At 35.6% G+C, this 71,898-nt stretch overlaps 6 protein-coding genes and 1 pseudogene across 8 annotated transcripts; 6 read left to right on the forward strand and 1 right to left on the reverse strand.

The window, feature by feature from the left end:
* Positions 1–8,450: 8,450 nt before the first annotated feature.
* On the forward strand, positions 8,451–19,853 carry LOC106409613. 2 transcript variants are annotated; one of them, XM_013850211.3, is made up of 4 exons: positions 8,451–9,532; positions 9,722–9,772; positions 9,930–10,002; positions 19,322–19,853. In XM_013850211.3, the coding sequence occupies exons 1-4, from the start codon at positions 8,700–8,702 to the stop codon at positions 19,508–19,510; spliced, it is 1,146 nt and encodes a 381-aa protein (XP_013705665.1). In that variant the 5' UTR covers positions 8,451–8,699; the 3' UTR covers positions 19,511–19,853. The 2 variants fall into 2 exon arrangements, with proteins under 2 accessions (XP_013705665.1, XP_022563118.1); XM_022707397.2 differs by having other exon boundaries at positions 19,325–19,853.
* A 1,016-nt stretch (positions 19,854–20,869) lies between these two features.
* LOC106411376 (aspartokinase 1, chloroplastic-like) lies at positions 20,870–24,352 on the forward strand. Its single transcript, XM_013852124.3, has 12 exons — positions 20,870–21,396; positions 21,492–21,574; positions 22,008–22,048; positions 22,183–22,337; positions 22,564–22,713; positions 22,804–22,899; positions 22,990–23,106; positions 23,171–23,290; positions 23,370–23,462; positions 23,556–23,672; positions 23,741–23,857; positions 23,937–24,352. The coding sequence occupies exons 1-12, from the start codon at positions 20,977–20,979 to the stop codon at positions 24,153–24,155; spliced, it is 1,728 nt and encodes a 575-aa protein (XP_013707578.1). The 5' UTR covers positions 20,870–20,976; the 3' UTR covers positions 24,156–24,352.
* LOC106411377 (inactive leucine-rich repeat receptor-like protein kinase CORYNE) lies at positions 24,313–26,992 on the reverse strand. Its single transcript, XM_013852125.3, has 2 exons — positions 25,328–26,992; positions 24,313–24,704 (listed from the first exon to the last, which is right to left on the reverse strand). Exons 1-2 carry the CDS (start codon positions 26,323–26,325, stop codon positions 24,395–24,397), a joined length of 1,308 nt encoding a protein of 435 aa, XP_013707579.1. The 5' UTR covers positions 26,326–26,992; the 3' UTR covers positions 24,313–24,394.
* A 2,409-nt stretch (positions 26,993–29,401) lies between these two features.
* On the forward strand, positions 29,402–36,853 carry LOC106407722 (4-substituted benzoates-glutamate ligase GH3.12-like). Its single transcript, XM_048748615.1, has 5 exons — positions 29,402–30,847; positions 34,563–34,858; positions 34,938–35,039; positions 35,338–36,116; positions 36,209–36,853. The coding sequence occupies exons 1-5, from the start codon at positions 30,842–30,844 to the stop codon at positions 36,754–36,756; spliced, it is 1,731 nt and encodes a 576-aa protein (XP_048604572.1). The 5' UTR covers positions 29,402–30,841; the 3' UTR covers positions 36,757–36,853.
* Positions 36,854–39,473: 2,620 nt separating this feature from the next.
* Positions 39,474–42,365, forward strand: LOC106409736 (ethylene-responsive transcription factor ERF113-like). Its single transcript, XM_013850304.3, has 2 exons — positions 39,474–40,407; positions 41,596–42,365. Exons 1-2 carry the CDS (start codon positions 40,206–40,208, stop codon positions 42,153–42,155), a joined length of 762 nt encoding a protein of 253 aa, XP_013705758.1. The 5' UTR covers positions 39,474–40,205; the 3' UTR covers positions 42,156–42,365.
* Positions 42,366–61,824: 19,459 nt separating this feature from the next.
* Positions 61,825–63,987, forward strand: LOC106408508 (annotated as a pseudogene).
* A 1,068-nt stretch (positions 63,988–65,055) lies between these two features.
* Positions 65,056–68,618, forward strand: LOC106409869 (indole-3-acetic acid-amido synthetase GH3.15-like). Of its 2 annotated transcripts, none has more exons than XM_013850420.2 (6): positions 65,056–65,172; positions 65,276–65,587; positions 66,076–66,177; positions 66,267–66,407; positions 66,701–67,365; positions 67,784–68,618. In XM_013850420.2, exons 2-6 carry the CDS (start codon positions 65,298–65,300, stop codon positions 68,371–68,373), a joined length of 1,788 nt encoding a protein of 595 aa, XP_013705874.1. In that variant the 5' UTR covers positions 65,056–65,172; positions 65,276–65,297; the 3' UTR covers positions 68,374–68,618. The 2 variants fall into 2 exon arrangements, with proteins under 2 accessions (XP_013705874.1, XP_022561146.1); XM_022705425.2 differs by lacking the exon at positions 65,056–65,172 and adding an exon at positions 65,181–65,204.
* The last annotated feature ends 3,280 nt before the right edge of the window (positions 68,619–71,898 follow it).

Here is a 71,898-nt window from a genome sequence, read left to right on the forward strand (position 1 = left end):
TTGAAGATAAAGGGGACATGCAATGCAGACAGAGAGAGAGAGTTATGTTTCTTTTTTACATCGGAATGATAGCTTCTCCACTTACTTCACTATATGCCTCGGAATTTACTTTGTCCAAGCCTGCCTAAAGGCACCTTTCTTCCAATGTGCATGTCCATGTTTATGCATTAAACTACAAAATATTCGCATGAAAAAATGACCTAGTGATATTGTTCATATATGGACTATACATTCATAAAAAAGGTTTTAACATTTTGTGCTTTTGCCAATACCATCCTCAAGTTTCTACTTTTTTCCATTTCTCATCTGGATCTTGAGTCGATTCTAAGAAACATGTGTACTGACGAATTTTTACAATTATTTAAAACGTTAACTCCACTCTAATAATAAAAGGCAGTTTTAATATGGTATAGTTACGTTGACAAAAACAAATTGAACCAACCCTGCAAAAGGTAAATAAAAGCAAATAGTTAATGTTTGTGTACTCATCGAACCCCAAACAATTTTTACACAGTTCTATTTTTGGTATACCGTTCCTATATAGTAAAAAAATTTGATATTACAATTTTGTTTTCAAAGACAAACGGGATACAACTTTTTGTGGTTTAATTCAAAGGCTAAGTCATTTCATGCCCTATGCAATGTCACTAGAGGCCACGCCTCTGCACCTTTTCAGTTCCTCTTTTCCACCAAAAGCTGACTATTTCCCTCTGTTCATGTATGTGTCCTCTTGATGTAGTACCCTTCTTATTGACCATGCACTGATATAATGTTTTAATCTAAGTGATTCTTTGAACAAAACAAAAATCTTCGTAAGGGTTATGGTTGAGCATAGCATGATGAAATGTATATTTGGCAAGAACGGAAACATTCAAAGTTAAATGAGGTGGAAAAGACTTTATGATCCTAATACCTAGCACTACAAGAAAACAGCGGCATACTGAGGGAAAAAATCGTCGGTATGTCGTCGGAATAACGCTATTCCGACGACATACCGACGAAAAAAGTCCTCGGAAATAACTCCTCGGAAATTCATCTTTCCTCGGAAATCCCTCGGAAATTTCCGACGGAATTCCGAGGAAATGAATTTCCTCGGAATATTCCGAGGACTTTTTTCGTCGGAAATTCCTTGGAATATTCCGAGGAAGATGTCGTCGGAATATTCCGAGGGATACACTTCCTCGGAATATTTCCAAAATTAAAAAAAAAAATTATAAATTTATTTTTTTAAATTGAAATTCGAAAATATAAAATTAAAATTGAAATAGAAAACATATTTAAAATACAAAAAATAATAAAATAGTTTTTATAAATAAAAAAAATGTTTTATAAATACAAAATTAGTTTTAATAAATATAAATATTTTTATAAATATGAAATCATCTTTTTATAAATACAAAATAGTTTTTATAAATACAAAAAATAATAAAATAGTGTTTATAAATCAAAAAAATGTTTTATAAATACAAAATTAGTTTTAATAAATATAAATATTTTTATAAATATGAAATCATCTTTTTATAAATACAAAAAATAATAAAATAGTGTTTATAAATCAAAAAAATGTTTTATAAATACAAAATTAGTTTTAATAAATATAAATATTTTTATAGATATGAAATCATCTTTTTATAAATACAAAATAGTTTTTATAAATACAAAAAATAATAAAATAGTGTTTATAAATCAAAAAATGTTTTATAAATACAAAATTAATTTTAAAATATGAAATCATCTTTTATAAATCCAAAAATCTAATTTATATACAAAGAACGTTTTGTATATTTAAAAATAGTTTTTATAAATACAAAAATAAAAAAAAATAATGTTTATAAATAAAAAAAAATGTTTTATAAATACAAAATTAGTTTTAATAAAGATAAATATTTTTATAAATATGAAATCATCTTTTATAAATCCAAAAATCGAATTTATATACAAAAACGTTTTGTAAAATCGAATTTATATAGAAAAAACTTTTTGTAAATACAAAAATAATAAACAATTTATAAAACAAGTTCTAAATCAATTCAACACAACCAAATCACAATTCTAAACCTATTACACAACAAATCACAATCCTACCCAATCACCCTAACAAAAATCTATCAAAAAACTTCTAAAATCATCAAATCTACTTAAAAACCTAACAAATAGGACCTAAGAGAGTGAGATAGGGTCCTTACATGATTTGTAAGGGAATGGAAAGGATTCGCCGGAGAGATCGTCGCGAGAGAAGGTGGAGAACGCCGGAAGGAGAGAGAGATCGCCGGAGAGGAAGAAGAGAGAAATGGGGAAGAAGATGCGGTTCGAGTTTATAAAACCTTCGGTCTGACGGATATTTTCCGTCGGAATTCCCTCAGTATTTTCAATTTCAATTTTCGCGAAATATTTGGCGGCTTGTTTGCCCGGTTAAATGAAAATATTCCGAGGAAATTCCGACGGCCACTTAAATATCCGTCGGAATTTCCTCGGAATATTTTCATTAATTCGAGGAAAAAGAATATCCTGTGCATATATTTTTATTAATTTATATTGTTCCTCGGAATTTCCTCGGAATATTCCGAGGAAATACCGAGGAACTAGTGTTTGGGGTTTCAAAACATCAATTTTTTTTGCCGTATTTCATTTCTTATACAATTGTAATGCATACCATTGAGGATTCTTTGTATAGATGAGCATAAACCATGAAATAACAAATTTCAAAACGAATTGTAAGTATTCCATTTACCGTTCATTAAAGTGTATAAGTGTTTTTCTTATGTTGTGGGGATTTCGTTCATACAATCGGAAAAGTGTTTATTATAGGGTAAGGAACAAATTTTTGACTTCATAATGAACGTAAGACACTTAATAAGGGTTATATAGGTGTTATTCAAACCGCAAAACGTTGTTTTCGGTTTAAAAACCCTATTTTCTCGGAATTTCCTCGGAATATTCCGAGGGAATTCCGAGGAAACCCTTTTCTTTCTCGGAATTCCGTCGGAATATTCCGAGGAAATTCCGAGGAACTAGTGTTTGGGGTTTCAAAATCTCGAATGTTTTTTTATAAACGCATCGATCGATGGATTTATGTCCAAAAACGCATCGATCAATCACTAAGATTGGAACAAAGCGTAACAATGTGATCGATCGATGAGATTATCCCATCGATCGATCTAGGATATCAAGTGTTCCTCGGAATTTCCTCGGAATATTCCGAGGAAATTCCAAGGAACTACTGTTTTGGGTTTCAAAATCTCGAATGTTTTTTTATAAACGCATCGATCGATGGATTTATGTCCAAAAACGCATCGATCAATCACTAAGATGAAACAAAGCGTAACAATGTGATCGATCGATGAGATTATCCCATCGATCGATCTAGGATATCAAGTGTTCCTCGTAATTTCCTCGGAATATTCCGAGGAAATTCCGAGGAACTACTGTTTTGGGTTTCAAAATCTCGAATATTTTTTTATAAACGCATCGATCGATGGATTTATGTCCAAAAACGCATCGATCGATCACTAAGATGGACCAAAGCGTAACAATGTGATCGATCGATGGGTATATGTCCAAAAACGCATCGATCGATCACTTGTTCGTCGGAATTTCCTCGGAATTTTGTGAGGAACACATTTCTCCTCGGAATTTCCTCGGAATATACCGACGGATTAATGTTTCCTCGGAATTCCGTCGGTATATTCCGAGGAAATTCCGAGGAAACCCAAAATTTGGGCTTCCTCGGGAAATTCTGAGGATTTCATTTTCCGTCGGAATGTCCGTCAGAATACCGATGTTTTCTTGTAGTGTAGCTAGATGAATGTAATTTGGGGCTTTAGTTGTGTATGATTGTAATTAAATTTGCATGTACTGTATATTTTCTTAATAAATCCACAGTTTACACCGTTTTAAACAATTTTTTTTTAACATCGACTCTCTCCCACATCAGGAGAATCTATCGGCAAATCCAAGTCAACGAAACATTTTCGATCTATTTTGTATCCTCTTTCATATCTTGATTCTTGATGATGCTTTCTTTTTCTTGAAAAATATTTGTTGTTTTAACTATGAGTTGTGAGTTATCGTATTTATATGGGTAGGGTTGAATTTAGTTATATATGACATATGATCCCTGTTGGTTTTGATGGATTTATATATCGTAAAAAATATACTATAGTTAATGATTGTTTTATTAACAATTAAAAACATTGAGATTGATTGGTTAGTGCTTTAGTTGCTGTGGAGAGCCAAAAATATTTCTACGGCCACAATATTTAACAATCAAGTTTTGCTTTGATTTTTAAAACCCATAGCATGCTTTCCATTATTTTATTTTTTTGCGGTAGACACTGATTTTTACACAGTAAAAAAACAGTGCATTAGAAATTTATTAATAAATCTATGAGTTTTATAACACATAAAGTCAAAGCAAAAATTTTACAGCTACAGCTAAAAAATATACAGCATAAATTCTACAACAAAAAACTAAAATCACAGGTTCAACCAATCAGAATGTTGTCGATGATTGTTACTACGACGCTGCTCCTTGCTTCTCAAGCCCTCTTGACATCTCCTTATTGCAGTATCAACATGAAGAATTTTTGAGTAGATTGGGATCAACTATAAATTTCCTTTTCCTATTTATTAGGAAAAATATTCCTAGTAACATAAAATTGTTGGGGAGCACATCATGGTTCTTAAGACCATGATTAACCCGGAGTTTTTAGACTGAAGTTTTTAGCGGAAGTTAAGAAACCCCGTCCTAAGAATTTCGGGTTAATCATGCTCTAAGCTTTTTTTATATTATGCTCTAAGTTTTAAAAACCGGTTCTCGGCTTTTTTTAGTTAAAAATCAAGAGACGGGTTATTATATTCCGCAAAAAACTCTCCATTAAACATTGTCTTGGAAGTACATTTCGATGAGAAACAATATTGTTGTTCAAAGCATCACAAGGTCTGTATGTTTTTTGCTCTATGATCTGGGGAAGTGAGCTTTTAACGGAAAACATCATCATTTTCGGTGCATGCCGATTTCCCCTCAGCAATTATTTATTTATTTTTAATCACTGACTTAAATATTCGTAGTTTATCGCTTATGATCATTAACTACTATTCTTGGGATTATTAAAACACTTCATATCTAAATAATTGAAATTTGTCAGGTCTAATGTCATCATGCCTCGCACTCCACTCGTCTCGTTTTATGGCTTTACTGAAAATTCCAGCTTTTATTTAGCCCTAGAAAGATCAGAAATATTTAAAATATATTTTTTCTATTCTGTAGTGTACCATGTTTTAGAAAGTTTTCACTATGTAAATATTTTTATTTTTCTAAGTAATCTTAACTTTTTTAAAAACTATATAGGCAATAGTATTTTGTATTCTATTTTTTAATTGTTGAATATTCAATTTCTATTTTAATAATATTTTTAGACGAAATTTTTTTTTTTTAATAATTGTGCGTAAGTTTAAAACATCATATATCTTTGAACAAATATAGTTATTAAAAGTGCAACTTCTTTTATCTCTTTAACTTGTAAAGACCACACACACACTAGCAAAACAAAACAAAAATTACGTGATATGCTATATAATTTGACTCGGTCAAGTCGTTGTATATTTTCCTAGTTATAATATATGTCCATGCCACCTTTTATATATTTTTAAGGTACAATAGTGATTAATATTTCTTTAGTTATATATTTTTTTTTTCCATCTAGAATTTTATTAACGGATCGTGGCCCAAACTGAACCAAGCCCAACAGAAACACACAAACAAAGGCCCAACGAACGGACCCAAAACATAGCAACATTTTGGGCCGCAAGCCCAAAGGAAGGGAAACCCGAAGAGGAAGGCATCCACGCGTCCCACCACGTGGACGAACGCCCGGCGTTCTGAAACACACGTCAAGGAGAGAGCAGACCACCTTCCAGCGACGATTTGGGAGGAGACTCGACGGAACTCCGCCGTCAAGCAGAGCCATGCCGATGAAGAACAGTTCACGAAAGAACCATATTCACGGTTGTTCAAGTCGCACACCGGATCTACGATTTCAAAAGAAGAACGCCTACAATCAAACCCAATACCATCGATCTTCCTGACGAGAAAACCGTCATCTTTAAAGATTAGAAGAAGCCCGAAGATGAAACGACTCGCGACAACGACGAGGAGAGGAAGCGATGAAATCAAGGCTAAGGAAAGAGAGGCGATTGGACCGAGAAGAACAGAAAGCGTAGACCAACACAACCGGAGAAAAACTCCAGAGAGAAACCGCTGCCGCCTTCGAGAAGAAACGCGACGCGGAGACAAAAGCCGGATAGCTCCGTCGAAGAGAGCGCGAGCCACCGGAGGCAAAAGCCGGCTATACTCGTCGAAGAGACCGTATTATACCGGAGACAGAGTCACCGAAAAGAAATCGGCGACGGGAATCGGAGCTTCATCTCATCATCTTCCTCGTGAAAGATACGAGAGAGAGAACGAGGAAGAAAGATAGCTTTTTTAGATCATTTCTTTAGTTATATAAGATGAATTACTTCATAATATTTTGATTGTGAAATTCCAAGCTGTTTCTATAACTAGTGGAGCGGTTGTGCCTAAAAAGTAATTGTTTTACCATAGATTTACAGTTAAACTTTAAAATACAAATTATTTATTGTTTTGGTAAACATGTAATTTAATATTTTATTTATAGTTATCATAATTTTTTTTTGCTTAATTTATTTTTTGTAACAAAATTTATGAATTAGTTTATGATAATTTATGATTTGTTTTATCTGCATATATAAAAGAAGATAATGTAGTGAATTAGCGCGAGTAGGGATTTATAGAATTCTGCCAAATATGGTTTTGCATCTGCTGAACCATGTACGACGTATAAGACAAACTTTAATTTGGGGGTAATAATACATATAATTTATTTTGAGATAGCTCATAATATTTAAGAAAATCAAAGTTATGAAATGGTGTCGAGCATGTATATGCATGAGTAAACGTATGTAATCTGTTGTTGTATATACGTGATATAAGCTGTATTTTGTGTCTCGCATGATACGTGTTAGATAAAACGATATATATTCGTTGTAATGATAAGATACATTGAGGAATATACCACTATAGTTCTTCTCCTGAAGTATTAATATCTTATGTGCGTTGAATATAGAATAGAAGACTTTTGTTGGCTTGATGACGCAGGTAATATGCTGATTTTATTTGATTTAATTTTGTTATTGTGGATTGAGTTCTCCATGCAGTTAGATTGGTTCAATTTTACAGTTTCCTATATATATTTATTTTTGAAAAATATGAATGTAGGCGTACAATGCTTTTTCGCGGCCTTCCGACAAAAAAATGAAACGATAAAGTCATGGCTTGTTTGACACATACATAAATAGTAACTGAAGATTCATCTTGTGAATCGAAGGATTGTTCTTTTTTTTTTTTGTCACGAAACTGATTATATTAATCTAAATGTTAAACGAGCTAAGACGATTACATCCGGAGGAAAACTCAACGGAAAGACGAAAACAGAAGGAAACTACAACAAAGAAAACGATAGATGTGTTCAAGGAGTAAAATGACCCGTAGAGACACTTCACTTGAATCCATGAAACTGTTCTTGGAGAGAACAAATTATAGTCGGAATGATCGACGTTGAAATACCCACAAAGGTTTTGGGAGCAGTTGCATACCGCCACTGAAAATAACCAGCTCTTGCTTGAAAGCAAATTCAAGATCAAAAGAGCATAAGGTAGGAGACCTCGAGACCAAGATGCATACTTGAGACAGTTATGAGATGTTGGGCTCGCTTGCAGGCTTGATCGGAGAGAAGGTAATAATACTCCATTAAGGTGGCTTGGTCAAGGAGAGTTGAGCCATAAACTCCGGTTCTAGAGTACTCTTTTAGGAGACTTATCGTGACAGTTTTGGGCTCAGTGGAAATGATGACTGGCATTGCTTTCCTTAAACAATCAATGACCATACATTGTAGGCGCAAGAATGGAGCATCCGGTGATCGTCCGACAATGTTCTCCAAAAAGACTAGGTGAATCTCATAAGTTTGGAAGAGCATGTTGTTCAGTGAGAAGAGCGCTGAGACGATTGGGACAAATATCTTCTCTGACTCCATATATGGAGTTGACACTAACGAGCACGGTATGGATGTCAAAGCCATCTCTCCACGAAGGATTGTTCAAATCATTGTATTACGATGTTTATTCATGCTTTGTCCACACTTTATGGTTTTAAATGATAGAAATCTTTGGATTCTGATAATTATCTTCCATTTTTTGTTTAAAGGGTGGTGAAGAAAAAGAAAAAGGACAAGAAAATACGTGTGTATAATAATGACACCAACATATATGTACTTAGATTGACCGCATAAGAAGCTTTTTCGTATACCTAGTGGCCACAATCTATGTATAATTGCAATATTGATCCCTCGTTCTCTCTCCCTGAAACGATTTAATCTCCACAAGATATATTCTCTTCCTTCTCAAGTCCTCTCTTATCATTAAGACACCTACTCTCTCTCTCTCTCTAGCTCCATGTCTTTTACGGTCTCTGACCATTCCTCGAGTTCTCGATCTCTAGTCTCCATCTAAGAACCCTAATTTATTATTCTCTCCTCCGTTTCCCTTCATGTCGAGATCATCAGAAACTCTTTGTCCCGCTCCTCTCCTGCTTTCTTTGGCTATTCCGGTCACCGGATTTTGCCATGGTTCCTGATACTGAATCCTCCTCCTCCACAACGCTTCTTCTTTCATGTGGGTTTTCCAATAATTTCGCTTTTATGAGGTTATTACAAAAAGCTCATTATTTCTCTGCCGTCTCTGAAGACGACAACAACAAAGATCACCAAGTAAAAGATAACCATCACCAATTTTGTAGGAGAGACTGTAGTTTCATGGCCGATCAAGAAGAGCCTAGGAGTACTACTTCTAGGCTAATCTACAAGGATGATGACGACAACAACATTAATAGCAATAACAATAATAATGCCAACGATGACGCCGAAAATCATGAGATGAGGCAAGAAGGGTGGCTCCGGTTAAGCATAGGCCACGAGAATGATGCTACACCGGATATTGACCATCGGCAACATCATCAAACCGATACAGCGGCTAGAAGGAACTCTTTTCTAGAGCTTAACCTTTCCTCTGGCGGTTCAAATAGAGAAGGAGTTGGTCTTCCATTGTCATCTCTCTTTCATCATCAGCATCAACAAGGAGGGATGATGATCAATCCATTGATGTTCCCTACCAGGCCTGATCAGGAGATGATTGGTTCTTGGGCGGCTGCTGCCTTTCGAATGCCACAAAACCTAATGGAACCAACACCATCATCTGCTTCTTTGATAATGCCACTGATAGGACCGTACTTTGGTCGCACCAATTTCCAGCAGCAGTTACTAGGGGACAATAATAATAATAATAATAATAATAATAATCAGGATGTGGTGGCTGGTCCAAGCTCGAGTTTTCGAGTCATTGATCCACCTAGACGACCCCATTCCGGCATTTGGTTCCTCCTTCAAGCTTCTCAAAAACAGTAAGTGCTAAATGTTAACTTCTTTTAAACTATGTTATGTAAGGTCCATAATCTCATAATTACAAAAATTAAGTACAGAATCATTAACCAATCGGACTTTCAAGTCTTATTATGGTTTTAATTATTAAGTGTCATATTATTTTTTTCAATTTTAAGTTATATTGGCTTTGTCTTTGGTGAACGTTATAGGACAAGAGAACCATTCTTGCCTCAGATACACAAGAGCTACTTGAGAATCAAGTAAGTACTCGTCGATGATCAAGATTTTACAGTTCTCATTATTTTCTTCAACCAGCTAGTAATTTATAATACATACTAATTAAGAATGATAGATAAAACGTTAATCTTATCAAAATTGTTTATGGCTAATTAATTTTGGTGTTATTTGATTACGTAGGGACGGGAAGATGACTGTTCGACTATTGATGAAATATTTGGTGAATAAGTTGCGATTGGAGCACGAATCCCAGGTACTTTCTACTCAATCTCATCATCTTTTTAATTTTCCTTTCTTTAACTTTATTGTTCTAGATTCCATGTACACGTTTGCTTGCCGTAACTACAATCTTTTTAGTTGTTTTCAGAAACAAAACAAAAAATCTAAAACATTGCATAAATACTATTTTGAGCATAAAAGATTATAAGAATAGTAGTATGATAAACAGAAACATATTAGTAAAAAAGGAGAGAGAGTACATTCATGGGGGTTGGTGGACTGAGGAACATGACAACAACTTCGGAACTAAATTGCCACAAAAGTGTCTCCATGTTAATTAGGTCACAAGTAGATGTCGCTGCTAGGTAGAAACCGTTTTGTTATTTCTTTGTTTTTATATGCTTATTATCCATTAATCGTCTTTCAACCTTTTTCGAGTTTGTCTTATTTGCTCCTTTTTATAGCTTAGGGGTAATTGATTAACGGTCGAGGCGTCTAGCCATTAGTTTGTGCCTCGTGTGATCAACTTAATTCTCATTAGAGATGAGTGCACCCTTTTTAATTTGTTTCTTTTTACATTATATAAGTGGCAATCCACCTACCAATCTACTTATATACGAAGATTGAAATTTAGAAACCGATTCCTTTATGAAAATATGTTGTGCTTACGTTTAAAATGTTCACAGCATCTTTCCTGAGTATTTAAGTTTTTTTTCTAAAAAAAGAAAGTGTATATGTAAGTTACTTCGAGCTAGGGCCAATTGTGAAAAGCTTGAGAATAATGTTAGGATACTTTCTTTTTTAATGTTCGGATACTTATGATAAATCACATATAAAAACTCTTTATTTAAGTAATAAGTTTACTGTTTTCGGATATATCTTAATAATTTTATATTCATTGTCGATATATTATAAAAAAAATTGAACTTATATACTAGTTTGAGAGACAGTGCCAAAATTCTTACAGCTATTATGAATTATTTGATTATTTTAACTGGTTTGGATAGATTCTGATTATAACATCACACCGCAGTTAGAAAACTCAATTCATGGAAACCAATTGTATATTTGCAAGTAACATACGTACACGAACATTATATTATATATTTATATACACGTACAAGTACAACTGACTATATCTATATCGCACGCTTTTTTTAGAGCTAGTTAATTATCTCAAATGATGAATACAATAAAGTAGCTTCCTATCATATGCATGCTGACTTATTTGAAATCTTACAAGTCGAATTCATGAAACAAAAAGTGTATTTTCCCTTAATATTTCTGGTGGAAGAAATATAATTCAATCCCTAAAGTTACGTACGATGCTTTGCAAATTTTAATAATTGATATATGTGCATTAATACGGCCGCTTACGCATAACACGCCGGCTGCAACCGAAATGCATTTTTTTGGAATTAAAACTTTCCGAATGCTTAATTCATATGCATTTTAAAAAAAATTCACCCGTTAGAATTAAAAAATGGAATGTTTATTCCATTTCATTTCATTTTATACCATTCCAGAAAAAAAAATTAACTATCATTTGAAAAATCATTCGAGATCAAAAACGTTTTGAAATAAGTGAAATGCAGATTCCATTCCATTAAATTCTAGAAATAATAATTCCTATCATTCCACATATTTCTTTTAGTTGTCACCAGTTACACCCGCTATTACTTTAATGATTTTTTTAACCAAGATAACTTTTATGATTTCTAAATTAATTATTACAATTTTATTGTCAACGGATAAATAAAAAAGTTCGAGCTTTTTCTTACAAAAGTTCGTTTAGAAATAAAAGTGTGCATGGAACGTCATTAGTGCTGTGCTTGTGATAAATAGCAAACAATTAAATATAATTGTTTTTTCTTATTTCAAATACGTAGCCTTTTCCTCTCGATCTCTTTTTTTTTCTAATGTTTTCAAACAAAATTGAAAGCCACACACAGATAAATCTTTTGGACGCCGTACGAAATTGCATGCGACTTTTAAATAAACATAAATAAAATCCAACCTTATAGCTAGGTATGTTATCTTTTTGAAGAATGAGCTAGCCTGCATTGATCCCTGCATATATATATATGTTATATACCAATGCATAGAAAAATACTTAGAAATGTGGGAATATAGTTGATATACTCCTTTACATAAAAATGAAAACGAAATCCTTAAAAGGAGAAGAATACAAATTTAATGGATATTTTTGAAATAATATCAATAATCGAGATGATGATCTTAGATTATTTGGAATTATAATAAATACATCAGGTTGTTGCAAGCATGTTTTCCTAAACCATTCTTTAGAAGCTTAGAGGTCTATTAAATTTAATTAACATGGAAGGAAGATAAAGTAAACTATAATTTCTAGGTCAACTCAATGTTTAAAATTCACTCAAATCACTAAGTTTATCTATCTTCTTGCATTAAGCCATGGCATGAAGTATAGTATGTAAATGGAAGGAGGCAACGAGTATATATAAATGCATATCTTTGTACTCTCATACACATTAAATATGTGACAAGTCTGATATATATATTTATCGAATATTTAAGTTTTTATTGACAAGCTGTTTATTTCTTGTCCATTTCTCCTAAACTACACAATATAAAATAATAAAAATGTTAGATATCAGATTTTTTTTAAAACATTTTACATTTGGAATACCGAAAGAATATATGTGTAAGAATATATTTTCATATATATAGATGATATAATTATGTGAATGTGTGTGCGTAAATTATTTTAGGTAGGGCATAGGTATCAAGAGTGATTAATATATATGAGTGTCATGATTAACCAGCCATAATCTGACTTCGTGGAGGCATTGTTCGCCCATTTTGTGTTTTCCCCTTTTTAAGTTTCCTTTGACTTTTTAGACGTAAGAAAACAAAAGCCTTAAAAAGCTCCAAATATTACACAAATTTCAAGTTTCCTTCTGCGCCACATGTTTTTTTTTGTCAACTCGTTCGCCATTCCATGTCATAAACAAATAAATTCTCATATGACAAATGGCAATTACTTATATTTGATTTGTCTTGTCGTAATTAACTAATCAAAAGTTATTTCCACCCTTTGTTGGTAAAGACTAGAGAGCATAAAACACTTGTTTCTCTCAATTTTTAAAATATTAAGTAACCATAATAAATATTCCAACACTTGTTTTTTATAAGAATCCTAGTCTTAAATCACCATGGATAAACAAGAATAATTTTGTCTTCCAAAATTCATATCGTAGATTCGTACTTACTTTCATGATGAGCCTTGATTAACGATTTTGGATAAAAATGCTTGTTACGTTTCTTTTTTTTTTTTGAATGAAAGTAAAATTATAATCAAACAAAAACTGTGTTACATCTTGTGCTTCTGTTTTACTTATGAACTCATAAGGCAATAAAAGTAAAAGATTCTAACCACCTATTACGATGGTGTTAGATCTTCTCTCGTGCCAAACCAAGTACGCAGACTTCTCTCCAAGTAGGCGTGGCCTCTTGCTTTGACTGCAAGCAGATGCAATCTGATCGTTTTATCAACGAGTTTGCTCAGAGTAATGGCATCCTTTGGTTCTTCACCATGTCTCCTCGAGTTTCTTTCCCTCCAGATACTGTGAACTGCTGCCTGCAGGGAGTATCTGATAAGGAACAATTCTGTGGCAGGAAAGGTCGAGCCAGATATTATAGTGATAATGGTATTCCAGTCTGTGGTAAAGCCATCTTTGAGAAGCCCTTGTACCAATGATTTCCAAACCTTAGATGAGTAGGTACATTGGAAAAAGAGATGATGGCAAGTCTCTTGCACTTCATGGCATAGAGTACACTCTGCGTTTATGGTAGCATTCCAAGCTTGCATTTTATCTCCTGTTTGCAACCTGTTCTTTATTGCAATCCAGATCATAAATGAGTATTTCGGGGTGGACTCGGGGAACCATATGCCTCTGCTCCAAGGACAGATAGATTGCCTCGTCCTCAGCTGATGCCATGTCTTTTTAGTGGAGAATCGGTTTCCAAATTTTCCTTCTTCGCTTCTCCATAACGGGACATCATCCATGTCCCTTAACCCTCCAATGCGCAATTTATTTATGTCTTCCTCTATATCATTTAGAATGCGCTCTCTATGTCTTCGCCTCCTGTTATTTGAGAGGACATCTGCCATCGTAGCATTTTCCACAATACCAAGCGCTATTTTACCTCTATCACCTACGGCTTCCTTTAGGCAACCAATCTGCGACCAGACATCATACCAAAAGGATGTGTGGTTCCCATTTCTGACATCTATACGCAGAAATTGCCTTGCTATGTCTCTCATTCGTAGAATCTTCTTCCATATCCAAGACCCCAAATTTGTCTTAACTGAGATCGACCAGAAAGACCCTTTCCTTATCAAATAACAATGTATCCACTTGACCCACAAGGAGGATCTAGCAGATGATATTCTCCAGATTAGCTTCAGGCAGTGAACTTTGTTTATCTCCTTTAAAGACCTGATTCCCAAGCCTCCTTCATTCTTTGGTAAGCAAATGTCTTGCCAGCTCACTTTTGCTTTTGTAGGTTTTAAAACAGGGCCTGACCAGAGAAAGGCTGCGCATAGACTTTCTATTTCCTTCAAACAACTACCTGGGAGTCGAAAAGCCGCTAGCCAGAAGTTTGCTAGACTCATGATTACCGAGTTGATCAGCTGTAGCCGCCCTGCATGGGAAAGGAAACGACCAGTCCACGAGCTCATGCGCTTTCTTATCTTTTCCACCAATGGCATGTAGTCACTTACTGTCATTTTCTTTGTGAGGAGGGGAAGACCTAAGTAGCGGACTGGAAGCTGTCCTGAGGCGAAGGGGAAGCTTGCGAGGGTCTCTGCTTCTTGTTCCACTGTTTGACCTGCCATGTAGAGAACTGTTTTCTCCAAGTTGATTTTCAGACCCGATATCACTTCAAAGTCTGCAAAGATCCTAAGAATACCTGCAATAGACCTTCGTGTGCCATCAGTGAAGACAAGCAGATCATCAGCAAAGCATAAATGTGTCAAGAGGATGTTCCGACATCTCGGATGGTACCCTATTTCTTTTCTTTCTACTGCCTTGTCAAGCATATTTGATAATACATTCATGCATATGACAAAGAGGTATGGCGATAGTGCACAACCCTGCCTCAGCCCCCTCTTGCTTTGAAAGAAACCCGCTAGTTCCCCATTTACTTGTACTGAAAACGAAGGCGTGCACACACATAGCTCAATCCAATGGATAAATTGCTCCGGCATGTTCAAGGCTCGAAGGGTATTCAAGAGAAATGGCCACTGAACAGAATCGAAAGCTTTTGCTATATCAATCTTCATGGCACATCTTAATGAGATGTCCTCCTTGTGGTAGTCTTTTACAATTTCAGTGGCGAGAAGTAGATTTTCCACAAGCAATCTGTCCTTCACAAATGCGGACTGATTGTAAGATACACAGCGAGGGAGGGTGCCTTTCAGCCTGTTTGCGATGATCTTTGAGATGACCTTATACAAGACATTACAGCAGGCTATGGGTCTGTAGTCTTTCATCTCCATCGCCTCATCTTTCTTTGGTATCAACGCAAGGATTGTGGTGTTGAGGCCCTTTGGAAGAAACCCCTTGCTGAAAAAAGAATGCACCGCTGTGGTAAAATCCTTTGAGATGATACTCCATGAAACCTTGAAGAATTCAACAGTAAACCCATCAGGTCCCGGAGATTTTCCACTAGGCATTCGAAATAGGACTTGTTTGATTTCTGCATCCGTTACCGGTTTAATGAGAGTATTATGTTCTTCGTCGGAGCAGCGGAAGTTGATGATTTGCTGCATCTCCTCTACTGTTTTCCGTTGCAACCCATCCGGTATATGAGATAGGGATTCAGAGAAAAACCTCTCAGCCTCATTTTTTATTTCTTCTTGAGATCGTACCACCTGCCCCGATGCACATCTAATTTCTCTGATTGCATTCCTTGTCTCCCGAATCTTAACGGCGTTGTGGAAGGCTTTATTGTTTTTGTCTCCTACTTGCAACCAGTGTAACTTCGATCTTTGCTTTAGAATTTTTTCCTCAATTCCAGAAACCTTCTGCCACCTCTCAGCTGCTAATAGTTCTGCTTGTATATGATCGTGGGAGGGATCACTTAAGGTAGCTTCTTGCTTCTCACATAAATCTTGATATGCTTCCCTGACCTTCTTGGTCAAGTCACCCAGCTTCTCCTTGCTCAAACTTCTTATCAGTGGTTTCAGGCCTTTGAGAGCCTTTGAAAACCGAAACAGAGCTGATGTGGACTGAAACAATGGTATCTTATCTCTCCAATATTCTTCTAGCCTTCTAAGAAACTCTGGCATTTCTGCCACTGCATTCGTAAACTTAAATGGTCTGCGTTTCCCAACAGCTTCAGGCTTCAAGTGGAACCTTCCTCTCAGGTGGTCTGAGCAACCTCCAGATTCAAAGACATTATAGGCTTGAGTTCTCCTGTGAAGCCACACTTCATTAACTAGGATTCGATCCAGTTTCTTACATATGATCCCTTCATCCCTCCTATTGCACCAAGTGAACTTAGGGCCTTGATACCCCATATCAGTGAAATGACAATACTGAACCACACTTTCAAACTCTCTCATTCCTGTGGTTGTGATCCCAGAGTCCTGGTAATTTGAGTGCTCTCCTCCCCCCAGTATTTCATTAAAATCTCCCATGACTATCCACTCCTTATTTCTGAATAAGGGTGAGCTTTGATGTGACTTTATATCGTCCCATAGCTCTCTTCTCTGCTCTACTGTGTTCTCCGCATAGACGAAAGAACAAAAGAACTCTTCCTCCTCACCCTCCAGCAGAACTGAGACCGTGATCATTTGTTCTGACTTGAAAACAGGTGTGAGCCTGACACGAGGGCTCCAAAGAACCCATATCCTTCCCTTCCTACTAAACTCGTAATTGCTTATACAAGACCATCCTCTGCAGACTGAATCAACAATTGCAGCTGATTTCCTTTCCTTCACTCTTGTTTCCAGCAAGCACCCAAACTGAAAATCTTTACTTCTTATCCAATTATGGACCACTGTGTGTTTTGATGGCTTGTTGAAGCCTCTTACATTCCAAAAAAACCCAGTCATTGGGAAGATTTGTTGGAGCTTCTTCTTCCTGAATTACCAGGCATGTTGATCGCAAGGATGACCTTATGATTCGTCTTGGAGTTTCGTGGGATATAGGGTCTTTTGTAAGTACTCTCTCCCTTTTCCGACTTTTCCTCATCCCCTTTTGTCCCTTTCGTTTCAAACTTTTGTTTTCCTCCTTGTACTGTCTGTCCCCCTGCTACTTCAACTTGAGCTGGGTCTGATGTCACATCTTCCTCCAAAAGCTCTCCTCCTTCACGTTCTTCTGCCATGTCCTTCCTTTCATTTTTCTCACTCTCCCCGATTTCCTTCTGCTTTACATTCCCCTCCAATATCACAGTTTCCTCCGGTATTTTTGTAGTTTCAGATTTCTCATCCTGCTTCAAACTCTCAGACTATATTTCATTCTAATATTTCACATCATTATTCTATGTAGACTATATATAGTTCTACTCTACATTTCTACTCTATAACTTTTTACATAGAAAAGCGTATAATGGTAATTATTTATTATAAAATGTCATAGCATGAGATGAATATAAATATATGACTTTAAAATTACCTTCACAAATTAATAGTTTTTCGTTCTTCCACGTAAACTTAAGATAAGAAGTATAGAAGGAGGCTTATAGCCAAATCGTCATGCTTATGTTAGAAGTGGCTCATCAACAACAACAATAAAATTCGTTCGCCTTGGTTTAGTTGATTATTTGTTACTTGTTAGTGTCTTGTGTAGGACCCTTTCTTCACAAGACCCCTAACGAATTTTGTGCTTGAAAAGCCTTTTACCCATCAACCATAGTCATATCCTCTAAGTGCTGCATTTTCTTGAATAGATAAAGAAATTGTAAAGCGTATCTTACAAATACAAAACTAATAAAAATCTATTAGTTTGGGGAATATGCTACTTATTATATAATACTAACCAAAGAAAATGGATATGTACAGCAACTGTACAATTTTACATTTGGTATATTCTAGGTATGTAACTGAACTTTCTAACACCATCAACTGGATTATATAGTATATATATTCCCACTAAGTAAAAGCATAAAACTTGTGACTAAAATGATTTTGGGGTCGCTAATATTAGTCATCGAAACTTAAAACAAAATACGTGCTTGAGATGATGGTGAAGTTTTCATGGGGTAGTGTCTCCGTAACTGAATTTCCTACGTCTAGAAAAACTATTTATTTTTGGCTAGGAAAAAACTTATATTTCTCGGCACAATATCCTTGTAAAACATATCATCAATTTATCTACATCTGCTTTTTATTTTTGGAACGTATATATATATATATATATATATAGATATTTGTGAACACTTATATACCAAAATATTATAAGCCATAAATATAAGAGAATGAAGAAAATGAAAAATGATAGTAGGAGAATGCGTTAGAGTGGCTTTGGCACGTTTGAAAACTTGCTTTTTTCTAAATTTGCTTTGTGTACCCTTGATTATTCAATTGAAAACATGGTTCCAGATTTTATCCTAAAATGAACTTCTGAAATATTCCTGAGTCCTCACCATGAGTTGAATACTCAGACATTACGGCATATATAACATTAGTCTAATGGGAAGAGTCACTAGAAAATGCATTGCGGGTAGAAAAAGGGTGGGCCACAAAATGATTAACATTTTGGACGTCGTGGATACCATTCAAATTAATTAGATCTTGAATAAGCATTGCATAGTTTTCTTTAACGTGTTATATATATATATATGTGAAATAAGTTAGTGGAGTCATTGTTGATGTTGCTCTTCTTTAAAAGCAATTGAAAATCAGGAATCTCTTAGAAGTAAAGAAGATATGACATAGTTACGGCATTGTGTAGCCACCGCGAAACGTGGCTCTCTCCGTCATCCCTACGAAGCAATGATCTCATTAAACCCAATTATTCAGTTTTCTTATCACATCATATCTTTATATATAAAAGTAGTATAATATACACGCGTTACTAGCACATATATACCTAGAGAGTCATATTGAGCCTCGCATTCGTTGCATATACTTCACGTAGGCCGTATAGTTATTTAAGATTCGGTCCGAACATGTTATTTATTAAGACGTCCGTTCATTCCCGAAACTACACGTTTAGGTCAAATTTAGCTTTGGTCTATGTTTTTGTGTGTATTGTTATATACATTAATCACTTAGTTAATTTTGATCGTGGTTAGCATAGAAATTACTGATACTATAATTTATGACTAATACTGTTTTGTTTTGTTATATAAAATGAAAAAAGCAGGTAGAGATAAGATGCAGAGAGCAGGAACTGGAGCCGGTGTTGACACTACAACACGTGAGAGATGCAATATGGAGAGGGAACAGATACAATTCTTCTATTTCACAAAACCTTACTTTGCTTCCAAACTCATCTTTCTCTGATCATCTAATGGTCCTCCATTATGGTAGGAGGAGTACTCTTTCTTAATTACATACATATATATTTCTTTTTTATTTTATTTATTTATTTAACACCATATTATCATTCAAAAAAAAAAACTGCACAACCTTACTTCTTAACTCAAAAGTCCACCTTCTTCAGTTGATTTCCCCTCTTTTTTACTTCTTCAGTTTTGTGATTTTTACTTTCCCTAAAGGTTTTTTAGGTCCAATTTGTTTAATATCAATCAAGAATAAAAAGAGTATCTAACTCGTTAGGAGTATGCATGCCCCCATTGATGATTTTATTGTTGTGTCTTCTGGGGTTGTGAGTGAAAATGTATTCAGTATTTATGTTCATTATTTTTCATACTATTACTGTTTACGTACTATTGCTAGTGGCTTCCTTTTGACATACATGTTGCTGCCCATGTTCTGAAAAATTGACCGTTTGGAAAAAGAAATGGGCCTGATTCGGCCTATCCTAGTGCGAACTTAATATCAAACTAGCCATTTCTAAACTCCAAGCCTCCTGAGAAAGGTATGCTAACTCTTAGCATCCACTAACCAAACCTCTAAATGAACCAATATCCATTTTTTTCAAGCAGCAAGAATAATAAAAATCAAGAGAGACCAACCTGGCATAGTTTGATGTATGTACATCTTACTCAAAAAGCGATGGTCTATAACTATGCCTTGACGACTAGTGTTGTGTATCATCAAGATTACGAACAATCTGCAATACACCAATTAAATCTTCAAGCTTTTAGCAACACGTAGTTGTAATTTCATTTTTTTGTTGTCATCGGTTGGATTGATAATATCTAATATATAAGACAGAAAAAACGCGATTTGACTTAACGCACTTCCTCACATACATTTCATTTACATATGATGGGGAAAGAGGTGTACACGAGGATCTTCATGGTTGATGAAAAAGTGAGAGTTTTTTAAGACAAGTGTAAGCAGGGCTGGAAATTTGAGTCATTATCCGCGGGTTTCGTCCCGTTTTACTCGGGTTTCGTCATGTTTGACTTGCCTCGAATGTGGGTCGGCCGCCAACCAGTCAAATTCAAAAATTTAAAAACAAAAAAGTTATAAAAAATAAAAATCTGTAAGAAATATTTTAAAATAATATAATTTTAGCTATTTTTTGTGTAAAGATGATATATAATAAAAATAATTATTTTATTAAATTTAATATTACCTGCAAGTCCACCAGGGTTATCCACTAATCTTATAATACGATTTTTTTTCCGGACTATGCGGATCAAAATTTTAAATTAAAAAAAAAAAAGAATCGATTCGCCGGTTTACGGCGGGTGGGTTGACCCGCGAACCCAGCTGTACCAGTGCAAGAGCGACGCTCCAATTTATTACAAGCAATAAAAACGTGACAAATCAAATGAATCGCTGGTGACTAAACGACAACGTTTTCAGAACAGAGAACTGTTGAAGAGGTTTCAACAAAGTTTCCATCTTTGGCGTCTCACTAAACATTCTCCTCCTCCTCCGATGGCGGCGGCTGCTAGGGTTCAGTGTCATAACAATACCTCTTTCACCGGATCACCACTCCCCCGCCGCCACCGCAACTCGTCGACGCTACACGCTTCTCCAAATCGCGTCAATTTCACACCGCTGAAATGGATCGGAGACGGCTCATCCTCCTGCACAAGGACGGTTTCAGGTCCACCCCTCAAAGGCGGCGGCACCACTACTGTACGAGCTGCGTTTGAAGAGGAGAAGAAGACAGACGCGGTCAATGAGGTAGCAGAAGAGAAGAGGAGATTCACGTGCGTGATGAAGTTCGGAGGATCGTCGGTGGCGACGGCGGAGAGGATGAGAGAAGTGGCGGATTTGGTTTTGACGTTTCCTGAGGAGAGTCCCGTCATTGTTCTTTCCGCGATGGGGAAGACTACTAACAACCTCTTGCTTGTAAATGCTGTGAAAAGACTCTCTCTTTGTGTTCTCTGTTAGTATTCAAAGTTTTTTATTTTTGAATTTTTTTATTTTTTTTTGTGGTAGTTAAGGCGGGAGAGAAGGCTGTGAGCTGTGGTGTTTCTAATGCTTCTGAGATCGAGGAGTTGAGCGTTATCAAGGAGTTGCATCTCAGGTTTTGGTTTCATTAATTTGGTCCAATGTTCGAGAAATAGCTACGCTTTAACTAGGTTCTCTATATAGAGGATTAGAGACTAGCCGGATTATAGATGAGCATAGATGTTAACAAATTATTGATTTATTTTATATATATATATTACATTTATATAACACTTTTAAGTTTTTAGGCTTAATTTTAAAATTATTTTGATAAATTATCAAAATTAAATATTTAAATTAGACAAGTTTATTGATTTGTACTAACATTATTACTTACTTTAACAGGTTTAAAACGATTTAGAAGGGTTTGAGTAGTATAAATCGGATTTTTAGAAAATTCGGCCTAGACTGATTCTTAGAACCATTTGGTCCATTGAGTATCCTTTTCTCTGCTTGCTGTTGGTTTTGATAAAGAATGTGTTTTTTTGTTGTTGTTGTTGTTGTTTCAGGACAGTGAAGGAGCTCGAGATCGACCTCTCTGTTGTTTCGTGTAAGAATTGTTTAGTTTGGTTTGTGTAACTTGTAGAACTTTCCCAACACTTGGAGCTTCCTTCTTGCTATTTTTAGTAAGGCTCATTCATTGAATGCTTTTTTTTATTTTCTAAAAAAAATAAAAATTTGCAGCATTTTTGGAAGAACTGGAGCAACTCCTGAAAGGTATAGCCATGATGAAGGAGCTGACACTTAGAACCAGAGACTACTTGGTCTCTTTTGGAGAGTGCTTGTCCACAAGGATTTTCGCGGCTTATCTTAACAAAATTGGAGTCAAGGCACGCCAAGTATGTCCATCATCATATTTAAGTAATTTTGTGTTGATATCTTGGTAGATTAGGCTAGGAATGTTCAATCTAGATTATTTCGCTTCAGGTTCAGCTATGGTTTCTTTGAGACTTTGAGTTGGGTTCCCTTGTCAAGGAGCAATAATAATGAATGTTTGAGACTAGTCTAGTTGTTCACTTTTGCTCCAGCTCGCAAACAAAGCTGACTAGACTATTGATTTTGCAGTATGATGCATTTGAAATTGGTTTCATCACAACGGATGATTTCACTAACGGAGATATCTTGGAAGCAACTTATCCAGCTGTTGCCAAGAGATTATATGATGATTGGATGCATGATCCTGCTGTTCCAGTTGTAACAGGTTTCCTTGGAAAGGTATTGCTAAATAATTCACAATCTACAGATAACCAAAGATTGTCATTTCAATGTTTTTGTGTCTTGCCTAATGAATACATTCAATAATAGGGTTGGAAAACTTGTGCGGTTACTACCTTGGGGAGGGGTGGCAGTGACTTGACGGCAACCACAATTGGTAAAGCATTGGGTTTGCAAGAGATTCAGGTTTTTTTCCATTGCCTCAAAGCTCAAATGTGTTTTTGTTTTCAGAAACGATGTATACATCTCTGTTAAGTTTGTTTTTTCATTGAGTAGGTGTGGAAAGATGTTGATGGTGTTCTAACATGTGACCCTACTATTTATAAACGAGCTACACCAGTACCATATCTAACGTTCGACGAAGCAGCCGAGCTAGCTTATTTTGGTGCACAGGTACCACTCTACTTGTATGCAATAATGCTCAAATCCAGTTTTGACATATGAAAGTTTGTTGCAGGTGTTGCATCCACAGTCAATGAGACCAGCAAGAGAAGGTGGGATTCCTGTTAGGGTTAAAAATTCTTATAACCCTAAAGCTCCTGGAACTATCATCACCAAAACAAGAGACATGACCAAGGTTTATAGAATCTCCTGATTTGTCTTTACATGTGAGAATTTTCATTAAAAACCAAAAGTTATACTTCTTGATATGACAGACGGTTTTAACGAGCATTGTTCTGAAACGCAATGTGACCATGCTGGATATAGCAAGCACCCGGATGCTTGGTCAAGTTGGCTTTCTTGCCAAGGTAAATAACATACATTGCAAGGTCCGTTACAACTATGGTCTGCTTCAGTCTATAATCTAACTTCGCCTGCGTTTCTCCACTCTTTTTGGTCAGGTATTTTCGATATTTGAGGATCTTGAAATATCCGTAGATGTTGTTGCCACTAGTGAAGTCAGCATATCTCTGACACTGGACCCGTCAAAGCTTTGGAGCAGGGAACTGATTCAACAGGCAAGTTCATGTTGAATCCTCAACACTTTGTGCTTTTCAGAGGCCTTATCTTTGTTCCTTGTAAACAGGAGCTTGATCATGTAGTTGAAGAACTTGAGAAAATTGCAGTTGTGAATCTCGCAAAAGGAAGAGCAATCATCTCTCTAATCGGAAATGTTCAACACTCCTCCCTGATTCTAGAGAGGGTTAGATCTCACCTCCTTGATGGTTCTTCTCACAGAGTAGCAAACATTTCTAAATATTTTTTTTTTAAACTTCTGACAGGCGTTTCATGTTCTGTGGACCAAAGGCATCAATGTCCAGATGATATCACAAGGAGCATCCAAGGTAAACATTTCCCTTATAGTAAATGATGCTGAAGCTGAAGGATGCGTTGAGGCTCTTCACAAATCCTTCTTCGAGAGCGGTGACCTCTCAGAGTTATTGATACAACCCAGACTTGGCAACGGGTCACCTGTCAGGGCAATGCAAGTAGAGAACTGACTTGACTAGCTCATTGCTTGAATCTGCAGTTTCCATCAAGAACTGCTTGTTGTCCACACGTTTAGTTGTTCCACGTTTAGGCTAGTGAACCGCTTGCCATCTTTTCATTTGGTGTGAGAACGATCTCTTGGACCATTTTTGATTTAGCGTGATGAAATATTAACCAATAAGAGAATAAGAAACATATTGAGATGTAACTACAGATGCTTGAATAGGTTTTGGTACAAGAACATTTTAGGCTAAAAGCTGTGGAGTTGTGTAAGCATATGGACAAGCTCATCACTCGAAGGCCTATCTGCAGGAAAGTCAGAAAGGCAGACGATGGTGATCCGTAAAGCCATTAACATCTCGTCTTCCTCCACTTCTTCACCAAGTATACTCTCATCTAACGCTTCTCTTGCTTCCCCTGATTGCTGCAAATGCTTCAGCCACAGTCCTAAGCTGCCTCCGCTTGCACCTTCTACACAGAAAGGTTGCGTCGGGTCTTTTCCGGTTAAAAGAACACCCAATATCATCCCAAAGCTAAACACATCGCTTTTCTCTGTATATCTGTTCACAAGGAGTTGCATACCAACGTAAGTTTTGTAAAAGAGAAGAAATTGCCAGGGTTCCGATTCGGATCCAGATGTCTATGAACTGCTAATACCCGCAATTTTTTAATACCTAAAAGTTTCGGATCGGTTTTGGATATTTAAGACTAGAAAAACCAAAAATACCACCCTAAACCTGAAAAGATACCCGAAAACTTGAAAAGATATCCAAGATATTCAAATAGCCAAAAATGCACGAAATTCTACCCAAAATTTGATCCAAAACCCGAATATCCAAAATTTTGTCCGATTACCAATATATATGTTTGAAAATCTAAAGTTTTATCCGAAACTAAAACTATATCCAAAAATCCGAGCTAGAAAATATCCGTGATACCAAAAATATGCCAAAACACCCGTATATACCTAATATATACTCACAATTTCAAGTATTTTGGATATCTCATCGGGTCGGGTCTAAAACCAGTGAGTCTTCCACAACAAGACTCAATGAGGTAAATTGGCATTACCCGCAGCCGACCCGAACCGGTTTTCTGGATCGGTTTCGGTTCGGTCCGGATAAAATGTCTGGGCCTAAGAAGAACTAGGAAGTGATGGTGTTTGATTATAAGCATTAAGCACCTGTTACTTTGAGATGACTCAGGAGCAGAGTAGCAAGACACTATTGATGTCTGTGAACTAGGCATGATCTTAGCCAACCCGCAATCAGTAAGCCTAGGCTCAAACTCAGAATCCAACACCACATTCGTAGGTTTCAAGTTATAATGAAGAATCTGTTGCTCCTCACAGCCGAAATGAAGATACTGAAGCCCTTTCACAATCCCAACAGCAATCCTCAGCCTAACCTCCCAACCAAGCTCCATCTCATTCCCTCTAACCTTACTCATCACATCCTCAAGACTACCGTTGGGCATGTAATCGTAGACGAGAGAGAACTCATCCGATTCGCGGACGTAAGCTCTAAGGCTCATGATGTTCCTGTGCCTTAAACCAGCAAGAAGCTCGAGCTCCTTCTGCAGCCTTCTCTTAACCGACTTGCTAGTTGCTCCTCCTTCTGGTGAGCTGTGGCTTAGCTTCTTTACCGCAACCACTAGACCGTTATCGAGCACCGTCTTGTGGTATTTACCGTTAGGGTCCGAGCCAAGGAGGTGGATGCTGTTACCGAGAGCTGCGTGGAGAGACTTTGGTGTGATCTTGGGGGAGAACACCACGGGGCCTTTGAGGATTGGTGTTTGTTTCATGTACTTGACGATGCAACAGACCAAGAATGCTAAGGCTATGGCAGAGAGCAGCCCGGTTAAGACACCTGACACGATGCTAAGTACTATAACCTTGGAAGTGATTCTTGATTCGAGTGATGTAGCTTGAGTTGTGGATAAGTGTTTCACAGCTCTTCGCCGACAGCTTGAGGTTGTGGCTGTTGTTGAAGTGAAGGTTAAGAAGAAGAGTAAGAGGAGAGAGAGAGTGTTGATGTTTCTTCTTCTTCTTCTTTGCTCCATTAAGATTCCACAAACAAATCTGTTGAATGGTGCTAAAGAGAAGCAGGAGAAAGTTAAAGACTTTTTTTTGAAGCTACAGTGAAGCTCTCTCACTCTTATCCTCTTCTCATAAAATCCCATATTCTCGAGAAAACCAATGAGAAACCTCCAAGAAAAAAGAAGAAAAATGGAATTTAACTGGGAAGCTTCATAAAGAAGATGAATGGAATCATTGGCTCATAGATTCTTTATCTTAAATTCTCTCTATTTTCCTCTAATATTAAAAAAAAAATCTATTTTTTTAGTAAGAAGCTTACATAAACAAAACAAGAGCATAAGACTTTGTTTATCTAAAGAACTCAAAGAACACAAACGCACACTATCTCTAGACTCTTTTTCCAAGAGACAGTATCTGCGAGACTGTGACTCTCTCTCTCCTCTAGAAAAGCATGACTGAATCAGTTGCAGACAAAAATGGGGTTCCCGCCAACTCATATGTCAGATGGGTCCCAGCGCCACGTATGCGGGAAGAAAGGCAGCTCTCGTTGCTTTCATGAGTTGGCCAAAAGCAAGACATCGTGTCCCCGTGAGGAGGAGGGGCTACTGTGGAGAAAAGCAGATCTTAACCGTTGAGTTAGATAAGCCACGTGAGATGTGGACCGTTGGATGGGGGAGTCTAGGAGATAGTATGTGCACTTTGTGTTAGCGTGTGAGAATATATTATCATACAATTACAAAAGTGGTTCGGTTCTCTTTGTGTTGTCTGAGAATAATTTGCTTTCTCCTTTCATCAATGTCCTTTTGTTTTTTTTTGCTAAAGGAAAAACCTTTACAAGGAGTGCTTTTATTCAAAGTCAGGTTTTGTTAGGGTTTATAATCAGTGGGATGCAAAATCAAAATACTCAAAATGAATAGTATAGTGATGAGATCTGGTAGGACCAACATGTCTTCTTTATGTTTTTTGGCTTATTAGCTAGGTGTCCGTCCATAGGAAAAGGATGATAGCATCAACACAGATCTTGAGGTCCAGAGTTTGTATGGATTTTTGTAGGGGGAGATTCGAAACCAAATCCAAACGCAAATTATATATAGCTAATGAACTGGGCTCATAATGGGTCCAAAAGTAGGAAATTTGATTATTTCAAGCTGAATTCATAAAATTATAAATGCCACTAATTAACTTATTTTTTATGATTCTTTGTCTTTTCTTCTTTAATTAATGTATTTCCAAAATCAAATTCTAACTAAACATTTATGGCAACAATAATTAATAAACCTATGTTTTTGTATTCTTTGTCTTTTACTATTATTTTATATATGTGTCTTTGGAAATGATTAATTACATATATAAATTTCATAATTAAATACATATATTATACGGTAACTATTTTACTAATTCGAAAAATACATAATATATTGTATATACAACAATTTTACTATACATTATCATAAAATTTTGATCCATAAAAAAAATATAAAAATACATTTGTTCGGATATACATGTCATATTCTAAAAATATTGATCATACAATTGATGGTTTACAGGATACAATAAAATTACTCAATATAAACAATAAAACTATTGTATTTCGAAATGTCATATTAAACAATTATTTGAACGGGTAAATTTTAAAATATATATTAATATATATTATAACTAATACGAAAAAAAAATTATTTATAAGAAATAAAAATAAACATCCGCGCGGGCACGCGGATCAAGCTCTAGTACTCGTTTAAAAGCTTTTAAAATTATTTATTTCATCTCTTAATCAAAAAAGTATCACGCGCAAATCGATTTATGTGTGTTCTTTAGATATCCTCTGACCCTTTGGAAAATTGCATGTGATGAATGAGTTGGAGGTATGTACAAGTTGGTTAAAAATTCCACACGGATATGAAATATAAGTCCATGAGATGAAAATACGTAGCATCTTTTAGCAGCTTATGTATGGTAGTATTGATTCCTTTACTTTCTATTTTTCAAAACCCAAATGTAGAAACAACATAGTTAGAAAAAAAAACCCAAGCAATTTGCCTTTGAGGCTGGTTGGTAGAATATGCTTTGTCTTTGAGACTGGTAGATACGTTGAAGAGCTAGCTGTCTTGATAAATAATTAATGATGCTTCTTTAACAAATTTTGAAAACGTCCTCACTCAAAATTGCTAAGACCATCTCCAAAAATGAACTCTATTTTAAAGTTTCCAAAACTCTATATTTGAAGTTTAAAGGTGTTTTTCAAGTAAAACTTCAAACTTAACTTCAAAACTAATTGTATTTTATAATATGGTCTTTCTATTTTTCATAACTAATTTGAATTCATAAAATTTTTGTAAATAACTAGCACATATATAAACATATTACAACAATATTAATTAATAAAATATTATATTAAAATATAAAAATTTAAATAAAATAACTTAATTAATATTAAACTTCAAGGATAATACCATATTATTCCATAAAATAATTTTCGTAATGCATATATGATCTACTAGTGCATTTCAAAGTAAAAATAGTTCTCCTCATTTTTAATTTGTAGATTAGAGATAAAAATTATTGAAATCGAAAGGTATTAATACTTGTAAATACATTAGATCATAACAAGAAAGTAAAAGAGAAACATAAAATATTACTAACATACTAACTTTTATCGGTGATATTAATACTTGTGAATATATTTAATATGAACAAGAAAGAATTGTACGAAAAGACATCATCAACAACAATAACCATCTTAAATTACATAAAAAAAATTGGACAATATTTGGAAATTTTGAAGGTTCCGGATCAAACTTACCTGACTATAGTATTGTTGTAATATTTAAATGTGTGTAATAGTTATGTCTATGTAATTTTTTAAAAGTTTTTTTGTTAAGTTTCTTTTGTATATTTTTGTTATCTAAATCTAATTTTAAATATTTTAAATCTTCTTGTAAAGTTTTATTTAATTTTATGTGTAAACTTAAATTTTTTAAACAAAACTTAAAATATTTATGAGATATAATTTTTATATGATTAAAATAATAAACAATAAAATATTTATGAATTATAAATGTGATGTATAATTGTAGGGACCAAAATACAAATAAAAATATGAAACTTCAAATTTGAAGTTTTGAGAAGTTAAACTTCAAATATAGAGTTTCACTCCTCAAAACTTCAAATTTGAAGTTTTGAAGTTCTTTTTTGGAGAGCAAAAAACTTCATATTTGAAGTTATAGTGTCTTTTGGAGATGTTCTAAGCTACTATGAAAGGGAGACTTATAAGATGCTAATATATTCTAACATGTTGGGTGAGACTGCCTGAGAGCAATTTAAAGAGAAAGAAAAGATGGTTAAATCAAATGTCTCTTAATATTTTGTCAGGGCAGAATCCTCAAGATTTGAAAGAAAGTAGGTACCCTCTTCTTATTTTCTTTCGGTTCATATCAACAAGTGTGCGAATAAACCAAATCAGGTGAACCATTAAATTGCTTCAAACATTTTTTCCTAATTACTCAACCGAAACAAACTCTTGTTAAGCCTTAATTAAAAGATTTTCACAAATTTTGTCTTTTTGCATACACATGTAAACACATTTATCAATTTTCTGGAACATGCTTAAAGACCATTTCAGAGAAGACTCTCACAAGTCCAAAACATGTTTAGTTTATGTCTGGTGACTTGGTTCAGGTTGTGCATATTAAACTAATAAATTAGAGACTTATTGTAGAATAAGGAGACGACCTTACCTGACCTGACCCAAGTCACCAGAATAAACTGAAAGTCATTATGTTGATAAGAAGAAAAAATTAGAAGAGATGACTTTCAACAGCTGAAACTTACTTGGAAGTTCATTTTCTTTGCCCAGGGGTGTTTCTGGGAAAATGTCCCTCCAGGTCCCCACTTCACAAAGCTGGTTTGAAGTTTTTGGAAAGTCAAAATCATTTTGACTTTCGGAAAATTTATATGTTATCTGAATCCCATATAGTATTATGGGTAGATGTAAATTGAAAAAGTAATGCTGAAAACAAAATATCAAATATAAATTTCTACGATGTTTTTATTAATTTTATTATGAGAAAGTCTAAAGAAAATAATGGATATTATTGTTTTATAACAATCCTAGTTTTTTTTTTTTTTTGTCGACAACAATCCTAGTTTATTCCAATGAAAACAATAAAGAACTAATATATATTGATATCATGATTAGTTTTTATTATTCCCTAATATATTTTCATTGAGAGGTGTATTTGTAAAGAAGTATAAATTTAGTTAGTAATTAAATAAAAAAACTGGTAGTGTATATAGTAAAAGAGGAATGGAGTAGGGTTGGTGAAATGGAAAAGGAGTTGTTATAAATTCATAATTATGGAAAATAGAGAGAAAAGGGAAGGAAGAAAAACAAGAAAATAGTGTTAATGTGTTTCTCTTTAGCCTAAAAACTCATTTGTATTTGCCCAGGGGTGTTTCTGGGAAAATGTCCCTATAGCAAGAACCATATAATGCTTACCATTGTATCGTACTGTACTGTGCTATTTGCTGTTATGTTCTTGACATTCATTTTTACTTTTGTTTTGGTTTAATGCATTTACACAAATTCCCAAAAGGAAAGAATCCGTTGCAATTGAGTGAATCAAATCTGGAGAAGAGAGTAGAGGTCTGAATCGTCTGATGCAGGTAAGTTTAAAGTCTTGGCGTCTTGCGATCAGTTTCGTTTTCTTTTCTTACTATCTTTACTTGTTAAACACCAAGAAAAAACAAAGCTATACTTTATTGAAACTTCGTTAGTAATTTCTAGTTTGAACTCACTTTCGTGATAAGTGAGAAGAGTCGCAACTAACTAATTTTATATAGTTTGACCAGCCAAAAAGAGAGAGTTATATTGAACTCTCAATGTAGGGTCTTTGTGTATGAATATCAATTTCTTGAACAAAGTTTCAACTTAATGTGGAAGAACATTTCGTGCAGAAATTTCATGCTAAATTTCCTTTCCATTTTCCACGTTTTCTTGACTCTATTGGTCCTATTAATTAATACCAACAAAAAACCCTAGGTGCAGAATGTTGACTATTATATATTTGCCATTTGGTGACATGATAAATGCACTAGTACTTTATTAAAATTAATAAAAATACTTTTGAATTTTTACATGTCGAACAGAACATATATAATAAAAAATATCAATAGTTATAAAGATTTTATTTTCATTAACTAAAAATATGTGAAACATCTTTGACAAAAAAATAAAAATAAAAAGTGAAAACTGACTCACATATATGATCAATATTTTTTTCAGCAAGTCTAGTAGCATTAGAATTCCTCTCACGATCACATAATACCATTCCCATGAATTAGTTAGTTAAATACCGTTTTATATGAAATCTTAGAGCCTAAGGCCACCCTCTAACTTCGTACGTGAGATGGTATCTCATAAATTAAAAAGTAGCAGAGAGATAGAAGAATCAGTTTTGATTTAAGATCTTTTAAAAACTCATACTACTAAATACCCATTCTGACATGTGTTTATTTACAAATAAAATAAGATTAGTTGTAACTTGTAACCCCTTTAACAGTCTAACCTAGTCTATGAGATGCTATCTCATGAATAAAAAAGTAGTAGACAGAATGAAGAATCAGTTTTGATTTATGATCTTTTTAAACTGTATTAAATACCCATTTTGACATGTGTTTATTTATAAATAAGATAAAATTAATTCTAACATCCATCATTAAAGTTCATACACAAATTACACAATAATTTAGCCTTAACCCCCCCCACCCCCCACCCCAATTAGTTATTTATCATGAAACTATAAACTATCATTTATTTTATTTTTGACAAAAAATATTTCTTGTCGAATTACTAATATTTATATATCATTATTGTACGTCCTATATTACACATGTATTAGTCTACGTGTAGTTTTAAAATACAAACATGTTTTAAAATACTTAACCCCCCCCCCCCCCCCCCCACTATAATTTATTTTATTTTATTTTTTGACAAAAACTATTTCTTATCAACTTACTAATACTAAGTGATTTTTCCGTGCTCATGCACATGTATAAATATTTCTATAGTAAATATAGTATAATAATTTACTGCTACTTACTTTTCATTTTAAATTAATTTATATGCATCATTTATATTAATAATATTATATTACTTTAATTATACATAAGATTTTATATATGTTATATCTAATTGATTTGTTATTTTTCAGTCGATTTAGTTATCATTTAGGTAAATTAGATTGCATATATGAATTCAACTGTAATATTTTTTTATTCTATATATTAAAATTTTGATTAATTTCTTATTTGCATTTAGGTGGTTGTTATCTTAGATTATATTTTATGAAGATTATGTATAACTTAAGATATATTGTGCTTAGAATGAAAAAATAAATAAAATAAACTAAAGTGTCTGATTCCAAATTACATAAATTAATATAACAAAACGATAATATTCTGAAGTCTCATGCATATATATAAATTTTACAAAAGAACTAAATTGTAATAGTTGATTAATATTTTATTTTCATTTTTAATATGTTTTGAGTTGAGTTACATATATTCTTTCAAATTCAAAATGAAGTATAATTATTATTTTTATTATAATTAAGTCAAATGTGCATGTATTTTCATAATATTTTTCAAATTATATGTTGATGTTTTTTAAAAGAATATTAGAAAATAAAGTGATGATCAATATGAAGTTACATGCGTAAGTAGCTGATACATTTTGAAAACTCATGTACACATATCAATATTTACAATAATTATAATATTTAAAAAATTCTAAATAACTTTATGCCTTTGATTTATTGAATGGAAACTAAAATTTATTTTAAATAATCTTAAAAATGAGAATTCAGATTTGCTTTGGTATTTTGATTGTGGTTCTATTAAGTTCCACAAACATAAAAACATAAAATTTAAAAGCATATTTAATATTAAGAAAAAAATAACTTTAATAATGATAAAATATAATATATCTACCTCATTAAACTATTTTGTAACTATTTGATCAAACGATGTTTATTTAAAAACTTTTTTTTTATTTTTTTTTAATATCTCTTAAGCAGTAAAAAAATTGTGAATGTATTTAAAAATAATATTATATAAGTAAAATATAATTTATCGATATTTGTTTGTTGTAATTGAAAGATATTATAGTCAACTAAATTTATGAAACTCTTAAAAATAAGCAGTAAACAAATTGTGATTGTATTTAAAAATAATACTATATAAGTAAAATATAATTTATCGATATTTTTTTGTTGTTATTGGAAGATATTATAGTCAACTAAATTTATGAAAAATAAATAAAAAATTTCAATATTACTAATTATAAAATATTTTTAGACAATTAAACATATATCAGTTTATGTTACTTAATTATTTTATGTAATCATCTAAGAAAATATATAGGTATATAAAAATATTTTTATTACTTTGAATTTTTTTGTATTGTTTAAATTATGTTTTAAAAGAAATAATATTTCTGTTTCTAATATCAAGATTATCTGTGTAATTTTTTTTTAATGAAATCACATTATATAGAAATTTATAATTTTCATCTAAGAAAATATAGATATAAAGAAAGTATTTTATTAGTTCAAAATTATATTTTATGTTATATAAAATTTTTTTGTTAAATGTAATATTACTATTTTGTGAACTTTCCTTTTTTATGAAATCATATTATATATACATATATTTTCGTTTTTCATTTTTTTTACTTTATAAAAAAATTTCTTTTTTATTATATGTGTATATTTTTCAGATTTTTTTAAAAGGAAACTAAATAAAATAATAAATAATAGTATTTCAAATGTAAGTTAATTCATTAAGAGTATTAGTTTAATCAACCATCTGTGAAAGTTAAAGCTACGACACATTGGAAACTGACTTCTCAAATAATATTACAGAGATTGTATTTTAAAAAATTAAAATGAAAACTAAATAAAAAGTTAATAATAGTATTTAAATTCATTAAAAATATCTTTGTAAATAACCGTCGTAAAAATTAACAAGAACGTAAGAAACTGACTTGTCAAATAATATTATAAAGATTTATATATCATTATTGTACGTCTATATTATACATGTATTAGTCTACGTGTAGTTTTGAAATACAAACATGAAGCATCTATGTTTATCAAAAAAAAAAAATGAAGCCTCTATATGGCACCGTTCACACGATAAGGTCGTATATATATTAATTAAAAATAACCGCTTGTGTTCCTCGCATGAGACTTTTCTACGGTTAAAGATGTCATCTAAACAATGACGGAGACTCCCGTATTACCAAACCCGTCGAGTTATTTAGGTTTTCTCTTGCTATATAAATGACCAAAGTGTTCTCTCTTTTCTTCATATCAATCAGAGAGAACCAAACATGAATCCAAACTCCGACAACAACCAAAGATGGGAGGCGAAGCTGAAGGACTTAACTTCCAACGTCCAGCAGATACAAGACAGCTTGTTGGAGGAGATACTCACACCAAACCTGAACATAGAATACCTCCAACGTTTTCAAGTCGAGAGGTTTGATAAAGAGCTCTTCAAGAAGAACGTACCGGTCGTGTCCTATGAAGATATTAAGCCTTATATCGATCGTGTCGTGAACGGAGAGTCATCCGATGTATTATCGGCCCGTCCTATTACTGGTTTCTTGCTAAGGTATATAAGAAGTTATTTCTCTCTATTGATTAGTTTGTCTTTCTCGTACCAAAACTAAGTTCTTGAAATGTGTTTGTAGTTCTGGAACTTCGGGAGGAGCACAAAAGATGATGCCATGGAACAACAAGTACTTGGACAATTTAACATTTGCATATGATCTTCGTATGCACGTTATAACCAAGTAAGTCCCATAGTTTTTTTTTTTAATATCAAAAAGTCATTCTATTATATGAAGTGGTTTAAAAAACCAACTGAAATAAAATAACCAATAAACAATAAACAATAATTTTCGAATTTAAAACCTAACACTCTTAGCTAACAAATATGCAATTTTGTTATTCGCCCGATGAACAAAATAATAGGGTAAAAGCATGGAAACATTCTCTATAGTCTTTTTAATATAGTTTTAACCATTATCTATATGAATATTTTGAATCAGACCACGGATGATTAATAAATCGTATCTTTGTTTTGTTTAGGCATGTGAAAGGTTTAGAACAAGGAAAAGGGATGATGTTTCTCTTCACTAAACAAGAAGCCATTACTCCTTCTGGCTTACCTGCTCGAGTCGCAACCAGCAGCTATTTCAAGAGCGACTATTTCAAGAACCGGCCATCCAACTGGTACTACTCGTACACAAGCCCTGACGAAGTCATATTATGTTCCAACAACACACAAAGTCTGTACTGCCATTTGCTATGTGGACTGGTCCAAAGAGACGAGGTTGTGAGAATGGGTTCCATCTTCGCTTCAGTCATGGTCCGAGCAATCAAGTTTCTTGAAACTTATTGGGAAGAGTTGTGTTCAAACATCCGTTCAGGCCGTCTCAGCGAGTGGATCACAGACCTTGGTTGTCGTAGTTCCGTGTCTTTGGTCCTTGGAGGACCACGTCCTGACTTAGCAGACACGATTGAAACTATATGCAACCAGAGTTCATGGAAAGGTATAGTCACAAGACTTTGGCCAAACACCAAGTATATTGAAACCGTTGTTACGGGTTCAATGGGACAATACGTTCCCACCATGAACTACTACTGTGACGACTTGCCTCTCGTTTCAACAACGTACGGTTCTTCGGAGACAACGTTTGGGATTAATGTAGATCCTTTGTGCAAACCTGAAGATGTTTCTTATGCTTTCATGCCTAACATGTCTTACTTTGAGTTCATTACAATGGATGGAGACAAGCGTGATGTGGTTGACCTTCAAGATGTGAAGCTTGGGTGCACTTATGAACCCGTGGTCACAAATTTCGCCGGTGAGCTTAATAAACATCACGGCCTTAACAACATGCAAACAAAAAAATTATATGGTTTAATTAAATTTTGTGATTTTTTTTATTCTTTTCAGGTTTGTATAGAATGAGAGTGGGAGACGTTCTCTTGGTGACTGGTTTCTACAACAACGCACCTCAGTTTAAGTTCGTAAGAAGAGAGAACGTTGTCTTGAGCATAGATTCAGACAAAACCAACGAGGAAGATCTCTTTAAAGCTGTTAGCCAAGCCAAGCTCGTTCTTGACTCATCAGATCTCATTCTTGTAGACTTCACCAGCTATGCAGACACCTCAACGTTTCCGGGTCATTACGTGCTTTATGTGGAAGTAAAGGCCAAAGAAGGGAACAATCATTTGGAGCTCAATGAAGAGGCATTCTCCAAGTGTTGTTCAGTGATAGAGGATTCACTTGACAATGTTTACAAGAGATGTAGGTTCAAAGATGGATCGGTGGGACCATTGGAGATAAGGGTGGTGCGTCAAGGGACGTTTGATTATCTCATGGACTTCTTTATTAAACAAGGTGCTTCCATTGGTCAATACAAGACTCCTAGATGCATTAAATCAGGAAAGGCCTTAGAATTTATGGAGGACTATGTGGTTGCAAGTTTCTTTAGTACTTGAAATTGTTGTTCTTTGAATTGTTGGTCCAAGTGACTCGTGGTGGAGTCTTAGTTGCAATAAATTTACATGTGCCAGTCTATCTTGTGCACTTTCTGAATATTGATATTTTGTAGTATGTTTTTCACTAGTTTTTCTGAATATTGATATCCCCTATGTATTAAAGGAGAAACACTTTTAAAACTTACCTTAAAAGTTTACTAGCAAGGAATGTGACAAGGTGACGTGGCTTCACGAGAAGTTTTTATTTAGTAAAACGCTTAGGTGTCACGCAGAGAACCTTTTTCACAAAAAACTGTGAATTTAATGCGTTCACACTAACATTCCTTAAAAAGAACTTCATACCATCTATATTTTTCTTGACGAACACTTTTACGTGATAAACCTTCAGCTTCAAGTTCGATTAATTGATTTATTAATCCTCTCAATATAATCATAGCTTCAATAAAGATTCCTTATTCCTCTATATGTTCCTGTTAAAAACGGTAACTCATCTGATCTATCGCCATTATGTCGACAGATCCGCAGAGACGACAAAACGATGAAACTTTAGTACGATGCCAAGTGTTAATGAAAAAACCCTTTTCTCCATACATGCTTTCATGCATTTAACAGAGTACTCACGTTCTTGAGAACCGCCTCTCATTACTGAAAGAGGACGTTGAAAATCTATTTCTAGATAAATATGTCGTACTCGGTTTTGTTACTGCTCGATGAGGTGATCTTTGTTTCGAGGAGACTGAAACACTATAAATCGTCTCGGCTTAGTGTATTAGTCTTCCCGAGCAAGCAATATAAGTATGTAAGTGTCACCACCTTCGCCGCCATTAGAGCTCTGCATTAGACGACCTTGAAGATGAGACTTCCAGGAACGAACCACCAGCAAGTCTCACGTGATGGTCGCATCTGGAACAACCTTTACAAATTAGAAGGTCAAATAACCTTCAATTTTTTTTATTATGCAACTATGTTTTCTGAATTTAAAGGAGCTATACTTTTTTTTTATTTCACTCAATTATTGTTTTGATTATAATATGTTATTGATCCACCTTTTTCGATTTTATTTGTTAAACCCCTAAGTTCATAACTACTACAACGTGATAGGTGAAATATAAAAAAATTATTTTCCAAAGCTTCTTCTCAAACTTGCAAACACCATATATTAAATTTTAATATTAGTAAACTCATTATAAAATGTTTCTGGTTTCACCCCTCATAACAATCATACCTTTAGTTCTATCTAATTATCACTTAAAGTATACCTTATGTTATACATAATCATAATATATACTTTCATCATTAATATATATATCTTATTCTGCGCAAAGCGCGGATTACTATCTAGTTTTGTAGTATATTTTGAACTAGGCCAACATTGACAACTTCAAAGTCTAAAAAAACCCAGAGCATCTTATGAAACATAAATGAAGTTAGAGATGGGTTTATTAAAGGCCCAAGAATGAACCCCAATAGCTTTGATTCGAAACCAAGCCCTTCTTTTAATACTTCACCACCTTGCTTCCAAAACCGAGGTAGACAATCCGGTTCACTTTTTCGTTTAACTATCTTGGTCTTGTTTATATGGTTATTTTCTTGATGCAAAATATATGATGTTTGCAAGATATGAACTAATTTCATATTTCTTATATATAACTTAAAATTTTACACAGTATTTAAGTCTAACTCTATTGAATTTGTTTTCATCGCTGATCCCTCTTGATGAATCGACTCAGCTTTTGTGCTATTTTTTTCTTTTTTGCCTATATATAGCTCTTTCCACATCTGTAAATGACCCTATTTTTTCCATTTCTATAATCAATTTGATATTTTATCAAAAAAAAAAAGATACTCCATTTGTTTCATATTAATTGTTGTTTTAACTTTTAAATTTTATTTCATCACTAATATCGTTTTACATTTTCAAAGTAAATATTAAATATTTTTTAAAAAATTTACCTTTACTTTTAACTTATTAATAAATAAAATCAAACAAACTAATGTATTAAATATGGATAAAACAGATAAATTATTATTTTTTAATTTGTGTGTAAACGACAATATAAAAAAGGAGGGAATATCTGATAAATCGTTTCATGAATATCTATATTATTAAAAGAAAAGTACCCATTTGAAAATGTTCTTACTTCATTAATTAAACTCTCTATTTTTTTGCTTGTCTTTTTCAGTTGCATTTATAAAATATCCTAAAACGAATAAAACTTCCTAATTTATTACTTGTCTTTTTAGTTACATTAATGAAATATGCTTAAATGAATTTAAACTTCCTATTTTATTGTTTGTCTTTTTCAGTTACCTTAATGATAATCACTTGGGCTTTCTTAATAAGGTCTTTTAACATAATTGGGTTATGGATATTTAATTTTTATCTTTATCTCAAAACAAAAAAATATAAATAATTTATTATTAATAAAACCTCTAAAATTATTTACATAAATCAGCTGTTTTTATATGTTAAATTCTTCATATAAGTTTAAAAAATCATTGTATTTTCTTTAAATATGTATAAATAATTTACAATCTTTTATGCCATACTAATTAAGTCATTATATAATATTTGTTTATATTTTACATTCATAGCCATTGTTTTTATATATCGTATACAATTCTCTAATTACGTGCATATGTTCAATTTGTTTATATGATATCGACTATTCGTCATAAATCAATGGTTTAAGACCCCAAAAAAGTAATTTACTTAGTGAATATAATTTATTAAATATTAAAAATACATCATTTAGTTAATTAAATAATCAAAAACCGTAAATTCATATCCGCGCAGGATCTAGTTTCAGTTAATTATTAAGTCTCATAACTGTTTAATAGTTTTTGAATTTCTTATGATTTGTCCGTAAAATTTTAGAAAAAAAAAACAGAAACAAGATAAGTCTTGAGTTCCAAGTTTTAGATAACTAACATGTGTCCAACTAGTTCCATATAAAGAATAATCCAAATAAAAAGAACCTATATTCAACAATCATAATAACAACTAGTTCCGCACTCATTCATAATTTGTGCGTAACACTGTTACCAAAACATGCGAAGCTATAAGCTCTAAAAATAAAGATTGCTAAAAAAAGAAAAAGAGATCTATGAATGAACACAACGAATGGTCCCCACCCCGCACCATTCCAAAAATATTTCAGTGGGTTGATATCTTTTCTTCAGATCATTGTCTTTTTTTTTTTTGATCAACCTAGATCATTGTCTTTATAAACCTTTTTTCACATCTTCTTTCCTCAACATCAATAGCCTAGAGTACAAAAAACCTATTTTCTCCCAACTTGCAAGCTTCATGCTCTTATCACTCCTTGGATTCCTTGCTCCATCAATTCGTTCAAACTATAGTATAGTTCCTTTCTAATTGTGTTGTACGTATACACACACACGTCTTGTTTTGGGGTTTGTGTGTGAGTCCATAGTTTATTGCAAAAATGGATAGGATGTATGGAAAGGGACCGGCTCCACCGGAAACGTCGGCGGAGGAGTATCCATCTTGGAACGAGTCTGATGTCACTGCTATGATGTCCTCTTTCAGCAATGTCATCGAGTATCCGGCAGCCGACGGACACGAAATGTCAGACCCGCCGGTCAAACAAGAGCTTGATAAGTCGGATCAACTACAGCAAGACCAAGGTAATTAGTTAGTTCCATACTTTAATACCATAGAAATCTTGTTTGCTTACTAATTTAAATACCATAGATATCTTCATTTATATATATATATATATATATCTGTAATAGTAATAACTTAATCGTTTAGATAGCTAGCTGGTGTAAGGAACTTGTTACAATACGTTAACGACTAAATACTTACTATTAATTAATAAACATTTCTCACTTAAAAACTAAAATATGAGAAAGGAATTTGTAAATGCATCTCTCTTTTAATTTACTTTACGTAAAGAACTTTCCTTCTGTCACCGATCATGTTACTACGTGTGTATCCTTGTTTTAGTACATCTAGATGTGTTTGTGTTCTTCCTTTGAAAGTACAAGCTCTATTATAATATTTTATAAATGCAGGTTTCATACTCGTCAAACATATAGTTTACATGTGGCTTCTGACCTAACTCGATGGGAGTAATTTGGACCTCGCATGTTCCTTTGTTTATTTGAAACTAATTTGTCTTCGGTCGTTCTTTATCAACTTTGAAGTATATCAACATGATCAACTTGTATTATATTAGGTGCGTTAAAAGAAAAACATGTCATACCTAAAAGTCGATCGTTATCAAAACTCAAAGTCTTAGTTTATACTTTTATTGAGTCATAGACACATTCGTCACATTTTATACTTTGAATGATGAGTTAATTACGCTTACATGTTTCATCCTGTATGAACAAAAATACAACCGAATTATTTTTTGCTAGGAAAAATAAAGGGACCGAAATTAACCTTACATAGAAACAAAAACCCATGTAGTATTTGTAAAGCAAATACTTTGTCACAGTTTTTGTGAATAAGTCTGAGTCTTTATATTAGTTGATTACCAATAAGTTTGTTGACAAAAAGAAAATAAAATAAAGATTACCAATCAGTCATAATTTGCTTAATTTTATCAGCTTTTGTGAATTTAATTTTCAGTATGCATGTAAATGCTTAACTCTTTGAATATTTGGTTAAATGATACATCCATCTTATTTATTTTTGTTCCTTTCAAGTGATAAACATCGAAACTAGTTTTCTCTTAGATTATTCCCTTGCTAAACAAGTGAAATCACACGTAGTATCTTCTCATGCATGTAGAATTGCACATACGCGTATTCTTTTCTTTGTTTTGTTACATGCAATAATTTATTTTATGTAACATGTTCTTCAAGATCAACCAAGAAAAAAACACTATAGAGGCGTACGGCAGCGACCATGGGGCAAATGGGCGGCCGAGATCCGTGACCCAAAGAAAGCTGCTCGTGTATGGCTCGGGACTTTTGAGACAGCAGAGGAAGCTGCTTTAGCCTACGACCGAGCCGCCCTCAAATTCAAAGGCACCAAAGCTAAGCTCAACTTCCCTGAACGCGTCCAAGGTCCTTCGACCACAAGCAACGTCGCATCTCAATCCAGCTGTGATCATGCCCCAAGAGATGGTAATGAATTAATGAACTCCGCTCCTCCTCTTCTTGGTCCATCTACTACTACTACTACTTCGTGGCCAACGGATTATAATCAAGACATACTTCAATACGCTCAGTTGCTTACGAGTAACAATGACGTTGATTTATCGTACTACACGTCGACTCTCTTCAGTAGTCAGCAACAGCCTTTCTCAACGCCTTCATCATCATCTTCTTCCTCGTTAACTTCTCAACAGATGCAACAGCAGCCTCAGCGTGAAGAGGAGAAGAACTATGGTTACAATTATTATTACTACCCAAGAGAATAATCTCATTATTATTGTTGGTCGAATAAGTTTCTTATAAATCTCTATCATAAATTCGTAGAAGCGAGTAAATTGCAACGAAACTTTGGTTGGATGAGAGACGTGTGCACTTTGTTTTTTCTTAGTTGTTAGTAAAATTTGGAAGTACTGATTGGTCATGTCTTAAGTTATGTGTAAAACAATGTTTAATTATTTATAAAAATCATGTTTACATAAAATGTTCAATTTTAAATCATTGTATTTGGTCGCTGCAGATATATTGATCATCTACTGATCTTTATAAAATTAAATTATTAATCAAGAAAAGATGCATTTTTGTTTTTTATTTTTGCTAAAATTTGGAAGGATGCATAATATACAAAAGTGGAAAGAAAAATTTGGGAATGACAGATGAAAATTAGAAACCAAAGCGTTAAAACATAAATGATAAAGGAAATTTAATTGAACTGCTTTTAGGATTTCGAAGTATATTCCTCTTTCGTTCGTACAATATCATTGTCACTGAACATAAATGATAAAATAATCATAATTGAGAAAAGGAACATGAGTTTAGACCTTTTAATGATAAAAGTAGGCATGGGCGTAAAAACCGAAAACCGAACCGCAACCGAACCGAAAAACCGAATCCGAAACCGAACCAAAGTTCAAAAATAACCGAACGGTTCCTATATTTCTATAACCGAAAAATCAAAACTGAACCGAGAACCGAATGGGTACCCGAATATTCGAAATAAAATTTATATACCTAAAAATATTAATTATATTTAGTATTAAAAATACTAAATATTCAAAACTTACTACTTATATACCGAACTATCCAAAAAAGTCGAAATACTCAAATATTTTTTTTATCTAGAGTATTTTAAATTATCCAAATTATCCTAAATAACCGAATTACCCAACTAGTTTTTATCCAAACTATTAAAATTTATCTGAATTACCCTATTTATATCCAAAAAATCGCCAATAAATTGTTTTTTACCCCGAATCATCAAAATTAACCGAAAAACCGGAGCCGAACTGTAACTAAATTGAAACCACAAATTTATTGGATATTATTCGGTTCTTATAATTGTTATCTGAACCGACCCGAAACCGAAAAAAACCGAACCGGATCCGAACCAAATTTCATAGATAACCGAATGGTTCCTATATCTCTATAACCGAAAAACCGAAAACTGAAAGAACCGAACCGGAATCGAACCGAAAACCGAACGTTGAGGCTTAAATAAAAGGATATGCTAGTTCACAAAAAAAAGAGAGGATTAATTTGGTTCTATATGTACTGTGAATTTTAATATAAATTTGTAATATATACCAAAATTATGTATTTGAGATATGCCTTATATTTTCAAAATGATAATTTAGTCTTTATTATATGTACTAGGATGCTGGCCCCGCGCAAGCGCGGAGATTTAGTTGTAATTTGTAAATGATGTATTGGTATGTGATAGTGACACAATAGCCAAAGTTACAATATCTCAAATTATACCTTAAGCAAAAGTTACGTAAAGAATACATCATAACATTTGAAATCAATAAAATTTGATTATTGTTTATTTTCATAACTTTTTTCAAAATGGAATTGGAACATCGAGTTTTTGATACATCAAATGAGAAGCCAAAATCTATAATATAACAACAACATGAAGCATTTCATGATAAAAAATACATCTATGCAAGCCAAACTTAAGATCTCATTAACCTTATCCATTTTGTTCCCAGAACGCTACTTGTAAGCAACAAAAGTTGCTTTGGACTGGTAACTACTGATAGTTCCTAATATGTACAGAACATAATCATGATCTGAGTGTTTTTGTTATAGCTTCACGTAGCATTAACCAATTATATTGTAGCTTCTATGTTAACCCTTTGTCAAATCTGAATGAAGTTGCCAATGATACCAGCAACTGTGAGTTTTTGTATCAGACTTGACCTTTTAATGAGACAACTAGAAGACAAAAAAAAATTAAATTTGATAATTGAAAATGTGTGAGAAAAATCTTTGTAAGACCAAAAGGCACAGATGGAGGGATGAGTCAAAGAGAAAACACTAAGGTTTCTTCACAGCAATCAAACATGATCACATTTAGATAAAACTGTAGCCTTGTATGCCGCATTTCCCATCTCTATCTCCTTTAACGCTTTCTCCTTCCTCTCCTTACTCTCTTTTTCTTCTCCAAACTCTGACTCATGTTCATGCTCCGGTTTTTTTTTCTTCTCTACCTCAGGATCCTTCCTTAGAGGCACAACTATCTTATCTTCCTTGGAGGCACAACTATCTTCTCCAAACGCTGACTCAAGTGTTTGGTTGTATTGATTTTTTTTTGGGTAAAAGGTTATATTTAAATTGTATATAAAGATATAACGAAAGCTATATATAATCATCGAGTAGATATGGCCAAACAAAATTTTCTTTTTGGTTTTAGCTAGTGTGCTCCTCGAACAATCACAGTCTCACAGATGATCACGACGAATATCGTTGTCGCTAATCATTTAAAGAATAGCTTTAAATCAGCTGAGACTTATCTTTCCACACATTAATTCAAGTGTCTTCTTCTGTGCATGAATCTATGAATGATAAATTGTTGGGTTATAATTATTTGAGGTTTATGTTATTTATTTATTTATTGATACATGTGATAATAGGACAAGCAAACCTGGTCTTCAGATTTAGATCGAGCTTTGGTCCACCAAAGATAGTACTTTAAACACTACACTTTCATTATCCTACCTCCAGTTTGATTGGCCTTACGTGATCGTTGGGAACATTTCTACATATATTTTACATTACTTGCACCATTCGTTATTCGTGTACTAAAATAATATTACAAAATAGCATCAATCGTATATGTTTATTTGAAACGTAATGCATGTTTAAAAGTAGATAAACAATGGCTTAAATACAGTAGTTATTATCTTTTGGTTAATCCGAATAAACAAAGTAGATAAGCTTCGAATTTTTCTGTTTTACTAAAATTTATATAAATGCATGACTTATTTTACTTGTATTTTTTGTTCGGATTGGTCTATTCTAAAATATGAGTGGGTTATATATAATTGAGATATATATGAGACTTATGAGATGATGTAGAAATATCACACTAAAGAGCTTCTCGAGAGTTACGCATGCGCAAAGCGAAATGGGTCCCTTCCCATATTCCAGATCCTAGGACCAAGTCTAATCACCTGTCATCCCAATATTAAATCTTTCCAATTATTCTTTCCCAAAATTTAAGTAGACGACACAAATTTTCACATAGGTTGTGATTGAATAGCATCTTTGGCGTTAATATTTACGCTGGCAAATTTATTTCTCTAGTTAACACTGAAGTGTAGCCAATCAAGTGAAATGATATTTTCTTTAATTTACTCTATTTACTGTTAAAACAAGAGAAAATGTACACTCATTATTACTCTACTTTTTTTTTTTTTTTTTTTTTTAACCTGGGGGTATCCCAGGCCCATGGAGAGGCCCGGACTAATCTCCAAGGGGAGGTGCAGTCCACGGATAGACTCTCTCTCCGGATATTTAAATGGGCCCTAAAGCATAGGCCCATATCCGTATTGGGTGACCAGGATAATTGTGACTTAGTTTCGCGCAGCTGGTGGATCGAACCTGAAACGTGTTGGTGTCTCAGTCCCGTCTCCTTACCACTCGACCACAATCACCCGGTCTATTACTCTACTTTCTACTAGAGTAAAATTGTTTTCTCCCTTTTCCACTCTTTTTCACGTTCTGGTTTACTCCCATTTTTACCATTTTATATTACTCCATTTTACTCCGTCAGTTACCAATCAAACTCATAGACATTCTTTTTTGCCTAAACATTATCTTTCTTTTTCAAGAATATCTTGACTTGGACGTACGGTATCTGTGACAAGATACTTTTACCAGGCTTTCGGCTTCAGAAGTTTCAAAATTTGCGGCTGCTTTGCGTTGATTCCGTCCAGAATGAACTTCCCCAAAATACAATGATTATATTCGCATGCACATTAAGAATGCTATTTTCCCCGAATTTGAATTTTTATTTAAATAAAATCAAAACCATATCCATCTGAAAAATTAAGATTTAGGTTTTTGTTTATACAGATTACCCCCTGTTCGGAACTACGCTAGACGCTAGTCGGACAGTAACTTCGAACCTAGCGAGTTACCGAAAAATCGGGGAGTAGTTGGAGATTATGCGGAACCTAGTTTTAAATATAATTTAATATATTTATAATATATTTAGCTAATTTTAAACATGATGATACAAGTTCTTCGATATAATTATATAATTTTTTATATATAATTTTAAACAGTCTCTTTTTGATTCGTAAATGGTGGGTTTGGTACGAAAAAATTCTTAAATGTAGTATTATGTGTTTGTTTTGGGTTTGGTAGCTAATTATAATTATTTAGTAATAAATAATTACACAAAATTTGTCAATAATGAGTAAAAATAATCAACCGTGTTTTAACTTACACGGACGAAAAAAAAAACTTAGACGGTCAACGCGGGATTAAGCGGGAATTAGACGATCAACGCGGGATTAGACGGGGATTAGGCAGGAATTAGGCGGTCAACGCGGAAATTAGGTAATCTTACGCAGGTCAACGCGGATCAACACTTGGCTACACCGATTTAGGCATAATCGCCGCGGTAAACCTCTTAATAGATATGTAATATACAATTCAACTACTACTTCACATTTAAACTCAAATTGTAGACCTTAGCACTAACCGAGAACGGCTTAGCAAGAGGAGAGGTCAAACAGTGCAGTGTTCCAGGGCCCACACAAAGAGGTCCAATAATTTCTTTTTATTTCTTCTTTTTTTTGCAATTTGGTTAGTTGATTTTTTAAAAGAATTGTTATAAATGAAATTACTTTAATAAAAACGTTTATATATATATATACTAGGGTCGGCCCGCCCTACGGGCGGGATGAAAATTAACAAATAATTTAAGTGGTTAGAATAAATATTTAATATAAATTGTTATTATTTAAAAATATAAATGTATATGTTATTTTATTTGAAGATTAACTAAACCATGTTATCCGAAAACTTAGATATAATTTTTCAAAATAAATATTACTTGTTATTTTTCAAAATATGATTTTCTTTTTTTTATTAAAAGGTTTAAGATGATTTTCTTTTGTTAAATAATCTATGTTTTAATTATATATTAAGAATTTGATATGACATTACATCATTTCTTATGATTTTTTGTAGTTGGATGACTATAAAAAAAAACCCGTGAGATTCTTTTTTTTTCAATTTTGTTAGAAGAAACAAACTTGTAAATTAAATTCACATATTTTTCCTTTAATATTATATACTTAAGTAGATTATCTCATGTTTTTACTAAATTTGGTTTTTACAGTAGATTATTGTTAAAATTTGTTTGAGTTCAAATGTATAATTAATTATAAAATTATTTATGTAATATTAGTTATTTAATTAGTATATTTGACCCAGATAATATAAAATATATATGTATTTTAAAGTACACAATTATATTATTGTAGATTTTCATAAAATTTTCGTGTGATGTATGTAATTATATTATTGTAGATTTTTCGTAAATTTGAACTTGGTAACCACATAAGAAAAAATAATTATTTGTAAAATTTAATTTTTATTTATGTTGGTCAGAGTTTGAGAAAACATGTAAAATAATATCTTAAATGGATTTTCTTTTCTTTTCTGTTCTTAAAATTTTTTGCTACTTATTCTTGAAGTAACAGAATCTAAAATCACATTCTGTATTTTTTGGTTTTCTTTCAACTCAAAAAGACTAAATAAAATAGCAAAAAGGAGAAAAGAGTAACAGAGCATATCCACAATATAAGAGCTCCTAAAATCACATTCTCTATTTTCTGTATCATCTGAGAATCAAACACCTCATTCTCCACTTGAGGACTCAGATTCACAATGTAAAGATTCACACTTTTTGAGCTATTCAGTTACCGGAAGATGACAAATATATGTGGTTTTCGCAGTTTTGATGATAGCTGCTGAAGAAGAAACATTAATTAATTGCAAACAATAAATCAAATTTCAAATGAAACAAACAATAGATTCTATTACAATTTGGGAAAGGAACAAAAATCCACATGGCATACCTTCGATTGCAACTTGAAAAAGAAAAACAAAAAGCTGTAACACAGGAGTTAACTATTTTTTTTAAAAAAAATAGCAAAAAATTCGTAAGAACAAAAAAGAAAAAAATCCATTAAAATATTATTTTTCATGTCTTCTCAAACTCCGACCAACATAAATGAAAATTAAATTTAAAAAATAATTATTTTTTATATGGTTACCAAGTTCAATTTTATGAAAATATACAATAATATAATTACATACATCACACGACAATCAACATCCCGCGCATAGCGCAGACCTACCTAATATATAAAATAGAATTGATTTAATGGTTCTAAGAATGCCTACATAGACAAAAAAAAAAGAAAAAAAAATAGCCCATCATTTATACTAAATAATAACATATCATTTATAGTAATAAATAATAAAATCACCAATAAAAGTGTCAAATTGATATCTTAGTTGTTTTCTTAAATGTTACTTTTATTAAAATCTGTAATTTCAAAATAAAATAAAAAATATAAATAAATTATCGGAAAAAACTAACAAAAAGAAAAAAAAAATCATAAAATGCTAAAACTATATATGTCAAAATAATAAAAATAAATTAAAAATAACTTAAAAGAGCATTTTCAATACATTTCCTTAAGCATGTCAAAATATTCAAAATAGTATTTATCAAAATCTTTTTATCATTCAATAGTAGTTTTAACTGTAAAGTTTTAAACAATCCATTTTAATCATGAAACATCAAAACTTTAATATGTAAAAATATAACAAAATTTAAACAAAATGTATGATGTCTGAATTTTTAAGAAGTTCAAAATTTATTTACATGTTGATATATCTAAGTTATGGTAATATTTAGTCATATTAGACATGCCGTTTTCCCTAAATTTAACAGTTAACATTAAGTTTGTCTCTCTCTTATGTTTTGAGCAAATGTTTTCTACAAATAGTATTTGCACACACCGCTTCTGATGTCAAGATTGTGAAGCAGAAACTGAGAAGCACACAAAAGATACTCAAGAAATCAAAGCAGTAACATTACGCTAAACAACCAAGGCCAGCTTCAACTTAGTTCAGAGAATATGAATATTACACATTTATACAAAAATAGAGGCTTTGAGCTTCAGAATTTCTACTATTACACCTCTATCCATACTTCTTCGTATAAAAGATTACATCAAGTTTGAGCCAGCGCTTAACAAACCAATTGCAGTTGAAGGAAAACAGTAAAAAAAAAAATATCTTTGACGGATTTTTTCAAGTTCTCGTGGATCGTTAACAACAACTTGGACACCCAGCTGCGTTTTTGTCTTCTGAAGATTGAAGTCAAGGCAAGCAATCTTGGCTGGAGACACTCTTAATGGCATCCCTGGGCAGCGCTGCCAGTATTGAGTGCATATCCTTTCAACAAATAGCTGACTCGCGTTCTTTGTCCATGAGCTTTCAGAATATTGATCCCCTACAAAAGGTAAGTAAGCAGAAAATGTTTCACGATTAAAATATCATCCTGACATCAGATGCTATTTTTAAACTTTGACAGAAGAGAATAAACAGACCTTGATAGAGTACTTTATCTCCCCTCGCTGATTTGTCATCTTCACTGATAGAACGGCATCCACAACCTTGAAGAAAAAACGTGATTATAACAGTTGAGAAACATGGAGTAATCAGCCTGAATTGCAAGAAATTATAAACGGATCCCACAATTTAGAAGGAAATTCTATAGCAGACTTATGTAGAAAAGAGTCCCCCAGACTACACAGAGAGTAAACATAGGAATTAATAACACAACTCACAACACTAATGCTTTGCGAACAAAGGAATGAGAAATGAAAGCATACCAAGTTGGCAAAGAAGTCGCTGTCACCAGATATCAGTTTGGAGGACATCCTGGTTTTAGCACAGTTTATCAATGGAACTCTCCCAAGCTTTTCGACCTATATAACGCAACAAAAGTAATTAACTGAAGCGGCAGAGACGGCCACTACAGAGAACTTACACACTTATGCTTACAGAAAAACATTATAAACGTTCACCACATTTCCTCACTACTTATTCTGACAATTTGATCTAAAGCTTTGTACCTGCTCCTGTGAGCGGAAATACATGAAGGGTGTGTAGTTGAGGAAGTTGGATACTCTTGATGTGTATATGTCAGCATACCTGAAACCAATTTTGAGAGAAGGAAGTGTGAGAGATATACTACAAGTCCCACAAACCAGCACGTGAAAAGAAGCCCCACCTGGTCAAACAACCCCAAAAATGAGTCAGAAAAAAGAGGTATCATAGATACTTGCGTAGTTTGCCCCTTTTTAAGAGAAACCTTTTGTTGAAGAGCTCGCCGTCTGATTCAAGAATTAGACCAATCTTGTCATCTAGTCTTTGCATTACAATGAGAAGCTTCTGCATGGTCTCCGTCAGTTCTTGATCAGCCAAGTTGCTAGCAGCCAGGGTCTAGAAAGAAAAGATAAAGAGAATACCTTATACTACCAATTGTATCCAGCACATGAACTATAGATCTTGTAAAGGAGATAAACAAACCTGAGCAGGAACGACCTTTGCTACTTCTTTGCAGATCAAGCCGAAGTATAACACTATGAACATGAGTCAAGAAGTATGATAAAGCGATGAATAAATAGCTTTTCAGTTACCTGGTGTGTTATGATCCCTTCTAAAATATCTCGTAAGACTTTCAAGTCGAAAGTATCTCTATATATTTGTATCGAGATTCAGAATGATTATCAGAAAAATGCAAAGAAACAAAAATCAAGATTTTCTCTTCCTACCATCAACCTTGAGATTACATGGAAGTGAGGTTAAACAATTTCCAGATGCATTCGCTGTTCCAAAAAGACAGAGAAGCAGTTAGAGATCAAAGGAAAAAAGGTTCACGTTTTGGATATAAGAAAGAGCTTAGAAACTGAGATAATACCGCTGATGCGTACTAATACTGCCTAGGATCCAACAGTGAGAATGAGTCTTGTTGAGATAGAAGCAGACATATACTTTCAGAAGAAACCCCAACTGCTCATCTATAACACGAACTCGAGTTTCTCAATCTAGCGTAGAATGTAATCTAATCGAATTAGAATCTCAATATATATGAATAATAGATCAGATTTTGCTCCACTAAGAGAAGAAGAAAACTAACCGGCCAGAGGAGCTGCGATGATTGATGGTGAAGGCGAAGAAGGAAAACGGAGACAATCAAGTATCCTGCAAAACATGAACAAATAGAAACACAATCAACAAACGTACGCGAAATCATCTCCCAAATAGGTGAAACAAAAATTTTGATTAAAAATTTCATCAAGAACATCAACCCACACGAAAAGCTCTGGAGTTAACCCCCTCTCAAAAAAAAAAATACTTTGTTGTTTGAACAGATTGATAAGATGGTTTCAAAGATGAGGAATGGTTACCTTTTTATATTCCCTGATAAACCGCCTACCTGAAGAACATGCATTCAAAACTATATCGGTGTTGATTGAATTAATAAGGGATTCAATACGAAGCATCCATAACAGGAACCGCTTAGGTGATGAAGATGAAGATTAAACGTCGCGATAGATCGTAGAGAGAGGATGAACCTGAAGATGAGACGGCGTAAAGGAGGAGATTAGAGCGGAATCCTCGTCGGGCTGGAAAACTGACGAAGTCCAAAAGCCTAAGAGCATGCTCAACGCTAGCTCTTAGCGTAACTCTTAACCAAAAAAAAAATAAAAAAATGAAAAAAGGCAAAGACGCGCCTCTTAGGGAAGGGAGGAAAGGCCCGCCTCTTGCTCGCCAGGTGTCACGGGATGAGAGGATGTTTCGTCGGTTACGCGTTAAACGCGAAAATCTCTCTCTCTCTCTCTCTCTCTCTCTCTCTCTCTCTCTCTCTCTCTCTCTCTCTCTCGAAACCTGTAAGACCCGATCCTGGATTCCTCAATCCAACCAGACCGCGGCCTCACTAAATAATACAACCCGTTTCATTTACATATTCAAGATCCAATGTTAAATAATTCTAAGTCTTTTCAGAGTTTTGAGGTTCCAACATTCTACTAAGGCAAATAGATATTTCATAGATAAAAACCAAGGTTCATACATCATTCATCATCCTAATAAATAGATCACACACTAGAATCGCATAAGTTCACAAGTTGCACAATAGGCTACAATAATTATACAATTTTCCGAATCAACCCATTCACCACACATCTTCCCATGGCCGCGGTCCTCATGGTGCTTTTCCCTTACCACGGTCCATTTCTGGTCCTGGATTCAACACAGACAGACATACAATCACGAGGTTAGATTACAAAACAAGAATCAATTCACATTGCATGGTCGGATTCAATCTAGACAAGAACAATCATCAAAAATGTCAAATATGACCACTTTAAAAAGAGATCCAAATACCAAATAAAATCCATGATAATTCATGACAATTCATAAGAAAAATATTCCCATAATCAGATTCAAAAGAAACGGCTCAGATCATAGAGATCTCGGCCATGATCAGCCCACACAAGAACAAGGGACTTTCATGGGAATTCGATCAGGCCAAGGCCTTAAGATCAATAGATCCTTCCCTGTAACATCATAAAACAATCCCTAACAATATACATAAAGAAAACAGAGCAGAAGAAGTCAGAGTAAGGAGTAACCAAGCAATCCAAACCGGCCAGACTCACACGGTTATCACCCGCGGCCTTGTCCGGTTACTCTTGGCCACACCTCTCACCTTAGGGGTTCGGTCTCCAGGGGTGACTTCCTTCTCTTTCTCCTTTGCCTTCTCCTTGTCTTTCTGTCTCAAATCCATCCTCTTGATCACACGCCAAGCCCACCAGGAACACTCAAGAACAATCTCTTGGATCAGATCGGCCAATCCAAGGTTTGTGACTCTCTTTCTCTCCTGAGTTTTTCTCTGTGTTTCTCTCTGTCTCCAGATGAAATAAATCGACCAGAATGGCAGGAAAAAGAGAGAGGGACCGAGTTTAAACTGCCCCCAACCGCCTGGGGTGGCAGTTACCAAGGATCAGATTCCTTCTTCCCAAAACCGCCCCATAACCGCCCCATAACCGCCACTTGGCGGTTTCTCCCCCTTTCTTCCTTTGAAAATTCGGTCACTGAGCCTCAGCTCACACTCTGGGAACTTGTCCACTCCCTGTCCCAAGTCAAAGACCAATTTGGTCGAACCGTCCCGTACCCGGACCATCGGCTCGCCCAATAACCGTCCCCGACTCGCCCACACTGATCCGAACCAAAAATGCACCGTCCACCGGATTGAGCTGACCTCCAGCTGTTCCCAGCTGAGTGAGCTAGTTTACCAGCTCCCGTGAGCTGAATAGATCTTAGTGAACTGGTTACCAGCTGAACCGAGCTGATTGAACTCAAACCCACACTCGTCCAGCTGCCTAAACACTCACTTAACTCCTTTAACCTTGTTTCCATCCTATCCTGGTTAAGTCTCAGCTGACTGATGCCCTTAACCTTCATTTAGGGCCATGATACGCTTGTCTCAAGGTCCAATGACCTGACTGGTGCGTCTCCCCGCAACATGGCCCATCCAGCCGATCCTATCTAGGATCGGGGACATGACAAGTCTCCCCCACTAACTTGGGATTCGTCCTCGAATCCATGTTAAGTGTTTCCCCAGGAAGAAATTGTCTGTACCAGTCCGGATACATAGCTTTCATTTTTGCTTCTGTTTCCCAAGTGATGAGGTCTTTACCATTGTAATCCCACACCACTTTGATCATGGGAACTGTCTTCTTCCTCATAGCTTTCTCTGACCGATCCACAATCCGAACCGGCAAGGTTTCCAAGGTCAGGTCCTTTCCAAGGTCAGCAGGAATCTCGGGCAAGACAATGTCTTGTTCAGACAAACATTTCCGGAGTTGGGATACATGGAACACATTGTGGTATGCATCCATTGCTGATGGCAAGTCCAACTTGTATGCCACTGCACCCACTCTTTCTATGATTTTGAATGGACCCAAGTACCTAGGATCCAGTTTCTTTCGTCCAGAAACCCTGGTCCTACCCTTAAAGGTAATCATCTTGAGATACACCAGGTCATTGACCTCAAACTCAAGATGTTTCCTACGCTTGTCTGCATAGCTCTTTTGGCGGTCCTGCGCCTCTTTCATCTTCTCTTTGACCATCCTGATCTTTTCAGTGGTCTGTTCTACAATTTCAGGACCCAACATGCTACGCTCCCCCACTTGGGTCCAGCATAGGGGTGTCCTGCACGGCCTACCATACAAGGCCTCATACGGCGACATGCCAATGCTTGTATGGAAGCTGTTATTATAAGCAAACTCCACTAAGGGTAAGTGTTTTTCCCAAGACTCTCCCCAGTCTAACACACACGCCCTTAGCATATCCTCCAAGGTTTGGATTGTCCTTTCAGACTGCCCATCCGTTTGAGGATGATATGATGTGCTCATATTCACTCTGGTTCCCAAAGCCTTTTGGAAAGCCTGCCAGAAATAAGATGTAAATCTTGGATCTCTGTCCGAGACAATGCTTGCTGGGACACCATGCAACTTCACTATCTCGTCTAGGTACACTTGCACAATCCTATCGACCCCATCCCCTTTCTTGATCGGCAGGAAATGAGCCGATTTGGTCAGTCGATCAACCACAACCCATACTGCATCTTTCTTATTCCTGGTCGTGGGAAACCCAGTCACAAAATCCATTGTGATGTGATCCCATTTCCATTCTGGTATGGGTAGGTTCTGAAGTAGACCACTGGGAACCTGATGTTCCGCCTTCACCAGTTGACAAGTGGGACACTTAGCCACCCATTCTGCAACATCAGATTTCATCCTCACCCAATGATAGTACCTTTTCAGATCCCTATACATCTTGTTCAGTCCAGGATGAACTGAAAACTTAGACTTATGAGCCTGTCTCATAATCTCTTCTTTTAGTTCCTTATCATTAGGAACACTGACCCTCCCATTGACCAAGATGGTACCATTGTCAGTTGTCTGGTACTCGGTCTTGTCATTGGCGGCTACCTTCTTTAGATTTTCATCCAGCACCTGTGCTTGCCTGATCCTGGTCAGGAGATCGGCCTGGTTCACTGCCTCCAACCCCCATGGCTCATCTGAACCAACCAAGGTGTTGAGGTTCAAGGACCTGATCATCCCTTCCAGTTCATCCGCCTCCCTCTCAGATGACACTTCAGCCCTTCTGCGGCTCAAGGCATCAGCCACTAGGTTAGCTTTCCCAGGATGATAAGCTATGTCCAGATCATAATCTGCAACAAACTCCATCCATCTCCTCTGCCGTAAGTTTAACTCAGGCTGAGTGAATATATACTTCAAGCTCTTATGGTCTGTGAGTATTTGCACCTTGGCACCATAAAGATATGATCTCCATATCTTTAGTGCAAATACTACTGCAGCCATCTCCAAATCATGGGTAGGATAGTTACCCTCATGCTTCCTTAGCTGTCTGGAAGCATAGGCTATCACCTTCCCATGTTGTGTCAAAACACAACCAAGACCAGTTATGGATGCATCCGTGTACACCACATATGGCTGATCAGTCTCAGGCAACACCAGGACAGGTGCATTAGTCAACATGTTCTTGAGCGCTGCAAAACTTTTCTCGCACTCCTCAGACCATGCGAACCTCACGTCCTTGCCTGTCAGCTTAGTCATAGGTTGAGCTATGCTCGAGAACCCTTTGACATATTTCCTGTAATAACCAGCCAAGCCCAAGAAGCTTCTAACTTTCGTAGCATTCTTTGGCTGTGGCCATTCCTGAATACATTTGATCTTATCTTGATCCACTGAGACTCCTTTGTCAGACACCACATGTCCAAGGAACCCAATGCTCTTCTGCCAGAAACTACACTTGATTAGCTTAGCAAAGAGCTTCTGTTCCCTCAGACGGCCCAACACTGCCCTAAGGTGTCTTTCATGGTCCTCTTTTGTCTTGGAATACACGAGTATATCATCAATAAAAATGATCACAAACTCGTCCAAGTATTCCCTGAAGATGCTGTTCATCATCTTCATGAATGCAGCAGGTGCATTGGTCAGTCCGAACGGCATAACCACAAACTCATAGTGGCCATACCTAGTTCGGAATGCTGTCTTCCTCACATCTTCTGGTGCAATGGGAATCTGATGATACCCAGAGGCCAGGTCAATCTTGGAGAACCACTTGGCTCCACGGAGTTGATCCAACAACTCGTCAATCCTGGGTAAAGGGTACTTGTTCTTCACCGTCACCCTGTTCAAACCCCTATAATCAATGCACAGCCTAAAGCTACCATCCTTCTTCTTAACAAATAGGACTGGTGCTCCCCAAGGTGATACACTAGGGCGTATGAACCCCTTCTCAAGCAACTCCTCAAGTTGCTTCTTCAGCTCTGCCATCTCAGCTGGTGCCATTCTATATGGACTTTTTGATAATGGGGCCGTTCCAGGTTCCAATTCAATGATGAATGGGTCAGCCCTATCAAGGGGGATGCCCTGTAGTGCCCCAAACACATCCTGAAATTCCCGAACCAACGGTATACCCTCTGGGTCACAGGCCCCTACAACCTCATCGGTGTAAACGGTAGCCAAAAAGGCCTCACAACCGTTCCAAGCATCCGTTCTACTTGGACTGCTGAAACCACCAAACTACAAGAGGTTGGCTTAATTCCTTGGTACTTAATCGGGGGTCCAAACTCGTTCTCAAGTTGCACCCTTCCCCGGTGACAATCTAGAGTTTCCCGATACTTTCCCAACCAGTCCATGCCCAAGATCACTTCATGATGCTTGAGGGGAACAACAATCAGATCTATAGGCATCGGCCTATCCAAGATCACCACAGGGATGTCCTTAACCAGACTGAGTGAGTTCATAATTTGCCCTCCGGCCGCACTCACTCGTTCAGGACCATCCCATGTTCCATACTGGAACAAACCTTTTCCAATCATACTTGGACTCACAAAACTATGTGTCGCTCCAGTATCAAATAACGTGTGTGTTTCCACACCACCAATACTTAAGGTCCCTACACAAGACCCATCAAAGTATATCTATCCATCCTAGGTTCCATACCATGCAATTCTACTGGAATTGTAAAAGTAGTAGTCTAGAATATTACCAGTGATCGCTTGGAAAGGCTGAGTCCCACCCACATCCTTGGATAGTTCATACACACGAGGTGCTGAGGTCTGACCTCGTCCCTAGACTGGCTTGTTAGCCTCTCCACGTCCCTTACCCTGGTTGCCTTGCAACTTTGGGCAATCCCTGCGGTAATGGCCCTTCTGACCGCAGTGGTGACAGGTCCTGGACTCACCCAACGGGCTTGGGCAATCCTTGGCTGAGTGATCCATCTTACCACATCGAGTGCAGGCACCCATGGCCTTCCAGCACTCCCCACCGTGGTAGCGACCACACTTAGGGCACTCTGACCTACCACTTGAGGCTTTACCCTCCTCGGTCGAGTCCCTCTTCCTCTTCTTGTCACCACTCTGCCCCGAAGATATCACCACACTCTTCAGCTTCTGCTTACCCTCCTCGGTGAGGTTGGTCTCCAGCAAGGCCATCCTCTCAACCAACTCAGAAACCGTGTGGAACTTACAAACAGAACAGTAGGTTCGAAGCTCCACCCTTAGGCCTCGGATGAACCTTCGGACCTGAACCTTCTCATCCTCCAGTTCTCTTCCCACATACCTCCTGAGTCGGTTGAACTCTTCTTCATACTCACGGACAGTCCTCCGTCCCTGAGTCAAGTCCAGGAACTTGGACTCCAAACGATCCCACGCCTCAGCAGGAAAGTACTTATGGTTGAACTCAACCTCGAAGTCAGCAAAGTGCTCAATGGTGCCATTGGTACGCTTGTCCAAGGCTAACCACCAATTATGTGCATCCCCCTCCAGGAAATGCACTGCTATGTCCTTTTGGTAATCCTCAGGACATCGTGTGGACTTGAAGTTTCGAACCAACCTGGTCCTCCACTCGTCTGCCTCCATAGGATCAACACTTCCAGCAAAGTGTTTGGTCCCCAACTTGGAGATATGCTCCAGCACCTTCAGGTAGTCCATGCCTTGTAATGGCCTGACCGGTGGATCTATCTCAATCACTTCAGCCACACGGTCAGCACCAACATCAGCCACTCCAGCAGCAACCCGAACCGGGGGATTAGCCTGTCCCACGGACGAGTTCACCAAGGGTGTGAACGCCTGTGTCAAGGAGGCTATCTGAGCTCCCATGATCTGCATAGCCTCCACCAAGCCCCTTATGGTCGGCTCAATGACCTCCTCGGCACCAGTGACCCGAACATTGTTTGCACCAACATTCTGGCCACTCCCAGCACCAACATTGGACGACCCAGTGTCGTCTCCATGGACTTGCTCTTGCTGCTCGTCCACATGAGTTTCATTAACCTCAGTAGGAAGAGTTGGACCCACTGGAAGTCCGGTTACATTGCCCACCTGCTCCACCTGAGCGGGTAGCATTGTGGTTGGAATGGTTCCAGCTGGTGACACTCCGGTCTGTTCAGCACCATCCTGCCCCACTGCTCCAGACGCTCCAGTTGCCTCCTTTCCTTTCCGAGATTTATACTTCCTTGTACCCTTAGGAGTTACCAACACAAACAAAAGGTTAGTCCACAACTGAACACACAAACCTCAATCAGTCTTAAGTTAATCAGTACAAAAGATTACTTAGAACCCAACTATCTCACCATGAGTCCAAACGGCCAAGTGTGTGGTGAACCAATAACCCAACAAATCCTAGAATCAAGAATGCTCTGATACCAACTTGTAAGACCCGATCCTGGATTCCTCAATCCAACCAGACCGCGGCCTCACTAAATAATACAACCCGTTTCATTTACATATTCAAGATCCAATGTTAAATAATTCTAAGTCTTTTCAGAGTTTTGAGGTTCCAACATTCTACTAAGGCAAATAGATATTTCATAGATAAAAACCAAGGTTCATACATCATTCATCATCCTAATAAATAGATCACACACTAGAATCGCATAAGTTCACAAGTTGCACAATAGGCTACAATAATTATACAATTTTCCGAATCAACCCATTCACCACACATCTTCCCATGGCCGCGGTCCTCATGGTGCTTTTCCCTTACCACGGTCCATTTCTGGTCCTGGATTCAACACAGACAGACATACAATCACGAGGTTAGATTACAAAACAAGAATCAATTCACATTGCATGGTCGGATTCAATCTAGACAAGAACAATCATCAAAAATGTCAAATCTGACCACTTTAAAAAGAGATCCAAATACCAAATAAAATCCATGATAATTCATGACAATTCATAAGAAAAATATTCCCATAATCAGATTCAAAAGAAACGGCTCAGATCATAGAGATCTCGGCCATGATCAGCCCACACAAGAACAAGGGACTTTCATGGGAATTCGATCAGGCCAAGGCCTTAAGATCAATAGATCCTTCCCTGTAACATCATAAAACAATCCCTAACAATATACATAAAGAAAACAGAGCAGAAGAAGTCAGAGTAAGGAGTAACCAAGCGATCCAAACCGGCCAGACTCACACGGTTATCACCCGCGGCCTTGTCCGGTTACTCTTGGCCACACCTCTCACCTTAGGGGTTCGGTCTCCAGGGGTGACTTCCTTCTCTTTCTCCTTTGCCTTCTCCTTGTCTTTCTGTCTCAAATCCATCCTCTTGATCACACGCCAAGCCCACCAGGAACACTCAAGAACAATCTCTTGGATCAGATCGGCCAATCCAAGGTTTGTGACTCTCTTTCTCTCCTGAGTTTTTCTCTGTGTTTCTCTCTGTCTCCAGATGAAATAAATCGACCAGAATGGCAGGAAAAAGAGAGAGGGACCGAGTTTAAACTGCCCCCAACCGCCTGGGGTGGCAGTTACCAAGGATCAGATTCCTTCTTCCCAAAACCGCCCCATAACCGCCCCGTAACCGCCCCTTGGCGGTTTCTCCCCCTTTCTTCCTTTGAAAATTCGGTCACTGAGCCTCAGCTCACACTCTGGGAACTTGTCCACTCCCTGTCCCAAGTCAAAGACCAATTTGGTCGAACCGTCCCGTACCCGGACCATCGGCTCGCCCAATAACCGTCCCCGACTCGCCCACACTGATCCGAACCAAAAATGCACCGTCCACCGGATTGAGCTGACCTCCAGCTGTTCCCAGCTGAGTGAGCTAGTTTACCAGCTCCCGTGAGCTGAATAGATCTTAGTGAACTGGTTACCAGCTGAACCGAGCTGATTGAACTCAAACCCACACTCGTCCAGCTGCCTAAACACTCACTTAACTCCTTTAACCTTGTTTCCATCCTATCCTGGTTAAGTCTCAGCTGACTGATGCCCTTAACCTTCATTTAGGGCCATGATACGCTTGTCTCAAGGTCCAATGACCTGACTGGTGCGTCTCCCCGCAACATGGCCCGTCCAGCCGATCCTATCTAGGATCGGGGACATGACAAAACCTCTCTCGGCGAAAGTCGATTTCGACGTCTCGTTCGGTGGCTCTAGTCGGCGACATCTCGTCCGGTGGCTCGCGTCGGCGACATCTCCTCAGGTGGCTTTATTCGGCGACCTCTCTCTCGGTAGTTCTCCCCGAGGCGACAGAGCTCTCTGTCGGTTGATCTTCTGAAATCGAAAGGTAAGTGATTGTTGTGTTCTTGATTATGCATGTCTTAGATTATGCATCTTCTCCTCGAATCTGTCTGATCGGTTGTTTTTCTTTCTATTTTGTTGGTTCTCCTCGAATCTGTCTCTCGGTGGGTCTTCTCCTCGATTGATTGATGTATGTGATTGATTATTGTATGTGTTGTTGTCATCGCAATTTCAATATCATTTGTTTGTAAGTTAATTTAGGTTCGGCATGTTCTGTCTCGTGAATCAGAAAGTAATTGACTGATTTTTAATTGTGTGTTTGTGGTAGAAGACGAAGAAAAGCAAAGCAGAGGAGTACATTGGTGGAACAATACATGTAAAATTCTTCTTCTTTTCAAATGATTGAATTAATTTTTTCTGTGTAGTTATGTCTGAATTAATTTTTTTTTCTGTGTTTCTGTTGTCAGATTGAAGGATCAAGGTTAATCGACCAAGGGTGATTGAGCAAACCTTCAACAAGCACAGGTTAGTGTTACTTTGTCTTTATGGTTCGGTTTAGGATTTGGTTTCAATAGCATCGACTGTAATTAATGTGTTGGTTAGCTAGAATATGGTTGTGGTTGTGGTTGTGTGATAAATGGAAGTGATGGCTAGCTAGAATTGCTTAAAGGTGTTTGTGTTTGTGTTTATTCTTTGTCATCAATGTCGTAGATAAATGCATCTGAAACTTCCGACTTCTCTTCCTTCTCTGCCATCTATAAACTCACATTCCTCCTTCTCTTTATTATCATCTCCTTCATCTTTCTTCTCTACTTCTGCTCTTTATGGATCCTCATCAAAGCCAAACCTCTAGCTTTTTAAACTTACTAAGCAGTCAAGGACTACCTAACAATGAATACCCAAGTCAGTTTCTGAGTTTTTCACCAACTCCAGACCTTGGAGGATCTGCTTCCCGTGCACATAATGGTGAGGATCGTAAGCAAAGGTGCAAGTGGTCAACAGCTGAAGACCTGGTCCTCATCAGTGCTTGGTTGAATACCTCCCAGGATTCGGTAGTTGGGAATGAGCAAAGGGCATCAACCTTTTGGAAGAGGATACATGAGCAATATGGGGTATTTGATTAGGGTGGAGGAATCAGAAGATGACATTGAACCTGAGTTCAGAAGGATGCTACAAAGGATGCATGAGGAAGAGAAGAAGCTCAGAGATGAGAAGTTCAAGGTGTTGAAGTCGGGAATCAAGCTAGAAGAAGGACAGTCCTCTAAGGGTGATGGTAACAAGAGGAAAAGAAGGCTTTGAGTGTCTCGTCTTGTCTTGTTGTCACGGACAAGGTCAGTGTGTTGTTGTGTCAAGCTGAGTGTCTCTTGTCTTGTAGTCAAGCTTGTTTGTCACGGATTTGTTGTGTCTTGTACTTTGTATTTTGTAGTCTTGCATCATGTGACTTCTTCTCTTGCTTCATGTGTAATTAGGAATCATTTTGTACTCTTGCATCATGTGACATGTCTGTATTCTCTTGTACTCTTGCATCACGGACATTTGCATCAATTGGCTCTCAATTGATTCCCATGTTTTGTATTCTCTATATATTTCTCATTTGCATCTATTGGCTCTCAATTGATTCTCACCTATTGTACTCTTCTCTCTCGGTCTTTGTATTCAACCTCTCTCTCTTTCTCAACAATCAAAGTAACTCATTACATCACCTAAACCCTCTTCTCACGAGACCAACCCATCACCTAAACCCTCTCCTTAACCAAAAAAAAAAAATATTCATCTTCTTTTACCAACCAAGATCAAAGCCAAAATCAACCGATCAAATATATATATTCGGTCACAAATATGACATCTTCTTCGAATAACACGTTCGAAGAATCACTTGATGATGCATTTGATCAGTATTTTGATGATTATTATGATCAAACCTTTGACGAGTTTACCATTGGTCATCAAGAAAAAAAAAGACGAGCTTATATCGAAAGAAATCGTGAAGAAGGGCATATTCGTTTATGGAATGATTATTTCAGTGAAACTCCAACGTATCCACCCAATTTCTTCCGACGACGATTTAGAATGAACAAGCCATTGTTCATGCATATTGTTGATCGACTCTCCAATGAATTCTTTCGACCTAAGGTAGATGCTCTCGGAAGGCCTAGTCTATCTCCACTTCAGAAGTGTACAGCAGCCATTCGTGTCTTGGCATATGATACTGCGGCTGATGCTGTTGACGAATACCTCCGACTCGGTGAAACTACTACTCGGTCATGTGTGGAACATTTTGTGGAAGACATAATATATTTATTCGGCGAGGAGTACCTAAGAAGACCAACACCGGCTGATCTTCAACATCTACTTGATGTTGGTGAGTTTCGTGGATTTCCCGGGATGATAGGAAGCATCGATTGTATGCATTGGGAGTGGAAAAATTGTCCCACCGCTTGGAAAGGCCAATATGCACGTGGTTCAGGAAAACCGATAATCGTTTTGGAGGCAGTTGCTTCGTATGATCTATGGATATGGCATGCATTTTTTGGACCTCCAGGTACCTTAAATGATATCAATGTTCTTGATCGCTCACCTGTTTTTGATGACGTAATACAAGGTCGAGCTCCGCAAGTCACTTTTTCTGTCAATGGAAGAGAGTATCATATGGCTTACTATCTCACCGACGGTATTTATCCGAAATGAGCAACTTTTATCCAATCTATTCCAATGCCAGAAGGGCCGAAAGCGGTTTTATTTGCTCAACATCAAGAAGCTGTCCGAAAAGATGTCGAGCGTGCTTTCGGAGTCTTGCAAGCTCGGTTTGCCATTGTTAAAAATCCCGCACTTTTTTGGGACAAAGTCAAAATTGGGAAGATTATGAGAGCATGTATCATACTCCATAACATGATAGTACAAGACGAACGAGATGGATACACTCAGTATGATGTTTCAGAGTTCCAACTAGGAGAAGACACCGGAGGTTCACATGTGGATCACACGTTTTCTACAGATATGCCAACAAATATCGCCAATATGATGAGTGCTCGAACTAGAATTCGTGATAGACAAATGCATCAACAACTGAAAGCTGATTTGGTTGAACATCTATGGCGTAAATTCGGACATCATCAAGACAACAGCTGACCTCGGTTACTTTTTCAAATTATTATCGTTTATTTTACGAATCTGTGTTGTAAAATTTTTTTTTATCTATGTTTGTCAAAAAAAAAAGAAATTTATGTTTAAAATGTTTTCTTTTAATATGTTTTATTTTATAAAAAAATTTCATCTTTCAAAAATTTAAGTTTAATATTTTTTTTTTTAAGAACCTCCAATTAAGAACTTACCATTGGAGCTAAATATATAAGTGTCTCTTGAGTAGTAGCTCTTAAGCATCATTAATTATTTAAAAATCATTAAGAACCCAAATTTGTCTCTAAGGGTTAATGGTGCTCTAATAACGTCAAACGATTGAAGCCCATGAACATGGACACGTGGCGCCATCTCCTTGCTCGACTTTCCTAGCTGGCAGATGACGTGGATGGCCGAAGAAGGATAGAAACACTTCTTTATATATAAAGATATATATATATATATATATATATATATATATTTCCTTAACTAAACTTGTTTAATATATTTTTATAATTAGATATACTACAAATTCTCATAACATAGGCTATTAAAAAAAATTGTCGGCCTTAAAAGTTAACATATTTTTTCAGAAAAATCTAATTTTTCAATAAACAATTCGGAAAAAAACTGGCCCCTGGGCCAGGAAAATCTCGAGCCGGCGCGGGCACTAACTAGTAACTACATTTTTAGATGAAGGCTCGTCATTTCGGTTCTATGGGAGTAGCGTCGGCGGTGTGACAGCGACATAGATAGTGAGTCGTTTCAATTCGAGCCATGACCACCGGTTCAATGATTTGTGTGCGAGTGCTCTTACAACTCTTCGGTTCAATGCTTCTTAGTCGGAAACACGAACCGGTATAGCAAATTGAACCGAATTTGTTTCCGGTTCTATTCAAACATTTATCCAAATTAGTTTTCACTCAAAAGATTTATTTCTGTTTCTTTTCTTCAGGGAGAGTTTTCAGGACAATGCATTACATGCTTCCCAAGATATTGGCAACATTTTTTAATCGGTCCTATCATAAGGTTTATGTTTGTGCTGATACATAGATAATGAAAAAAAACTCTGTTAATATTAATCCGAAACTCATCCAGCGCTTCCGGGCACACGAACATTTCGCCACACCACACCCTTTGTGTGCCTTATCCAATATCTCCTTTAAAGTCTCCAAGCGTAGAGCAATAGAGAGGCCACAACTCATCTACCACACCAGAACAGAGGTCTGCTTTCGAAGCAATTTCGTGAACCACAAGTAACCAAGACTTAGCTGTTTTAACCTATAAGCGAGAGAATTTAATTAGGGCTTTGTTTTTTTTGTTACAGATAATAAAAAAAGAAGAAAACCATGTTGCCAAGGTTCGATCCCACAAACCCATTAGCTTGCATGTCCGTTCTTGAGGATGTGACCAGTAACGCAAAGCAGATTCAAGATTCCGTGTTGGAAGCAATACTTTCACGTAATGCTCAAACCGAGTACCTTAAAGGTTTCCTCAGCGGTCAAATCGATAAGCAAAGCTTTAAGAAGAACCTACCCCTTGTGACCTACGAAGATTATCGCTCTTATATCGACCGCATCGCTGATGGAGAGTCCTCTAATCTCATATGTGATCGACCCATCAGTCTTTTCTTGGCCAGGTATCTTCAAAAAAACACACCTTGTTTTGATCTGGAAACCCATGGAGACAATGTTTTTCTGCTATGTGATAACTAAAACAATTTTGAAGAATTTTATAAGACAGTTAGAGCATCATTATCGGAGGTCTTTCAAGTAGAATTTCACTCCATATATATTAATATTATGGTACGTAGAGTTTCTCAAAATGCTTAAGAGACTCATGCTATATAGTCTTTGGTTTAAGAGACTTTTACATGAGTCTCTCAAGCTTTTGAGAAACTCTCCCATAATATATATATAGGGTGAGAAATTCTAGTTGAAAAACTCCGATGCGGATAGTCCTAGAAACCTAGTCTTTAATCCATGTTAACCTAAAATGAAATAACCCACACGCATATTCTTAGTTCCCCTGCTTAACAAATACATGACATATTTATCTTCAATAATGTGAACTAATCTGAAGTATGGATTATGTAAAGAGTTAAGGAAGTGAATGTTTTTTTTGTAGCACGGGTACTTCAGGAGGATATCCAAAGCTGATTCCTTTGACAGCAGAGGACATGGAACAGAGGATACTGTTTGCGTCTCTCTATGCACCTCTAGTCTTCAAGTAAAGAGTTCCAAACTCTACAATGTTTCTTCTTGCTTTGTTATAAAAGAGTATGTTAAACCCAAACCCTTTATTGTTACTATTTGTAGGCACATAGGAGGGCTAACCGAAGGAAAGTCTCTCATGTTCTATTTCGTGACCCGAGAAAGTGAGACTGCCTCTGGGTTGATCGTCAGGTTTATGTTAACTTGTGTCTTAAAAAGCGTGAACCCAAGCAACATATTTCTCTGGTAAATCAACAAAAACATTTTCCCCACGTTACATTCACTCTTTAGTTAGGGTTTCAGTGAAACCAGAGCCAATCATGGGCATATATACAAGTAAAATTTTGGACTATGCCTCCAAAATTTAAGAAATAATTTACAAAAATATAGATTCTAATTTTAAAAATGTATATATATTTAAATTTTTACTAGTTATTTATAACCCCTAAAAATTTTGGATCGCTTTGAAGAGTCCGGCCTATCCTCCTAGGTGCTGGTAGTGTTTATTTAATTAATGTATTTGTTATACGGTTTTACAGGGATCGAGTACAGGTAAGCCCACATGAAATTTCGACTTGTGTAGACACATCTCAGGCCATGTACTGCCAATTGCTTTGTGGACTTGTACAACGCGAAAACGTAGCTCGCCTCGGTGCACCCTTTGCTTCTTCCTTCCTCAAAGTAATAAACTTCTTGGAAGATCACTGGACTGAGTTATGCTCGAACATAAGGACTGGCCGTGTCAGCGACTGGATCACCGACGCTCAATGTGTTTCAGGGGTCTCTAAGTTCCTCACCGCTCCAAATCCAGACCTAGCGAGCCTGATCGAGAAAGAATGTAGTAAAATATCATGGGAGGGAATAGTGAAGAGACTATGGCCAAAAGCAAAATGCATAGAAGCCGTTGTTACCGGCTCCATGGTACAATACATTCCGTTACTAGAATTCTATGGTGGAGGTCTCCCTTTGATTTCATCTTGGTACGGGGCCTCTGAATGTTTCATTGGCATTAATGTCGATCCTCTGACCAAGCCTTGTGATGTGTCGTACACCATTGTTCCAAGTATGGCATACTTTGAGTTCTTAGAGGTTGAGAAGGACCATCAAGAAACTGGACATAATCCCACAAAGAACCCTGTGGTCGTTGATCTTGCCGATGTTAAAATAGGACATGACTATGAACTTATAATCACAACATTTTCTGGTAAGTTTTTGTTTCTGTCAATTTCAAAAATGTGTCAAATCGTCAATATTCAAAATAAGTTTTACTTCTTGAAAAATGGTTCTAAAAATTGGTTTACACAGTGCTTAAGTCATAGAAATAAAAATAGTCATGATTTTTTAAAAGTATTTTTTTTAGAAAATCGGTATATGTGGAACCTAAGCACTAATAGAATAGTAAAGCGATTTTTTGAACATTAAAAATGATTAACGATAAACTCCAATATAATCTTTTTTTTTGTCAGCCTCCAATTTAATCTTTGTGAATGAAAATTAATTATTATAAAGAGTTTTTCTTGCAGAGTCTTGTTTGTTAAGACAAAAAAAAAGATATACATAATAAACATTTTAATAGTTTTTTGTTATTATATGTGTCACAAAATCTATGTATGATTTTACAGGTTTGTACAGGTACCGCTTGGGTGATGTTTTACGAGTGACCGGTTTCTACAACAATGCACCCCAATTTTATTTTGTAGGAAGACAAAAAGTTGTTCTGAGCATGGACATTGATAAGACCTACGAAGAAGATTTGCACAAGGCCGTGACAAGCGCGACGCACTTGCTCGAGCCGCATGACCTAATGCTCATCGATTTCACTAGCCGTGTGGATTCATCCTCGTTCCCAGGACACTACGTGATCTACTGGGAACTCGGGAGAAAACTCAAGGACGCGAAAGTCGAGCCACACCGCCATGTCTTAGAAGAATGCTGCTTCACCATTGAGAAGTCTCTCAACTCTGTCTACAGAAAGTTACGAATGAATGATGGTACCGTTGGACCCCTTGAGATTAAGGTTGTTAAGCGTGGCGCTTTCGATGAGCTCATGAATTTGTTTCTGTCTCGAGGCTCTTCTGTGAGTCAGTACAAGACCCCGAGGTCGGTGACGAGTGAAGAAGCTATGAAGATATTGGAAGAGGCGGTTGTTTCCGAGTTTCTTAGCACGAAAACTCCGTCGTGGGAGCCACGTGAGATGCACTCTGGCCGATAAACCGTAGTCACGTAGTGTGACACTTCGCTTATAATTAACATAAATAACGTCGCTATATATACTTTTTAAGATTTGTGGAACCTTTTCTTTTTATTATCACATAAAAGACGCGATTATAAAATCGAATATAAAAGTCTATTACAATCGCCGAGTCATGTTCTGCTAATCTTTCATGTGCCTATAAGATGGAGACCTGCTCAATTATGAAGATGTACGTGTTAAACTCTATAGCAGCTTATTCTATACAGGCTCGTCCTATGTATTACTTAGACATGTATTAAAACGCCTAAACACGAAAAATACTTTTACCATAAACCATTACATTAAAAATTGATATCCTAAAACTTTTATATAAATATTTTACAAATTTTGGCGCCTAAAGCAATTGTTTTGTGAGCTTTAAGCTCAGGATCAAACTGATTCTACACTAAAAGCTAGATGTCCAACACTAATCAGTAATGGGTATAGAATGTTCTTATTACCAAACACCAAAGATTCAAAGTGAAGTTACAAATGTAAAAATCAAGTAGTCCAAACATGATTTGTATTGCTACATTAGTTCCATAAACAGTTTTATGACATATATGACAACGAGCTAGCAAAAAGGACAGATAAAAAGTATTACCGTTCAAGGCCTTATATTGCACTAGTGTTGGTCAATTCTATATGTTACAAGGTTGATGCATTTTAAGGAAAAATGATGCATGACTTTTCAAGGGTCCAAGATCAAATCAATGTAGTATAAAAGATTGTCGAACCAGTTCTAAGTGATTCTAAAGCAAAGGAAATGCAAGTTCATGCTTAAGCTAAGTGCGATTCGGTTTTAAAGATGGTATGAACTAAGAACTAATAAGCTAATGCAATAAAGTAATGATCTTTCTTTCTCAATTTGAAGCAAGATGACTCATGGGGCTAGGCATTTGATCTCGGGTGATGTAGATCCAATCTAAGGGTGGCAAGGTATCAATCAAACACTTTCCTTATGCCTAGACACTAAGCTAAACAAGCTCTATCTCTAGATGAATGTTCTTTTAGTAAAGCAACTCAAGCATCTAATCTCTTAGGTTGAATGTTACTAAAGCAAACATGGAGAACAAGTCCAATAACAATCTTAACTCTTTTAGCAACTAATCTCTTAGGTAAAGCAAGCTAAAAGCATTGAAGAGTTGGTTCAGACATTTCATCATACACCTTGTGGGCAAGAAATACCTAGAGATCCATTTTAGTATGATCAAGACTAAAATAGCATTGAGAACCCTCAACAAGCAAGGAAACAAGTAAATCTAACACTAAACACCCTAGATATTCTCTAATCACCCTTAATCACCCTAGCCCACGAATCCAAGATTAGTCTACTCACTAATAGACATGAATAACCCCAAAACCATGGATGATTCAAGGTTAAACATGATTAGAGAGCAAGATAATCAAGCAAAGATAAGAAATTATGATCAAGATTAGATCTTTCAACTCAAAGTTCTTTTTGATTAGATAGAAAATAAGATATGATCCTAACTTTAGGATTATAAGAGTATTTATATGTCTTTGGAAAACCTAATGGTTTCCATTAAAAAGTCTAAGAAACCCTTTTAAAACATTAAAATTCGACTAAGATAAAGAATGCTCGGAGCGGGGTCGTGACGTAGCTCTCGTAGGTCGCTCCAAAGATCACCTTCACTTCTTCAAATCGCGCGCGGGGTCATGACCTCGCTGCTACCAGGTCGCTCCACATATGGAGCGGGTTAGTCACCCCGCTGCGAGACGTCGCTCCACATCTGGAAAGTTGTCGACGACATGTTGAGCTCGGAGCGGGTGCACTACCCCGGTGCGAGAGGTCGCTCTGGTACAAAGCGGGTGTCATACCTCGCTCCAGTGGGTCGCTCTACACTTCACTCATCCAGAGCGGGTGCATGACCTCGCTCCAGTAGGTCGCTCCAGCTCCTCTACTCGCCCAATGATCCTTTTCTACTTCTTTTTTGAATCACAATGCTCCCAAACATCTCCAATCACTCCATAGCACTCTCCAACACCTAATAAGGACAATGCATGCAATATGGACTCTAAAGATGCTTAATTCCTAATCTATATGATCAAAATGTACAAGATATGAAGGCTAAAAACATGTAAATATGCAAGATATCAAAAAACTAGTGAAGAACTCGCGCAAAAGCGCAGATATTTTTTCAACTTTATCACAATACTTATTTAGTTTATATTATACAATTTTCCAATCTGTAGATTATATTTTGTGTTATATACTATTTCGATATAATATCTTTTTACATGTATAGATGGTGTAATTTTTATAGTATAATGTTTCATATGTAATAATTTGGTGTTTCGATCCCGCCATCGATTAATCATATATTTTTGCTTATATTATGAGATAGCTTTGTTTAAATTTAATATTACTGAAAAATATATATTTAGTGTCACAAACATATAGCTATAAACATAAAGATTGAAATACTTAATTTGCATTAACAGAATTACTGAATTGAAATAATTTAAATACCTATTAATTTTAACCAAAAGAAATTTGTTTTATATAATATTAATAATAGGCTTGGCCACATTCTTTTAGCATTATAATTGTTAAATTGTATTATTAAAAACTATACATGCTAAGTTGTGCTCTATATATTTCATATTAACATTAGGGAGTATATTGTAAGAAAAAAATTGTAAGAAAATAACAATTGTTGTAAAAAAATAATAACAAATTGTAAGAAAATAAAATTAATATGTAAATTTTATTAAACATATCACATATTATCAATGAGCTTGATTTTTATTACTTAAAAAAAAAGAATAACTTTATAACTTTAAGAAGATCTGGTAAAAAAAAGAATAACTTTATAACCACAAAAAGAATAACTTTATAACTTTTAAAAGAATAAATTGTATTAGTTAAAATCTATTTTCGTACTTTAAAGATTAGCTTGTATAGATTTGGTAAAATCAAGTAGGATTGAGATATTTTAAAAACCGAATAATGTTCTAAAAACAAAAAAAAAATCTAGGATGAATATTATAAATCACTGGATTTTGAAAAATCATCATTAACTATATTTTAAATATAATAAAATGGAAATTAAAATTTTTGTTCATATAATTAAATGAAGTTCATAGAATACATTTCAAAGTTATATTATACTATAAATAGGGTTGTTTTATATAGTCTACATATTTTTAAATGATCAGATTATTAATGCGCACAAGCTTACATTTTTAAATCTTACATTTCAAAACAAAATATCTTTTTCCTTAGTATAGATAAAATGAATAACCAAGTATATATAAATCTAATAATTTATATAACTGAAAGACAAAAAGAAATTTGGTTATATGAAAATAATGGACGAATTCAGTATATGAAATAATACTGTAAACAATCATTTATGGGTCCCTTGGATAGACTCAGTTAGTATGAAGTGTATATGAAATTAATGCGATGAATTTATCTTTTGGTTAAGTTCTATTTTATTTTATTTGATCATATTGGTGTATAGGTTACTGTTTTTT

Source organism: Brassica napus, chromosome C2 (assembly GCF_020379485.1).
Source record: "Brassica napus cultivar Da-Ae chromosome C2, Da-Ae, whole genome shotgun sequence".
NCBI lineage: Eukaryota > Viridiplantae > Streptophyta > Magnoliopsida > Brassicales > Brassicaceae > Brassica > Brassica napus.

Coding starts and splice junctions, on each gene's coding strand:
- LOC106409613 (XM_013850211.3), top strand. CDS start 8,700: ATGGTTCCTGATACTGAATCCTCCTCCTCCACAACGCTTCTTCTTTCA. Junction 9,773..9,929: donor AAGAGCTACTTGAGAATCAA/GTAAGTACTCGT, acceptor TTGATTACGTAG/GGACGGGAAGATGACTGTTC. Junction 10,003..19,321: donor GATTGGAGCACGAATCCCAG/GTACTTTCTACT, acceptor AAATGAAAAAAG/CAGGTAGAGATAAGATGCAG.
- LOC106411376 (XM_013852124.3), top strand. CDS start 20,977: ATGGCGGCGGCTGCTAGGGTTCAGTGTCATAACAATACCTCTTTCACC. Junction 22,338..22,563: donor TTGGAGTCAAGGCACGCCAA/GTATGTCCATCA, acceptor TTGATTTTGCAG/TATGATGCATTTGAAATTGG. Junction 23,858..23,936: donor CCTCCCTGATTCTAGAGAGG/GTTAGATCTCAC, acceptor AACTTCTGACAG/GCGTTTCATGTTCTGTGGAC.
- LOC106411377 (XM_013852125.3), bottom strand. CDS start 26,325: ATGGGATTTTATGAGAAGAGGATAAGAGTGAGAGAGCTTCACTGTAGC. Junction 24,705..25,327: donor GAGTCATCTCAAAGTAACAG/GTGCTTAATGCT, acceptor CCTTGTGAACAG/ATATACAGAGAAAAGCGATG.
- LOC106407722 (XM_048748615.1), top strand. Junction 35,040..35,337: donor CGTATGCACGTTATAACCAA/GTAAGTCCCATA, acceptor TGTTTTGTTTAG/GCATGTGAAAGGTTTAGAAC. Junction 36,117..36,208: donor CGTGGTCACAAATTTCGCCG/GTGAGCTTAATA, acceptor TATTCTTTTCAG/GTTTGTATAGAATGAGAGTG.
- LOC106409736 (XM_013850304.3), top strand. CDS start 40,206: ATGGATAGGATGTATGGAAAGGGACCGGCTCCACCGGAAACGTCGGCG. Junction 40,408..41,595: donor TCAACTACAGCAAGACCAAG/GTAATTAGTTAG, acceptor ATGTTCTTCAAG/ATCAACCAAGAAAAAAACAC.
- LOC106409869 (XM_013850420.2), top strand. CDS start 65,298: ATGTTGCCAAGGTTCGATCCCACAAACCCATTAGCTTGCATGTCCGTT. Junction 66,178..66,266: donor TATGCACCTCTAGTCTTCAA/GTAAAGAGTTCC, acceptor TACTATTTGTAG/GCACATAGGAGGGCTAACCG. Junction 66,408..66,700: donor CCAAGCAACATATTTCTCTG/GTAAATCAACAA, acceptor ACGGTTTTACAG/GGATCGAGTACAGGTAAGCC.